Raw genomic sequence first — 72,089 nt, 5'->3', positions numbered from 1 at the left:
ACCATTCGGGTTCCATTTTCGAGAACTACACGAAAACAGACAATCTAACTCTAACAGAAATACATATTATCCTTTAAAGACTTGATTCTCCCCACACTTAGTTGGCTGTGGTATCGAAACTGTGATTAACTTCGTTGTCGACTTCCATCGGACCATGTATGTAATGTTTAACTCTGTGACCATTAACTTTAAATTCAATCCCTTTTGAATTTATTAATTCTATCGTTCCGTATGGGAAAACTCTTTTGACTATGAATGGTCCAGACCATCTTGATTTCAATTTTCCAGGAAATAGCTTGAATCGTGAATTGAAAAGAAGAACTCTGTCTCCTTCTTTAAATTCTTTTGAACTTCTGATTCTTTTATCATGCCATTTCTTCGTTCTTTCTTTATAGATTAACGAATTATCGTATGCTTCATGTCTTAATTCTTCTAATTCGTTTAGTTGACTTAATCGTAGACGTCCGGCTTCATTTAAATCAAGATTACATGTCTTCAAAGCCCAAAATGCTTTGTGTTCAATTTCTACTGGAAGATGACATGCTTTTCCATAAACAAGTCTAAAAGGTGTGGTTCCAATTGGAGTTTTGTAGGCTGTTCTAAAAGCCCAGAGTGCATCCTCCAATTTAATGGACCATTCCTTTGGATTTGATCCTACGGTTTTCTCTAGAATACGTTTTAAAGCTCGGTTGGTATTTTCAACTTGTCCACTTGTTTGTGGATGATATGCGGTGGAGATTTTATGAGTTACTCCATATCTTTTAAGAACTTTCTCAAGTTGATTATTACAGAAATGAGTACCCCGATCACTTATCAAAGCTTTCGGTGTTCCAAACCTTGCAAAAAGACGTTTTAAAAAGTTGACTACAACTCGTGCATCGTTAGTTGGGAGAGCTTGTGCTTCCGCCCATTTAGATACATAATCAATGGCTACGAGTATATATAGATTATTATGAGATTTTGGAAATGGACCCATAAAGTCAATACCCCAAATGTCAAATACTTCACATACTTGGATGACATTTTGTGGCATTTCATCACGTTGACTTATTTTTCCGGCTCTTTGACAAGCATCACAGGATTTGCAAAGAAGGTGTGCGTCTTTATAAATTGTAGGCCAATAGAATCCAGCATCATAAACTTTTCTTGCTGTTAGTTGAGGCCCATAATGCCCTCCTGTTGGTCCTGTGTGACAATGGTTTAATATTTTACTGGCTTCATTTCCAAATACACATCGGCGTATTATTCCATCGGGACAACTTTTAAACAGATGTGGATATTCCCAATAGTGTTTTATATCACTGAAGAATTTCTTTCGTTTTTGGTACGATAATCCTTTTTCAAGGAATCCACAAACTAAGTAGTTTGCATAGTCTGCAAACCATGGAATTTCTTTATATTCTATCTTCAATAGATATTCATCAGGAAAGTTGTCTTGTATGGCCGATTCATTCAGAACTTCTAATTCGGGATTTTCAAGACGAGAAAGATGATCAGCGGCGAGATTTTCTGCTCCTCTTTTATCTCGAATTTCAATATCAAACTCTTGTAAGAGTAAGATCCAACGGATTAATCTTGGTTTAGCATCTTGTTTTGAAAATAGGTATCTAAGAGCAGAATGGTCGGTATAGACCACCGTTTTTGCTAGAACGAGATATGATCGAAATTTGTCAAAAGCAAAGACAATAGCAAGGAGTTCTTTTTCAGTAGTTGTATAGTTCGTTTGTGCTCCTTGTAACGTCTTACTAGCATAATATATAGGTTGAAATCGTTTTTCAATCCTTTGTCCTAAAACGGCTCCCATTGCAAAATCACTTGCATCGCACATTAGTTCAAATGGTAGATTCCAATTTGGTGTGATCATGATTGGCGCATTAGTGAGTTTCTCTTTAAGAATATTAAAAGATTTGATACATTCATCTGAAAAGATGAATGGAGCATCTTTTTCTAGGAGTTTATTCATAGGAGTGGCAATTTTAGAAAAATCTTTTATGAAACGTCGGTAAAAACCGGCATGCCCTAGAAAACTCCTAACTCCTCTAACATTGGTGGGATGTGGAAGTTTAGCAATTACATCTACTTTAGCTCTATCCACTTCAATTCCTTCTTTTGAAATTTTATGACCAAGAACGATGCCTTCTTTAACCATGAAATGGCATTTCTCCCAATTAAGTACTAGATTTGATTGTTCGCATCTAATAAGCATTCGTTCCAGATTAATTAGACATGATTCAAATGTATCACCGAAGACTGAAAAGTCATCCATGAATACTTCCATGCATTCTTCTATCATGTCGTGAAAAATCGCCATCATGCACCTTTGAAAGGTTGCAGGGGCGTTGCAAAGTCCAAATGGCATGCGTTTGTAAGCAAAAGTACCATAAGGGCATGTGAATGTGGTTTTCTCTTGATCTTCGGGTGCTATTGGAATTTGAAAATATCCGGAAAATCCATCTAGAAAACAATAGTAACTATTTCCGGCTAATCTTTCCAACATTTGATCTATGAAAGGTAAGGGAAAGTGATCTTTTCTGGTGGCGTCATTTAATTTTCTATAATCAATACACACACGCCATCCTGTTACAGTCCTAGTAGGAATAAGCTCATTTTTCTCATTTGTAATGACAGTCATGCCACCCTTCTTAGGCACGCATTGAACTGGGCTTACCCATGGACTATCAGAGATTGGATAAATTAGACCTGCGTCTAGCAGTTTAATAATCTCTTTCTTAACTACATCTTGCATATTAGGATTTAGTCTTCGTTGGCGTTGCACATACGTTTTATGACCTTCTTCCATAAGGATTTTATGTGTGCAATACGAAGGACTTATTCCTTTAATATCATGAATCTTCCATGCAATGGCTGGTTTATGAGCTTTCAACACAGAAATGAGTTGTGATTTCTCATTTTCAGTAAGAGAAGACGATATTATTACAGGTAATTCAGATTCACCATGTAAATAAGCGTATTCCAAATGGTTTGGAAGTGGCTTTAGCTCTAATTTCGGAGGTTCTTCTATCGATGATTTATATCGATATCTGTCTTCTTCTTTTAGCATTTGAATTTCTTCTGTTGTTGGTTCATATCCATTAGCTATAAGTGTAGCTAACATTTTAGCTTCATCAATTGGTTCATTACTTTCTCCTAAAGAACATTCTCCTGTTCCTTGTAATTCTGGAAATTCTTCTAATAATTCTGCATGTGCATCTATAGTTTGAATATAATAACATGTATCATCTGCAGATTGTGGTTGTTGCATTGCTCTATCAACTGAAAAGGTAACACTCTCATCCTCTATACTTAGGGTCAGTTTCTTACCGAACACGTCTATCATTGCTTTAGCCGTGTTTAAGAATGGTCTTCCTAATATGAGAGGAACTTGAGAATCTTCTTCCATGTCCAGAACAACAAAATCTACTGGAAATACTAAAGTACCAACTTTAACTAGCATGTTCTCCATTATCCCTCTAGGATATTTTATTGATCTATCGGCTAGTTGTATGCTTATTCTGGTTGGTTTCAATTCTCCAAGGTCTAGTTTAGCGTATAGTGAATACGGCATTAGATTTATACTAGCACCTAAGTCTGCCAATGCTTCTATTGAACTAAGACTACCCAGAAAACATGGAATTGTGAAACTTCCTGGATCAGATAATTTTTCTGGTATCTTATTCAGCAGTACTGCTGAACAATTAGCATTCATAGTAACAGCCGAGAGTTCTTCCATTTTCTTTCTATTTGAGATTAGGTCTTTCAATAATTTAGCATATCTAGGCATTCCTGAAATCACATCAATGAAAGGAAGATTTACATTTATCTGTTTAAACATATCCAAGAATTTGGATTGCTCGGCTTCAAGTATCTCTTTCTTCATTTTACTCGGATAAGGAAGTGGTGGTTGATATGGTTTAACATAAGGTTTATCCTTAACTGTGTTATCTTCATTAACCTTTTCAACTACCGGTTCTTTTTCCTTATCTTGATCAGGTTGTGGTTCTTGTGGAGTAGGAATAGTTTCATCAGAAGTTACAGGTATTTCCGGTGGTTTAAGTGTTGTACCACTTCTTGTGGTAATGGCTTTAGCTGTTTCATTCCGGGGGTTAGCATTTGTATCACTAGGTAGACTTCCCGGTTTTCTTTCACCTATTAACCTTGCTAGGTACTTCTTGTTCCAGATTTTGAATAGAAGCTTGTTGATTTCTAAATGCTTGAGCATTTTGTTCATTGGTTTGTTTTTGAGATGTGAAAAACTGCGTTTGAGTTTCAACAAGCTTCGTCATCATATCTTCTAAATTCGGCTTTTTATCATCGGTTTGTTGTGGTGGTTTGTTTTGAAAATTAGGTCTTTGCTGGTTGTAAGTATTATTGGATACTTGTTGATTGCTAGGACCTTGCTGGTTGTTGTATGGAATATTTCTGTTATAATTCTGGTTTTGATTGTAAATTGGTCTTGGCGGTTGATAATTATTCTGATAATTATTTTCAGGCTTTTGGTTTATGTATGAAATATTCTCTCTTTGTTCCATTGTTAATTCAATACTGAGACAATCTTTTGTCAAATGTGGTCCTCCACACTGCTCACAACTAATTCGTATTGAGTGAATATCTTTAGTCATCTTTTCCATTCGTCTTTCCACAGCATCTATCTTTGCGGAAATGGAATCTAAGTCATGGCTAGAATTGGCTCTAGCTGCTTTAGATGATCTAACGATGTCTTTTTCTTGGTGCCACTCATGTGAGTGGGAAGCAGTGTTATCAATAATTTTGTAAGCATCAGTTTCGGTTTTCTTCATAATAGAACCACCAGCTGCTATATCTATGTCTTTTCTTGTAGTGATGTCGCATCCTTGGTAGAATATTTGTACTATTTGACAGGTGTCTAAACCATGTTGCGGACATCCTCTTAATAACTTTCCATATCTTGTCCACACCTCATATAGAGTTTCATTTGGTTTCTGTGTGAACGTAACAATTTCTGCTTGAAGTCTTACGGCTTTAGATGCAGGAAAGAATTGTTTAAGAAATCTGTCAACTAAAACATCCCATGTATCGATCGCCCCTTCAGGTAACGATTCCAACCAATCTTTGGCTTCTCCCTTTAAAGTCCAGGGAAATAACATGAGATATATTTGTTCATCCTCCACTTCTCGGATTTTAAATAGTGTGCAGATCCTATTAAAGGTACGTAGATGTTCATTTGGATCTTCCTTCGACGCACCACTAAATTGGCATTGATTAGTCACCATGTGTAGAATTTGTCCTTTGATTTCATAATCTGGCGCATTAATGTCTGGATGAGTTATTGCGTGACCTTGGCCAGTGCGTTTAGCTCTCATTCGGTCTTCCATACTTAAAGGTTCCAGATTCTCCATAATTGAATTTGTTGAATCGGAATCACTAGAGGATTCTGATTTAATGGTTCGTTCCTCAACAATCTCTGTTTGAATGATTGGTGGCTCCGGAGGAAAGTTTAATGGTTCAGGATCTACGAATCATTCATGAATATTCTCCGGATTCTCAATTGTGAGGTCGGGTTCAAAAAATGGATTATCGGAAATTTGAACTGAAGTACTTGGTCGACTGGATGACGATTCTAAAGAAAAATCAACGGCGGTAATATTTGCTAAATGTCTTGATCTAGTTACAGGTGGTGAACGTACAAAAGGTGGTGAACGTCTTGCTCGGTGCATTCACTGAATATCCTATTAGTTTTTAAAAGGAAAGAAAAATTTTAATAAGTTATCCAATTAATAGACTTTTCTGATTTTGCCCACGTTTCGAATAGCCAAAAGATGCAGCAGAGGGGCAGGATTCGTTTGGTCTCAATATAATTGAGGACTGTTTGGCTCCAATAACCCGGTCCACGTACAAATCCAACTATTACTACGAACCAGAAAATTTTGATGTCTATCAATTTAACCACTTAAAATAAATTTTCGTAATTTTAAGAAATTTAGATAAGAAGTAGAAAAAAATCTATGTCCTAAAACTAGAATAGCGAGAAATAAGAAAGAAAAAGAGTTCGTCGAAAAAGGTCGAAAAAGAAAAATGGTTGAAAAATAAAAGGTGACGGAAAAATAAAAGAAACTTATAAAACTTAAAAACACTTGACTAACCTAACCTTATTACTACAACTAACTTAAAATTATAATCGCAAATTGAGATTACTAATTGGAATGATAATTGATACATAGGTAAAAGTCGTCTAAAAATATTAAAGCTTACAAGAAAAACTAAATCCCAAATGGAAATAACTTAAAAAGAAACTAAAACTTAAAAAGGCGTGGCAAAATTCTAAAGCACCTAAATCTTAGTCTAAAGAAAAAGCACTTAAGGAATTCTACGGCAAAGCCTAAAAATCTAGAAGTAAAAATAACTATGGCAAAAACTAAGTTTAAAACTAAATATGAGCTAGAAATACAAAAGTTACGCTAAAACGATTAAAAAAAAGACAAAATATAAAAATATACAAAAAGTTGTAAAAAGTACAATTTTTATAAAAATATTATTTTTATATTAATTATTTATTAAAACTACTAATTTTACAAATTAATTAAACTAATTAAACTAAATAAAACAAATTAAATAAAAAGAAATTTTAAAATAAAACTTAATTATAATAATAATAATAATTAGGGTTTATAATAATAATAATTAATAAATACTCCGTAATTAATGCAGATTTAGGGTTCTGTCGGTGGCGTCAGAGAAACTCCGCGAGTCGCGGTTCTCAAAGCTGCAAACCCCGCGAGTCGCGGGGTTCAGAATTTCAACTGACAGCTTATAATTTCGACGCGTTTTTAATTTTTTTTTTTTCTGTTTTTTTTTTCTATTTTATAATGTATAATAAAAACTTATAATTAAAAACTTAAATAAAAATAGAACTTCTTAAAAAAAAAACTTAAAACTAGATTTATATATATATTTTTTATATATGTTTTTAAATAAAAACAAAATACTTAAATAAAACTTATGTTTTTATAAAATAAAAATAAAGAAACTTTATAAAACTTAAATATTTAACAAAATCTTAAAAATACTTATATTTTTGTTTTTCTTTTTATATTTTCGAATATTTAAAACGTATTTTTATAAAAGCGACTTTTAATAGAAGTAAACTAAAAATCTCTTTTTTTTTTTTTTTTTTGTAGCGTTGCGCTTCCGGCTTTTAAGAGAATCCCCGGCAGCGGCCCCAAAAATACTTGATGTGGTAGCGGAGTGGTATAAAATAGCTATTAATTTACTACAAAAATACTATTAAATACGATACAATTTTACACAAGATATTTATTTATTTAGAGAACGGATATACTTAAACCTTGCTACAACACTTATAGGCAGTGTACCTAATCGTACAGTAGTGTAGTTTTTAGTAAGTCCGGTTCGTTCCACAGGGAATCTTTTTTAAACAAAGCTCAACGCTATATTAGTTTACTTTTATAAAAATACAAATATATATATAAGTAATATTATTATTATAAAGGGGGGTTTTTACCGTTTAATGACCGGTTTGTCGATTTTAAAACTTTAGTCGCAGTTAAAACCAAATGTAAAATATTAAAAATAAATACAAGACTTAAATTAAAGCATAAAATAAATAACGATAATGAAATTGCAATAAATAAAAGTGCGATAAAATAAAATTGCGATAATTAAAAAGTACGATAATTAAAAGTGCGATTAAATAACAATAAATAAAAGTGCGATAATTAGAAGTGCAATTAAATATAAAATAAAGGAAATTAAATATGAAATAAAAGAATTATGCTTATTTAAACTTCCGTAATCATGATGTTTGACGTGTTGATTTTAATTTTATGCCCATGGGTTAATTGTCCTGGATTATTTAATATATCCGTCTGGTTTTTGTCCATAACAGTCCATCAGTCATAAATATAAAGTGCGAGTGTCCTCGTCAAATTATTCTTATACCCGAAGTTAAATATTCCAACTAATTGGGGACTTAAACTGTAACAAGATTTTAATACTTTGTTTAATAATTACACCAGGATGTCGACTGAGTGTAACCCAAGGTTTTAATATTTTGTTATTAATTATACCAAGTGTCCTTGTACATAATTTCACCCCTGTTTTAATTATTCTAGTGGCTATTAATCCATTCCCGTATCCGGTTAAATGAACGATTATTCGTACATATAAATACCCCGCCCATCGTGTCCGATTGAGTGTATATGGTAATTTATAGGGACGCCCAATTGTAAATCTTTATATTAACATTAACAAACTATCATTTAGTTAAACAAATATAAAGCCCATTAATAGCTCATAGTCTAATTTCCACAAGTGTCGTTCTTTTGTCCAAACCCCAATTATGGTACAAAGCCCAATTACCCAATTTTAGTAATTAGCCCAACATCATGATTACTTCGTTTTAAATAAGCATAATAATAACTTAGCTACGAGACATTAATGTAAAAAGGTTGAACATAACTTACAATGATTAAAAATAGCGTAGCGTTACACGGACAGAATTTCGACTTACACCCTTACAACATTCGCTAACATACCCTTATTATTAGAATTATAATTAAAATTAAAATATAAATTATAAATATATATATATATATTTTACGTATGAGGAGAAGAAGAAAAAGATGATATTTTACGATCAGAATGCGCGAGCTTTATAGGGGGTTTCTGAATTTGGGGCTCCGCGACTCGCGGCATTTTTGCCTTCAAACTCCGCGAGTCGCGGAGATTGAAATTACAGCTCACAACTTTGGAGTCTTTCTCTGCCGACGGTTTTTATTTATAAATATAATATATATATAATTAATATAATTAATTATATATTATATTATATTTATATACATAGTTAACTTGTAATTTTTAGTCTGTTGCGTCGAGCGTTGAGAGTTGACTCTGGTCCCGGTTCCGGATTTTCGAACGTCCTTGCGTACAATTTTATATTTTGTACTTTGCGTTTTTGAATCTTGTACTCTTGTAATTTCGAGACGTTTCTTATCAATAATTGGAACCTCTTTGATTGTATTTTGTACTTTTGAGCTTTTTGGTCGTTTGTGTCTTCAATTCGTCGAATCTGTCTTTTGTCTTCACCTTTTATTATTTAAACGAATATCACTTGTAAATAGAACAATTGCAACTAAAAGCTTGTCTTTCTTGAGGAATAATGCTATGAAATATATGTTTGTTTTTAGCATTATCAGTATGCATGTATACTCGACATCCAAGCAAGTATCAAAAGTAATGAGCGGAAGCATGTATCACAAAACGTTCAAGGACCTGAGAAAAACATAGAAATCTGTCAACGAAAATGTTGGTGAAATCATAGGTTTAAGTAAGTAAGTACAAGTGAACCACAAGATTTGTAACATTGATATACTAGTAATACATTCCAAAAGTTTGTTTCACGATCACCCAATTATCAATGCTTAACATTCCTTCCATAGAACCCCATCACAATAGTGTTAGAACATACACTGTTTCTCGAAAATATATTCCATTCGTAAATGGTAGCGAACCGTTTGAATGAGGGTTTGTCAAACCCATATGGCCATATAACATAAGTTCTCGCTTACACCCGGCAAGTGTAACTAATGATAATCGAATTGAGGATTTTTGTTCAAACTCGTATGTAGAATGTTTGTTTTCCTGTACTTGTGTTCACTTAGTAAAAAGAACGTTTATGTTTTCTCATCCCAAATGTAAGTTCAAAAAGAGTAAAAGTGGGACTATGATCTCACCTTGAGTGCACGTATGTAAAAGTACTTCCACAAGTAAACGTGTGCAAGAACGAATGCTAGTCTTGACCTAAACAAATAGGTTTGTATCAATATCGGTAAACACGATAGGTCAAAGTGTTCAATTAGTCCTATGGCTCGTTACGACTCGAATATATAGCATGTGAATCACGTTGTCAAGTTTCATGCAAGAATCAAGTATAAAATAAGATTAGAACGATTGCATAAGCGTTTTGTTATGTTTGACTAAAAGTCAAACTTGGTCAAAGTCAACAAAAAAGTCAACGGGGTCGGGTCAGGTCCCGAACTATTTTTCTGAGCTTAGAAATCATATATGAGCATGTTGGCCAAGCTTCATGTTGATTGGGGGTGCGTAGCATACTTAGAATTAAACGAAAATTGACATTTTTGGGCAGTCTGCCTCAGATGCGCCGCATCCAAGGCAGATGCGCCGCATCTGTGTCTGGTGCAGCAATTCTGGGGCGGTTTAACACTTAGACGATTTCAACTTCAAACGATCATAACTTTTGACTCGTTAACATTCAAAACACGTATCTTATATCGTTGGAAAGGTAATTTAAAGAGGAATACAACTAAACACATTTCATGAATCAATTCCATCATTAACAACAATGAAAATCTCAATAAATGATCGTTAAATATTCAAAATCGAAGTTTCAAGTTCATAAAACGCATTTCTTGACTCGGGAATCCAATTTACACATACGATACGCCGTTTTGAAGGTAATGAAATATACAATACAACTAATCACTAACTAATAATATTTCATGGCATTCAAAGCATCAAAAGTTCGTTTTAGAGTTCATCAAACCCTAATCAAAATCATGAATTCAACCATTTTGTAAATGAAGCTTTTCTAAATCAACCTACACATCAAAATGAAGCTAATGATGCTAGTAACACATTTAATACATGAACTTTAACATTTAAACAACATTTAATCAACCAAAAGCAAGGATTAAGCACACCCATTTCAAATGTTCAAACTAGTTACTCAAAACAACAAATCGAGCAAACAAAACATGTATTCATGTTATACTTGAGCCATAGACACTAACTAACAACTTTATAAGTTAAAAACATCAAGAACACAAAATCTAGTGATTTTAGAAAGTTACCCAAATGTAATGAAATCGAAATGTAATGAAATCGGTATGGAATCGAAGAGGAAGTTGCAAGGATTCCAAAAATGTAATTTGTTTTGCAAAACACCCGCTAGCTCGGATTTGGATGATGATTCTTTGAAATGGGGTGTTGAGAGAAAATGGAGGAAGTAGTAAAATGAGAGAGAGATGAATGAATGGGTAAGAGGGGTTTGACCCTTTGACCTAGTCAAAGGTTTGATCCTTTGGCGAGTTTGGTCCCTCAACTTTCATTCGGGTGCGTGAATTACCTAAACGAGATAATTTAAAACGCGTATCAACGGGAGATGTTATAAATATATAACGGACTTTAAAATGAATAAACGGAAAGTAAACGGAAAAAGGCGGGATGTTACAATCTCACCGTAGTTGCATGCCAAAGTACTTGAAATTAAACGTTGTGCAAATGAAAGTTGCTTAGTCTTGACTTAAACAAATAAGTTGTATCAATTAACGGTTACGACACAAGGTCGAGCAAAATGTGTTCAATTAGTCATATGGCTCGTTACGACTCGATTATATAGCATGTGAATCAAGTTGTCAAGTTTCATGCGAGAATCAAGTATAAAAGAGGATTAGAACGATTGCATAAGTTTTTGGTTAAGTTTGACTAAAAGTCAAACTTGGTCAAAGTCAAAGTTAACGGGGTCGGGTCGGGTATCCGACAATTTTTCTTCAATTAGTAATCATATATAAACATGTTGGCCAAGTTTCATGTTAATCGGGGGTGCGTAGCATAGTTAGAATTAAACGGTAAACGACCAAGCAAAACAGAATTCTGCAGTTCATTTGGACGGCTTCCAAATGGTATGGACGGCGTCCAGCAGTGAAGGACTGGACGGCGTCCAAACACCTGACCTGCTGCATTTGCTGAAATTTCACAAGTCTCGAACCAAAACACTTTTAAACACAAATGATGAACCGCAAACACTTAAAACACGTATCTTATATCGTTGGAAAGGTATTTTGACAAGGAATACAACTAAACTCATATCATCAATCAAGTTCATCATTTACAACAACAAAAACCTCGTCGAATGATCGCTAAAAGTCCATTATCAAAGTTTCAAGTTCGTAAAAAGCATTCCATGATTCGGGAACTTACTACACACATATAATATGCCGTTTCGTAGGTAATTACGCATACAATACAACTAAACACTTACCAACAACATTGAAAAGCATTTGACGCATCAAAAGTTTGTTTTAAAATCTATCAAACCCTAACCAAGAATCATGAAATCAATAATCATGTTAATGAGGTCTTACCAAGCCAACCAACATATCAATTTGAAGCTAAAGATGCTAGTAACACATTTAACACAAAAGGTTTAACATCTAACAACATTTAATCAATCAAAATCAAAGATTAAACTAACCCATTTCAAGTGTTCATACTAGTTACACCAAATAACAAGATCGAGCATACAAATTACATACACGACATCATAATGAGCCATAGACACTAATTAACACCATTTCAAGTCTAAAGGTCTAATTTATGAAAATTAGAGATTTTGAAAAGCTTACCCCAAGCTATGAAATTGGTACCAAATTGAAGAGGATGATGCAAGGATCACAAATATGTAGTCGGATTTGTTGTGAGCTTCCTAGATGTGAAATGGATGATGAATCTTTGTTTGGAGAAATGAGAGAAAAATTGGAAGTAAGAAAGAAGAGATAAGAGTGAAATGAGAGGTGGGAGGTGAGTGGTGGTTGACTAGTCAACCACTAGTTACATTTTTGGTCAATTGGCAAAGTTAGTCCCTCGAGTTTAAAAGCGGGTGCGTGAATTAACCGAACGAATTATTTTAAAACGCTAGAGTAAACGAGAGGTGTTATAATTAAATAACGAAGTTATTGAAACGCTAGTTAATGGAAGGTACGAATCTAGATAACGATAATATCAGATATTATCTATAAAAAAAGACGGTGTTAAAATAAATTTAACGGAAAAATGCGGGATGTTAAATAGCCCACATCCAAGGTGGCCACAACAAGTCACAAAATATAGTACAATATATCATATAATAAGTATTCGGGTGAGTAAGCCAAGGTAACATTAGCATAACCCGCTACTAAATACTTATAAACATTAGGATAGTCCCACTTACCTGGAAATACAAGAACTCAATAGTCTTATTTCACTGAGCCTTCACCTTTTCTTTTATTACCTTGTTAGATTACTTGAATCACAGAGAATCAGATACACAAGATCACAAGGCTTGATTTTCACTTTTTGATTTCAAGGATTAAGAGAGCATAGAGTGTTTTTAGGTTTTTAGTTACTAAAATAGGAAAGAATAGAACGTACGGGGTATATATTCATTTAGGGGTTTCTTCACTATGAGAAAACGTCTTCCGTCTAACACGCGAGTATTTATCAGTTATCTAAAACACAATGTACCTCATTAGGCGGCCCTAACGAGGTCCAATTCACAAAACGGAATATGTTCTGTGACCCTTGTCACAAAACGCACAAAACTGAATAACCAAATAATTATAAACACATAATTATTAAAATCTCTAATATTAATAAGTTAATATTAACCAAGTGTAAAAAGGTAATTTACCCCTAGGCCCGATTCGAGGTCATTTCAATTACTGATACAGATTACAGATTGATGTGTTTTGTGAGTTTTGTTGTTCATTTGTTGTATGGGTTTTACATATTCAACTCTGCTCTTGCTGGTGATGTTTCATTAGCTTTATTATTTTCCACCTCAAATATTGAAGCATTAATTATTAGAGATAAAAAGTTAAGTTGTATCTGATACCGATTATCCTCTCGTTGTTTTAGTTCATGGTATTTTTGCGTTTGGATCAGGGGTATGTATTTTTGGGTCTCATAGTGATCTTTTTGTTTGGTTTATATAAGCACTTTATTGTTCCAATTAGATCTTCAGAAACACACGATTTCACAAAGGATTGAGCGGAAATAACCAATTGTGTTTTCTTGAGAATATGTAACTTTTGAGATCAAATGAATCAAACTGTATCAATAGTAAGTTGTGCTCTTAGATCGGTTTCAAGCCTTCCTCCCGGGCAGCGATGGGGGCGGGGTTATTATCGCTGCATCGGCATAGTCAAAACGAGAGATGATCGCAACGGGTGGTTTAGTCCCCATCGGGTGATCCCAATCGCTGTTAAAAAAATAATAATATAATATAATATATAATATAATATAATATAATATATAATATAATATAATAAACTTATCGCTCAATTAAATAAATGACATTACTTCCGATTACATATGATATTATCAAATGTAAAACATATCGATATATTTTAAATAATGTTTATAAATGAATTTATTATTATTTATTTCAAACAACAAACAAAAATTGATATCTTAATATTAAATAATTTTATAATTAATGTATAGGAGATATTGTGCTAGACCTATTGTAATGTGCGTGTTCGAGCTCAAAAATCACCTAACACGCCTGTGACACACCGGTAACGCGTCGTGCATCGTCCTAGTACATGGAACTTTTTTGACGTGCAGTTTCATAAGGTATTGTTTAAAACCAATTTAATATATTTTAAATAATTTTATCACTTTTTTTTTATCTAACTTTCAATCATATTTTAACACATTACCTAACACACTACTCTACACGCCACCTCAATACTCTCAATTTTTCCAACTCATTTGTCACGTTAGCGTCGATTACCCCAACCCACCCACCAACACACCAAAGATTCTCATCACCACTACAATATGTCTTATGTGGGTACCAACGACGATTCTCAACCCCTTTTAACAAACTAAATGGCTCACCGGCCTTAGGGCATTCTTCATATAGGGAATTTGATAATATTTGACCATCGATCAGTCGTGTAGTTATACAAAGATAAAAGGAAGATAATTGTTTAATAAGGAGTAAGAACATACCTGTGCGAAAAAATTTCGCTCTATACCGCAATTTCTATAATTTATAACTACAATATGCAAATTAATGATATATATATATATATATATATATATATATATATATATATATATATATATATATAATCCTAAGAGTTTAAAAATAATTAGATGTTTTTAAAAAGTAAAAAAATTCTGGCATGTTTTCTTCAGTATTTTATGTTTTTAAATCATTATTTTAAGAATAAAATATGTTTGTTTGATATGTTGATATAGTAATTGAAGATAAAAATGAATGAATATAGATACTAATGAAATTACAAACTTAAGGAGAAGTTGGTTTTGATATATTGATAAACTAATAGAAGATAAAAATAAATGAATATAGATTAATGAAATTATAAACTTAGAAGGTTGATTTGATATTTTTTAACATTGTAAGGGGGTAAAATGCGTAATAAAAACATTCGTGTTCATCAATTGATGGCATCTATCTATCTATAGTTTCTATTATATTGCTAAAATGATGATGTCATTATTAGGCTAATTTCTTTTTTAAGAAAAAATCAAAAAGAAAAAGAAAAAAATCTAAGCATGGTGGGTGATGTCATTAATCAAAATAATTTTGAATTAAAATTAAATCTTATTAATTAATTATTATTAAACCTTATTAATAATTATTTTAATTATTAAAATTAAATAATTTAAAATTATTTTAATTAATTATTTTGAATTGAGTACGAGAAGATATAAAAGTTAAATAGAAGGAAACTAATTCTACATTTATATTTTAATTTACACTTTTAAAATAAAATTACAATCAATATTATCTCTTATGATTGGATGTGAATTGTTTAAGATGCATTTTAGGTGTTTGATGAAATGTTCAGCTGACGAGTTTCTTAGTCGGACTATGTGGTTTCACGGGTCATTAAACTAAATAACTTTAGCATTTACGTTCGCTTAATACCTAAAACATATCATTAAACTGTTTCGTTTAAACAAACCCGTGGTTTCACGGGTCATTTCACTAGTTTAATATATAAAGGTAATATGATGTTATTGATCAAACGTAAATAAGCGAGTAAAAGTAAATATCAAAAACTCTCAAAACGGTAAATACTTAATTGTTAAAATTCATATTCATAATAGAGTACATTTTTCATACAAAACATTTATCAGGCTAAATTAATATTCTATAAATTACACACGAGGAGGTTCTTCAGGACAGTTTCCAAGAAAACCTTCACATTTGGTCGGGTCGTATTCGACACCACATGCCTCTCCAACCTTTTTAGCTTGATCTGTTATGAAAAGTTGGCATAGATCAGGATCTTTAATATATTCACAATAACAACCATCTTGTTCTTTGATCACTTTACAACATTCTGAATCTGGATCTGGCATTGGCCCATCGGGCATGAAATTTTCACTACATGGATCCATCTTTTCGACATCACATTCTGCTGCCATACCCAAAAACACTTCCTCCATAACAATTAATACAGCCACCAACATTGCTAACCTTAAATACATCTTCATTTTGATTGGTGATGGAAATGGAACTTTAAAGAGTAAATGTATGGATCATTAGTCTATGACTTGAAATAAGGTTTGTTATGGTATTTATAAGCATAAACGTTTGTAAGTTGTGGACATTTTCACCGTGAAATTTAGATCAATGGCTAAAAACTTTTGTCACTAAAGTACATTTATTAAAGTTTGTAAACACTAACATAAATTGTATAGTTAATATTTGTATTGTTTTAATAATTATCGTCTATAAATGTATATTACGTTATATTGGACTTTAATAATAACTATAACAATAACTATAACTATAATCTTTAAATGTATGTTCTAATTAGAACATAAAACAAATAAAAAATACTTCATGATAGCTTACTTATTATCGGTTAAATAACTATAAAAAATATACTTCATGCTTTGTAGATCACTTGAATATATCATTTTATTTTTATAGGTTACTTATTATTTATATTAGCTTTTTGCATAAACGATTTTACATGCTAATATAATTTATAAAAATAATGAAATGTACAAATAAGAACATTGACCACAAACGCGCGCGCCTTGCGGCTCACAAATAACCACAAATCAAGCTAGAACCTAAAAACCGAAAACAAGACTAGCAAAATCAAGAACAACCTAATGCACACCTAGACCAAGACCTGAAACAACTAGGTCCTTACATTTACTACAACCTGATTTCATGCCCATGAATTGCAAAGTTTCATCCATTTGCTCGTCCACATCACTATCATCTTGCTCTTCAGCGTGCGATCTTTGTTCAGTGGAGGGAACACATTTTTTCATTGGAATAACATCACTAGTACTTAGACCAGGCTTTTCATGATTCTGGGTACTCATACACTACCTGAGAAAACAAACAAAAGAACACCAAAGCGTAAAACCAAACAAACAAATAAATTCACAAAAAATAAATGGAAAAAGATAAACTCTTTTTCGATTTTATGTTGTTTTTGGATTTTTCAAAATTTTAAAGAAAGCAATTTAAATAAAAACTTGCAATCAAGTGCACGCTCTCCGGCAGCGACACCAAAATTTGATGGGCGTCAAAGTACCAATAAAAAATAACTTAATTACCTTAGGATAGCTAGGGTAAGCAAAATTCGTTCCGCATGAGATTGTGGTTGAGAGCAAGCAATTCTTAGAGTGGTTTTGTAAATAAAAATTAAATTGTAACTAATTAAAAGACGTTTAATTAAAAAGACTTGAACTTTGTAAGGTTTAAATAAAGACAAAAGAAAATTATTAAAAACGCGAAGTTGCAATCAATGGATTAAAAGCCTTTATCCCTTCTAAATCCCAATTGAGCATGCATGCATGCATTCATTCAAACAAATATTATGCTTATCAAGTTTCCGTTTAAATCACATAGACATGAATTATTAAATTTGTTAAAGTAATTATCTTGGGTACAATTATGTAACCTAAACACTTGTCTTTATAAATTAACTCTAAGTTGGATAAAAAAAATTGTTAAATAACAATTATACGTCTTGCAAGAATCAAAATCAACAAACTTGCATTAAACGTTAAATCGAACGGTTTAGAAAATTATAATTCAAAAGACATAATTCTTACAAAATCATAAACCACATAAATGTTTGAATGAATAAAACATACATCAAGTGTTTATTGGTAGATGAAAATCAAACTGTTAAGATCGGGGTTCGACTAGTTTCACCAAGTTATTTGGTGAGGATGTGCTTTGACGTCTTATGAGAAAAGAACGAGTAAAGAAAGCACCTAAAAGTTTCTCTTCGTCTGACGCGACGACTTCGTCTTGTGGTACAAACTCTTCAAGAACGGAATAGTTTATTGAAAAATTAAGCAATCTTAAGGAGATGGATTTGGTAATAGGAGTAAGGGTATTGATGTTGTTGTTGAGGAAGAAAGGTGTCGGTCGGCAATAAAAGCCTTGAAATTATTTAAAATTAATGTTGACGATATTGCTGATCCGCGTAAAAAGAGACAAGTTACCAAGTTGAAGAAGAAAATGGCCGAAATACAAAGATTTGCTCGAACTATCAGCAGTAATTTTTATAGTTTTTGTATTTAATTATTTGCGTACATTTTAATATTTAAGACTTTACATTATTGTAAACTTTTATTTTTAAGACTTTTGAATTATTATAATTATTTTACTTTCGAGACTTTTAAATTATCATATTTTTGTAATTTAACACTAATATCATATGTTTTTTCTTTTTACATGTGTTTAATTTTATAAATTATATACGAGGTGTTAGTTATTCAAGTTGCTCTTCAATCACACTCTCTCTCTCTCTCTATCAAGATTCAGGAGTGTAAACCTTTATTTTATACCATTTGACGCATCACTCTTTACCATTAAAAATAATCTAATGAATGAAATACTACGATGGGAGGTGATTCTAACACACCAATTATTGATCCATGTACACTTTTGTCTTCAAAAATTACAGTTATATCCCTAAGAAGTTAAACTTATATTATTAAAGTAAGTATAATTGTTAGTGTATATTTTGTAATCCCTAGTTCCATGAACTTTAACGTTTTATTCGATCATGTTGTAACCTGTAATATTGTTAAACGTTGATTGTCGATGTGTTATTTTATATTTGTAAACGTTTAAATATAATTCGTAATATTACTCGACAGTCGGCCGACTGACATGGTCAGTCGACCGACTGTCATCCACTGTCGACCGACATAGGAACTGAGGTATTTAAGCCTAATTAATCTTCATTAATTTGGTCAACAACTCTGCACATTACACACACACGAAAACTGTTCTAGGTCGAGTCTCTCTCAATCTTCATGTCCAAATACCACAGAATGTCAGTCTAGGCTTCGTGTTTATCAAGATCTAATCTTGGTTTGACTTGTACGAACCCGAAAACCCATAGATATTCGTTTAAGCTCTTTCTAGTGTTATTCCGCCTCTAGATCGTGTTAGGTTGATTCTAAGATCCTCTCTCAGCGTCTACAAAGTGGTATCAGAGCTTTGGCTTGCTGAATCAATTGTTTTAAACGAGTTTTTGGTATATTTTTAGGTCAAAAATTGGTTTTGGATTGAATTTTGTATACTTTTACGTTAAACCTTTGGTTTTAATTGCTTTAGAGTGTTTACAGAAGTCATTCTAAGTTGCTTAAGGTATTGGTCAGTAGTTTTAGTTCGAAAATTGAGCTTGAAATCGTTTAGAAGTCAAAAACCTGATTTTTTTTTGGATTCTAGCTCTGAAAGAAAGTACAGTCGACCGACTTAGGAGACAATCGACCGATTTTCGTGTATTTCGACCGATTGTCATTAGTTCGACCGATTGTCTTTAAACCGACCGACATATGCTAAACCGACCGACTTAAGTTGTAAACCGACCGACTTAAGTACTAAACCGACCGATTGAAGGAACATCGACCGATTAAAAAAAGTACTACCATTTGACTAAATGTAAACAGAACTTCGACCAATTAACCATTGACAGTCGACCGACTATAGTTGTTCATCGACCGACTGTAGCTGTTAATCGACCGACTGTCACCAACAGTCGACCGACTTAGGATCAGATTCAACCTTAATTAAATTTTAAAATGTCTGATCAGGCAATGGCAATTACTTCCGGCGTTCAAAACATTTTACTATCTGATAGTGAATCAGGCAGTGCCAATCGTGCTCCTAGACTTGATAATACAAATGATTACATTAGATGGAGGGCTAGGTTCATGAATTACATTAGAGGCCTTGATCCTAGAATGTGGGATTTGATACAACATGAATATAAAGAGCCTTTAGGTACTGATGGTAATAGTAAAAAGTATGAAGATTATAGCGTGACAGAAAAAGAAACATATACCTTAGAATGTAGATGTTATGCTCAATTGACCCAGGGTTTAGACGGTGATATTTATCATCAATATCAAATGCACTTAACTTCATATTCTCTTTGGAATGCTATTAAGATAGGTGTCAAAGGAAATAAGGCGTATCGTGAAAAGAAAGCTAAAGTAATCAAAAGTGAATGGAAAAGGTTTGCTGCTCTAAGTCATGAAACGTTAGAAGAGACAATCATTCGTTATCGTCATCTTGTCTCTGAATTGGGTAACTTAGGTGTAGAAGTTACAGAACAGAAAGCTATCAAACAATTAACAGATGGTTTACCACACAAGTGGGATGCGTTTATTGAACAGATAGAAGACAGAGCTTTGTCTGCTGGTGAATCACTGACCCTAGATAAATTCACATCAAAATTGATGATAAAGGACTTGGATATGGAAACCAAGAAGAAACGTCTTGAGGGTCAGCAGAGTCCTATAATTTACAAAGCTGGTACTTCTGGATTGAGCAATGTTCATGCTCCCTTACAAACAGCGTTTGTTTCTAATGATAGTGCTGTAAATAGATCACAACCTGCTCAAAATGTGATGTTTTCAACCCATGTAAATAAGCCTAGTAGTACAAATCAGTCCACCATTAGACAGGAGCCAAAAACTGTAGTTCTCAACACTGAGAATTTAAGAACTAGGCCCCTTTCAGTTGTAGAGGAAGATATGGCTTTAGTTGCTTTGGTAGTTAATTCTTATAATGAAATGGTTGGTGGTCAAATTGGTAATGCTCATTTAGAAGCAGAAGATTATGAGCAGATTGATGAGGATGAACTTGAAAAGATGGATATCCTCTGGGCTATGGGTAGTGTGATTAGACGAGCGAAGAAATTTCTGAAAAGGACAGGTCAACAGAGCTTAGGTGTTACTAGAGATACTAAGTTAGGTTTTGATATGTCAAAAGTGAGATGTTTTAATTGTAATGAGTTAGGACACTTCAAAAGAACATGTACCAGGCCACAGAAAACTGGTTTTCACAACCCATTTCACAATCAGTATAATAAGACAAAGGTTAATGTGCCAGTTGAAACAACGAGCAGTGATACTATCGGAAATGATAAAGCAAAAGGCTTAATTGCAACATATTCAGACGAAGGTTGTGATTGGACAGTATTTGCTGATGATGAAAATCATGCTAACGTTGTTAGAATGCCTAAGACCGAAGAAGAAACTGAAAGTGAGAAACAAGAGAGAGAGAAATCTGGTTGTGTTGGTACTGCGAATGAATGCATGTGTTACATCTGCAAGATGGAAGCAAGAATTAAGCGAACTTATGCAATGATCAGATATGTTAGAAGAGGTGTTCTTAACAAGAGAGTGTATGAGAAGTTCAAGTACGCAATGCACAATGATGGCGATGTATGGACTGATTACAGTAGTTCGTCTTCATCAGATGGAGAAACTATTGTGGTAGATGATGTCAAGACTTCAGTTGAGTTGAATAATTTTGACTGTTCCAGTTCTAGTTCAGAATCTGAACCTGAATCAGAGACTGAAGAAAAGGAATATGCGTTCATGGCAAACACATCAAGTGACTCTAAGGTACAAACTGAATTTCCTTTGGAATGTAACGATTGTGCTGATCATAAGTTAGAAATTGCTAAACTTGAATCCATAGTTTCAAAACTGAATGATATCCCCTTAGGATGTATCTACTGTCCTGAAGTAAAACAGGAACTTAGGATTGTTAAAGCAGCTTATCTTGAGGTAAAAGGCCTATACGAGACTAATTTAACTCAGTTTAACAATAAAAAGGAATTCAGGGAGACAATCAAAACTCTAGAAAATCAAGTTCATGATTTAAGAGCTACAATTTCAGGTGACCAAAAGGCCATAATGATGTACTTAAATCAACTTGAATGTGCTAAGAGAGAAAAGGAAGAGTTTAAGATTAAGTATGAGTCAGAAAAGGCTAGAAATGACACTTGGCAGCGAATGTCATATGTCATTGACTATACTGTCTATAACAAGAATGATGGTAAAAAGGGTTTAGGTTATAAAGAGTGTCCTCCTCCTCTTAGGAATGAGTACATTAATAAACCTTCTGATTCTTGCCTTAGTGAAATCCTAAGTGTTAAGCCTGTAGAGAATAAAAAATCAGACAACACTAAGCCGGTTGTTGAAGGCTTAGCTGAGGACAGTAAATCTGATTCAGAGTATGAAAAAGTTTCAGAGTTTGTGACACCAAAATCCAAACCAATCACTATCCTGAAAAATCCATTGAATGCTAGTAAGGCTAGTGAAAGCGGACAACCCACACCTAGAAAACAAGTAAACTCTAGGAACTCTAATGGAAAGAAAATATTTCAGACACCTGTCAAGTATCAGCAGGGACTCAACCTAGATAAAGAATATGTTCTTACACAAGCACCTGAAGAACTATTTAATAAAAGGAGCCCTAATACTAACAATGTGCCTAAATATGTGCATCCTAACCGTCGACCAGGCTTGAAACATCATGTTGAGAAGCATATGTCACCCATGAAACAGTCTTTTCCCAATAAGCATCTGAGTTCAAAAACACGTACAAAAGAAACTCAAAACTGTAATAAATGTGGGAAAAGGGGTCATTGTGCTGTTAACTGTCAACAGCGTTGGAAAACACCAAAAAGAAAATCTGACACTGAAACGAAAACTACACACTATGCTTCTAGTTCCAGTTCCATAGGTACTTCAAGTAATAGTTCAAAAGGTTTTTATAAACCAAAGTCAAATTCTATTGCTAATTCATCCACAAGGGTACAGTCAGGTGTGAATAAAAATTTTCAAACGAATGACTATTATGAGAAATCTATTGGTAAACGTACCGTTTAGAAGCCTAAAACCGAGACAAAGGTTGTTGACAAGTCCAATGATCCATCAGGATCAAAGGGTCAATGGATGGATGTGCAAGTTATTGGTGTCGATGGGAAACCCACTGCCATTCGGGCATGGGTGTCCATCTCAAACTAACTTCTTTTCTTTTTGTGCAGGTCGCCTACGATCCGAGTAGAAATACCTGGATTGTTGATAGTGGGGCGTCCCGGCACATGACAGGAAACATGTCCTTACTTTCTAATGTCAAATCAGTAAATGGAGGATCTGTTTCTTTTGCAGGAGATGAAGGAGGTTTTATTACAGCTCAGGGTGTGATTGCTAATGCTAATGTTAGTTTTGATAAAGTGAATTTTGTGAAGCAGATGTCAAATAATCTGCTGTCAGTTTCGCAAGTAGCAGATAAAAAGCATAAGGTTGCTTTTGATGATCAAAGATGCTACATTTTGAAGAAAGAGTATGTAATACCGGAAGAGATGATTCTTATGACAGCTCCCAGAAATAAAGATTTGTATATTTTGGATATGTCAACAGCCCATGTTAAAGTTGCAACAGGTCATCAAACTTTCATATCCAAAGCTACAGAACAAGAATCAATTTCATGGCACAAGCGTATGGGTCATTTGAGCTTGAGAAAGATGAACAATCTTGTTCATAATAATCTGATTGAGGGAGTAAATGTTAAGAGTTTTCAAATTCCTGAAGGATGTCTTCCGTGTAAGAAAGGCAAACAGACTAAAAAGTCACATGCAACAAAGAAACATCATTCAGTTGTTGTTCCTCTAGAGTTGTTACATATGGATCTTTTTGGTCCGATTAATCGAACAAGCATCTCTGGAGATTCATATTGTTTAGTAGTGACTGATGAATACTCACGATACTCTTGGGTAATGATGTTAAAGAAGAAGTCTGACACATTTGAAAATATAAAGTTGTTGTTTTTGAAGCTGGAATCTTTGTACAAGTTAAAGGTTAGGAAGACTCGAACAGATAATGGTACTGAATTCAAGAATCAGCAGATGGAGAGTTTCTGCAACGAGAAAGGCATTACACAACAGTTCAGTCCAGCTTATACTCCGCAATCAAATGGTGTTGCTGAAAGACGTAACAGAACGTTAATTGAAACTGCGAGAACTATGTTAGCCGATTCAAGTTTACCGGTTAACTTCTGGAGTGAAGCTGTAGCTACAGCATGTTATACAATGAACCGATTGTTAGTAGTCAAGAGACATGGAAAGACTTGCTATGAATTGCTACATAAAAGAAAGCCTAACATTAAACATTTCGAACCCTTTGGTGCACCGTGTTCAATCATGATACGAGATACTGGAGGAAAATTTAATCCTAAGGCTGTTCCTGGTATATTTCTTGGTTATGGGAATCCAAACAAAAGAGTTTTCAACACTGTATCTAAACGTGTTGAAGAACATTTCGAAGTAGATGTTCAAAGAAATGCTGCTATTCCTGCTGGGAAAGGTTTTTCATGGCAGTTTGATTATGAAGATTTGTTTGATTCTTTTGGTCTTCCGTCTGTTGCTACTGATGATGAAGTTATTGCAAGATTACTGAATGAAATGCAGACGTCTCCATCACAAATGGTTCCGAAATCTCAAACGGCACCACAACATCACCCAGTGCCGCAACAACAACTTGTTCAAGATGATGAAGAATCAGGTGATTATCAAGATGATCCATCTTATGATGGATCTGATTCTGAAGAGGAGTCACAACCTATAGACAGTGGCGAAAGTTTTCATAATCTGCCACAAATTGTAGAAGTTCAGGAAGAACAACCAGAACCTGAAGGTGTTCGTAGATCATCACGAACAGTTGTCCTACCTCGACACTTAGATGATTTTATTGTTGATTTGAAAGGAGTTTCTGGAGCACCATCAAATGATGCCTCAACGTCTGAAAATCAGAAAGCTTCAACTGAAAATGTTTTGCAAGCTTTCTATTCTTCACTAAATAGGTCAGGCAAACTCTTCTTACATGCATATTCATGCTTTGTGTGTCAAATTGAACCAAATTCTATTGAGGAAGCTCTTCTTTATGATGATTGGGTAAATGCCATGCAAGAAGAACTTTTGCAATTCAAGCATTTAGGAGTATGGAAACTAGTGACTCTGCCTCATGGTTGCAAACCGTATGGGCTTCGATGGGTATGGAAGAATAAAAAAGACGAGCAAGGTATTGTAATTCGAAATAAAGCTAGACTGGTTGTGAAGGGATATCAACAGATCCCTGATATAGATTATGATGAAGTATTTGCACCAGTAGCTAGACTTGAGGCAATTCGAATATTTTTGGCATTCGCATCTTTTAAAGGCTTCAAGGTCTATCAAATGGATGTCAAAAGCGCCTTTTTGTACGGGACTCTCAATGAGACCGTGTTTGTTAAGTAACCACCGGGTTTTACAGATCCACACTCTCCAGAAAAGGTATATCGTCTAGAAAAAGCACTGTGTGGGCTTCATCAAGCTCCAAGAGCGTGGTATGGTACGTTGTCCAACTATATGATTGATAATGGTTTCAGAAGAGGTGTCATCGATCAGACACTTTTCATCAAAGAAAAGGGAGAGCATATAATGCTAGTACAGGTGTACGTGGATGATATTATCTTTGGATCTATAGATAAGACGATGATGGATGATTTTGAGGAGGTAATGCAGAAACGGTTCAAGATGAGTTCAATGGGAACTATCAAATTCTTCCTTGGTATTCAGGTTGTACAAACAAATCAGGGTATCTTTTTACATCAGACAAAATATGTATCAGATATTATGAAAAGATTCAAAATGGAAGATGAACGTCCTGCAAGGATGCCGCTATCGGTGAATCACGGGATTACACCGGATAAGGAAGGGGATAAGGTTGATCAAACCTTATATAGAGCCATCATTGGTTCGTTGATGTATCTAACAGCGTCTCGCCCTGATATCATGTTCGCAGTTTGTTTATGTGCTCGCTATCAAGCAAATCCGAATGTACATCATTTGCTTGTGGTGAAAAAGATTATGCTTTATTTAAAGCAAACTCCGAATTTGGGCCTATGGTATCCCTGTGATAATGATTTTGTACTGACGGCTTATAGTGATTCCGACTATGGTGGATGCAAGAAAGATTTTAAGTCAACATCAGGAGGTTATCAATTCCTTGGAATCAGACTAGTTACATGGCAGTGCAAGAAGCAGACAGCAGTGGCCTTGTCCACTTGTGAAGCTGAATACATTGCTGCAGCAAGCTGTGCATCTCAGGTTGTGTGGATACAACAGCAGCTTCGTGACTACGGTTTGAATATTTCTAACACTCCTATTTTTGTTGATAATTCTGCTGCCATAGCTATTACGAAAAATCCTGTGAATCATTCTAAGACCAAACACATAGGGATTAAATATCATTTTATTCGAGACTGTTATGAGAAAAGGCTAATTGATGTTATCCAAATTGGCACAACTACGCAAAGGGCTGATCTTTTCACAAAAGCTTTTGATAAACCACGTTTTGATTTCTTGTTAACTGAGTTAAGTGTCAAAATATTGTCAGATGTCGTTCCTGACGAAGATACCAACGAGTAACCTCATTTTATGTGTTCTGCTTGCATAGCTGTATATACTGTGTGGTTATATTTCTTTTCTTTCTGATTGTTTCTGTGTGTTTAAAATCTAAAAACCAAAAAGATTTTAGTTTTTTTAGTATTTTAGGGGGAGTAATGAATGCAACATCAGATATTCAGAAAATAAAAAAACGAGTTTGATCTATATAAAAATGGGATACGGACTTAATCATAGAATGAGATGATCATAATCACAATCATGTAAATATCTTGATAAGGAACTCATGGAAAGGTTTACAGCGGTTGAGGGTAGTCACTTAATTACCACAGGTGAATACTTTAAAGAAAATTGTTGAGGAAATCAACAAAAGGTGAGGGTATCCCCTATCATGACGTATAATCTAGAAACACATGATGTAGAATATCCCCAAGCAAATTCCAAATTGCTGCACCATTGAGTCTCACGACTAATTGGGATATTCAAGCGATCAATAAGCGTTGAAAATGTTCTAATTGACTATGCATACCGACTTCTATCAAACTTTAATTCTTGAATCGTACCTAAACTCCAAAATAGTAAGTTTATCTCAATAAGAGTGTCTTTCCTGTGAACGGGTTGAAAAGTGTGGTTCTATATTACAGACAGTCCATGAATGAATGATTTAAGTTAATTGATACACAAATGAAGAAAAGAGATCATCATCGCAAGGAAGTCAATTCGAGAACTAAATCAAAGTCAAGACTGCAATGTGTTGTTTAAAAAAAAAAAAAAAAATTGGCACATTGCATATCAAGTTATTATATCATGAAAACAGAAGTAAAATCATGGAAGACGAAAATATCAAGGTCAAGATAATGATGAAATCGAGAAGAGAAGTCTTTGCAAGAATACAAATGAGTGTGAAGATTACCAAGAAGAACTTAAATCATTCATACTTCAACAAAACCATTCTATTGGACTTATTATCATTGTCTGTGATATGGGACTGTACCCATTAAGGCCTAGACAGCGAAAGATGTTTTCAGAGAGATATTCTGAATACTCACTTATTAAGAAAGCTACGTCTTTCATTCCGTTTCCTCCAATAACTTTAATAATAAAGAAGGAATGAGATTGATAGTAGTTGGTTGATTACATGATTGATAGAATATTGAATATACTATGAGATCCATCAGAATCATATGAATTGAAAAGTATACTTTACGATAGAAGCTAATGACTGACAGGGATATTCCAAAATTACTATGAGAATCTTCCTGTTCAATTGGACCTAACGTATGTGTTTGTGGTAACGGAAAGCGTCAATAGACTTGTGCTCAATTGACTACCTAAAAAATCGTGCGATCTCACATTGATGACCGAGTCTGTGATTGAATCTAACATAGCAATATGTTAATGTAATTAATTAACTTGATCATCAAAATGTCTAAGAGGAAAGTCTGTAAAAGGTTGATGAAAATAGAAACCATGTTAAAATCATTTCTCTGTTATTGTTTGTTTTTACTTGTGAAATTTTGTGTACATACTGTTGTCTGAATGTTATTTGAACATGTATACATTTTGATATTTTAGCTTCCTTAGGTTTATGACTTACTGAAACTGCTTCCTGTAAATAACATGTTTTATGCCATACAATCTTGGATCTTTCTTAACCTTGATCATTGACTTTCTGACATGAATTGTATTTCATTTGCATTGTTATTGTGAAAAGTCGTAAAATCCTAAAAACTACAAAAAGATTTTTCAGTGTGTTGATATTTGTTTTGAAAAATACAAAAACATTTTATTTGTTTGCTTATGTGAATATGTGTATATTTCCTTGAAGTTACAAATTGTGTCTCGACGTCAAAAAGAAACGAACTACACATCTCAAATCATAAACCTGTTAAAGTCTTCAAAATGAAAATATTTTGCGTGTAAAATCAGCCAGTGGAAGTGAATAGAAGGAATTATTGGGGTTTCTAAAACGCAAAACTATTTTATAAAGGGAAGAGACAGTCGACCGATTTATAACATAAGTCGGTCGATGTTGAAAAAAGTCGACCGACTTACTCGTTTGTTATAATGTCGACCGTTTATCAAGTATGTCAACCGATTGTCACATATGTCGACCGACATAACATCAAAGTCGACCGATTGTCGAGCTGAGTATAAAAAGGCCTCAGACGGCCGATTTTCTTTATCTCGTGCGATTGTGTTGATTTACCAAAAATTCGAATTTTGCAAGGAAGAGTTTTTGATCGTGTTTTTCGTATACATCTTTGAATTGTGATTCCAGCGCCGTTAACCAATCTAGGTAATTCTTTTTAAATCGAAAGTTATTGAAGTTTTCGTGTTTACTTTTCTGTTTCGATTCATGTGTGGTGTTTAGGACCTGTAATTGATAATTGTTGAATAGATAATTTTAATCGGCCTCCTCTGTACATGTATTAGACATTGATTGAGTCAAAACACCATAAAATCGAAGAATTTATGTTTAGATCTGTGTTTTGCTTCGTTTAATCAGTCGGACGATTGTCCTTGAAAATCGACCGACTTAGCTTATGTCGGCCGACTTTATAAGTCAATCGATTTACCTGTATGTCGATCGACTGTCCTTGAAAATCGACCGACTTACATTGTATGTCGACCGATTGTTGTTTTCCTGTATTCTTTTTAAGTTTTTCGATGTAACGCTTTTCGATTTTTGTATATATGTTTGTATGGCAGAATAAATGGCTCAACTAGGTAGTCCAGTGAATGAAGACGTACATGAGGAAGAGGTGATTCTGTCCAAGAATCTTCCAGGGCTGACGGCAAGCGAAAATGCCAATCTGGAGGCATGTCTAAACGAGGAAGGACCTGAAGCAAAGGAAGGCTTCGTTGATATTATCAAGTTCTTGAAAAGGTCCAGGATTTATACTGCAATCACCCTAGAATGCAAGGCATACTACTCGCACCAACGAGAATTCTGGAACAATGCTTCTATTGTCACTGAACAAGGAAGAAAGGTGATACGAAGCAGTGTTGGTGGTACAATTGTAAAGATCTCGGCACAGACAGTTCGTGAAGACTTAGGTTTTCCAGATAATGATTCTATGCCAGTCACACTGAATAGAACTAAGGTCCGAAGGTGTCTAGTAAGATGTGGATACTCTGGTGATCCAATGAAAGGTGCTGTTAAGAGAACTCGATTCTGTCATCAATACAAATACCTAACTTTGGTGTTGTTAAGATGCATGAGTCCAATGGTAGGCGGTTTTGATGAGCTGAATGAGACTTATAGCTCAATGTTTGCAGTACTAGTTCTTCATGCGGACTTCAATTTCTCCGAAGTAATTTTCAGAAGCATGTTGGTGAACGTGAAAAAGAAGAGCCACTTAATGTTTCCTAGGTTCTTGCAGGTGATGATTGAAAAGCAAGTGCAAGGATTGAATAAGGTTTAGGAGGATGAGATTAAGCTGAATCATCTGAACGATTTGACTTTCAATCGAGTCAAGCAAAAGAGAGGTCCGGATGAACCATTCAAGAGATTGGTTGGCCACCTCGCAAATGAAAACTATGTATGTCCACCAGGTGCTGCCTGTCGTCATGAGAACAATACGTCTGGTAATGAAGATGATATCGTCGCAGTTGGTGAAGACGATCAAGAGGTTAATCAGCCACCGATAGTTGTTACAATTGAACAGACACTGGTTGATGAAGACGATGAAGGAGATGACTTTGACCCTGATCAATTCGAGCTGAGAAAGCGAAAACAATCTGAGGGTCCTTCGGTTACGACAAAGCCGAAGCAGAGGTGCATAAGATTCATTAAGAAGGCAAAAAGGACTGAGTCGTCCTCAGCTACTGAACAGCGACAATCACAGCAATCACAACCACAACGACAACCTTCAGCTACTGCTACTCAAGAAACACGTGCTGAAACTGATACAGGAGTTCATGCTGCTGCATCCACGACTGCTATTACACAAGATGCTGCGGTTTCTATATTAAGTGAGAAGGTTGTCAATATGGCTTCTGAATTTGAAAAGTTTAAAGAAAAAGCTGATGAACGAGAGAGAAGAAAGGATGCTGAGATTGCCAAACTGACCAAGCAGGTTGAAGATCAACAGGTTGAATTGAAGAAGTTACAAACTAAGTTTGATGCTCAGAATTTGCTGATTGTAAAGGTGAGACTACAGCGAACAAGGCACTGTCGAAGATGCTTGAGTGGGAAAATAATTTCGATATTGAGGCTGTTGATCTCGAGGAGGATATAGACTTTGGTAATTTTAACGATCAAGGCGAGGATGAGCTAGGTTTGGATATTGCTAAAGGCACAAGCGAGAACCCACTGTCAGTAATTCCTCTAAATATTGATTATTCTTTACGTGATTTTTTGGCAAAGCAGGATCGTCTGAATCACTCAGTTGTATTTGATGATTTAGAAGAAGGGGAGATCCCGCCGGATCTAAGCGCTGAGGAGCAGGCCGAGCTAGTGCGTCAAGAGCAACAAGCAAGTACTTCAGCTGACGCAACTGCTAGCTCATCTTTTGAGAATCGTTACGATTCTAGTGATGATTTTGAGGAAATTGTCGTAAGTAATGAAAACGACAAAGATTTTGATGAAGTAATTATTGAAGATGAACCAATAGGTGATTTTCCGGAGTACGAATGTAATAACGATAAAGATCTACCTACATTTCAAGACTAATTCAAAATGAATGAAGAGCTTCTAAACCGTAAATGCGAAGAAAAAGAAAAGACCGAAGATTTGCCTCCAGGGTTTTTACCGGTCAAGATAAATAAAGAAAAGATAGAAGTTCTAGAAGCTGAGTGGAAGATCCTGTTGAGGATCAGAAAATATTGTGAAAAGCCAGCGCCGAAACCTGAATGGATGAATTACATTAATAGACCGGCGAATCTTTTGGCTAAAGGAAAAATAATTGCGTGGGCCTACATTAAAGAGTTGAATATATACGCAATAAAGAAGGAGTACGGAGTGGATTACATCAAACATGGATACGAGTTCACGTCTCTACCGTACTTTGAATTTATGCAGGTGGCTAGGCTTAAAATGTTATATAGGGATTATGACGGAATTCCTAATATTGTCTGCAAGAAGATAAGACACTCGTACTTGTCAAAGAACTTTGAGGGATTCAGCCCTCAATTTCCCACGATCACTTATCGAACAAACAAGAAAACGGGCGAACGAAGAAAGATTGTCAAATACAAGCCAGTAAATTATATGAGAAAGGTTCCTGTGATGAAAATGCCGCAGAACTTTAGCCCACGTTTTCGCTGGTGGTACTACGATGAACGCTCAGAGGAGGCAGTCATCATTTTGGACAAATTGAAGGAAGATGAGACAGACTCGATACGGGTTTTAGATCCCGTTTGGTTGAGAAATTGCTGTGAAGCTGACATCTTCACATTGTACTACAATCGGATGCTGTACAGGCCAGAAAATAGAGTTCAAGCACAACAGTACATTCGTGTTGCAAAGGTTTGCTATTTGAATAATATGGTTACAGATCCGTACAGAGATTGAAGCAGATCGAAGACTTATGAGGAACTAGGTCTTAGGAGGAGTTTGTTAGTGCATATTTTGTAATCCCTAGTTCCATGAACTTTAACGTTTTATTCGATCATGTTGTAACCTGTAATATTGTTAAACGTTGATTGTCGATGTGTTATTTTATATTTGTAAACGTTTAAATATAATTCGTAATATTACTCGACAGTCGTCCGACTGACATGGTCAGTCGACCGACTGTCATCCACTGTCGACCGACATAGGAACTGAGGTATTTAAGCCTAATTAATCTTCATTAATTTGGTCAACAACTCTGCACATTACACACACACGAAAACTGTTCTAGGTCGAGTCTCTCTCAATCTTCATGTCCAAATACCACAGAATGTCAGTCTAGGCTTCGTGTTTATCAAGATCTAATCTTGGTTTGACTTGTACGAACCCGAAAACCCATAGATATTCGTTTAAGCTCTTTCTAGTGTTATTCCGCCTCTAGATCGTGTTAGGTTGATTCTAAGATCCTCTCTCAGCGTCTACAATAATTAAGGGTAAAATAGGTAATTAAGTATACATGAATCAAAAAGTGGTGACGAGGATATCTCCTTGCTACAGTACAAGTGGTTCAAAAATCATACTCCCTATTTGATTGCTTACAGTTAACAAAAACTCCAGTATTTTTTGGTTGCTTACAGTTTCAGTTTGTGTTAAATAACCTCAAGTGAAATAATTTTTGTAAGAATCCTACAAATTAAGGTTATGAATGGTGGTGTGGTGTTATCCACATATCATATACAATTGAGTTTCAATTGTAAATTATGGGATACCACAACTTCAATTTCACGATATAATAATAGAATCAATAATAACGTAATAAAAACCTCATTATCATCATCATCGTCATCATCAGAAGCTGTTTTGGGCGGTGATTTGAGAAAGGGGTTATTAGAACAAGTGGATAAAGAGCTCAATAATGGTGATGACAGAGCAGCACTTTCTCTTGTTAAAGAATTGCAGTCTAAACCAGGTGGTCTCAAATGCTTTGGTTCAGCTCAGCAGGTATATTCTTTATACACACATATAGTACTTTTTTTTCCGAGTAAGCGAGGAACTCTCCGATGAACGAGCACATTTATTCACCCATAGAAGGTAAAACCTCGGGTAATCAAGCCCCCGAGCACGAGACCTGGTACCTGGTGAATTGCGTATTATGCGCACCCTCTAGTCACACCCTTTTTGAACAATTTGGCATAGCCAGGAATTGAACACCCTGGTGGTGTGCTTCATTGGCCAACTCGGTAGCCACTCAGACAAGCCTGCGTGGTTACACATATAGTACTTCAAGTATGATAATTTTAATTTTTATTGTTTCATAATGATTGGAAATTGAATTACAAATTTCAATTGCAATTGTGCTGATTTTGTCTCAATTATGATTTATGTAAATGTAAGTGTATTTAGCCAGAATACTATGTACTGTTCTTAATATTCATGAATAAATAAGAAGATTTAATACAGGTACCCCAAAGGTTATACAGCTTAAATGAACTAAAACTAAATGGAATAGATACTTCATCCCTTTTAGCACCAAAGGACAACACCCTGGGTACTATTGAAAGGAATCTGCTATTCGCTGCTTTATTAGGCTTCGTTTCTGCTTGGAATGTGTTTGATTTAGGCGCCGAAGAGCTCTTATATGTCTCATTGGTCGTCTTTTTCTTATGGACACTGGACTCGGTATGCATTTCTAATAAACTTCTTATTGCTGTTTTTTGTTGCAATATCTATCTGAATCATCATATTTATAGTTTAATGGAAGTAATTGGTCATAGGTTGCGTTTGCTGGAGGAATAAGCAACCTGGTTCTTGATACTATTGGCCATAACATCAGTCGAAAATATCACAACCGAGTTATTCAAGTAAGCATCTTTCTGCTTCTATTAAAATTTGTAATCCCATTTGTAATCAAGATAGTTTGAAGATTATTAATCTTGTAGCATGAAGCTGGCCATTTCTTGATTGCTTATTTACTGGGAATACTTCCCAAAGGATACACGCTATCAAGTTTGGAAGCTTTTCAGCGAGAAGGATCACTTAATGTTCAAGCAGGGACTGTTTTTGTTGATTTTGAGTTTACTGAAGAGGTAACCTTTCATATACCCTTCTTCCAATAGGTGCAAAATGAGTGGGTTTGTCAGGTTGGGTTACGGGCCGAAAAGGGTTATATGAGTCAAGCTGGGTTGGATTGATCCACAAATATGTTTTGTCCATTACTTTTATAGGTAACAAATGCTTTAAGTATTATTACAAACCATATATTATTATATTATTGATTGATTTAAATGTCTGCATAAAATTCTTCCAAACTGCATTTATCTTGGGTCATGACAGGATCCATTAGCCTTTTCATTATTATTTTTTTTTTCTTTTTCGAAAGGCTAGGGTTGGAATCAATAACGGGGGTTTTAACACGGACCCGATCCATCAATCCATATGGGCATGTGGATTAAGCCTAAATCCTGCGTACGGGTCGGTAAAACCTCCCTCACGGGCTTTTTACAGAGTCAAGAATCGAACCCTTAACCTCAACCGTGCCCAATACTCAAGGTATTGGGGTTGAACCACTGGTCCACGAAGGCAGGTTCTAGCCTTTTCATTATTATTTGACTCATATACCCCTTCGGCCATGTAGCCCAAATAAACTCATTTCATTAGTAATCTTTCTCTCCCAAATTATAATTTGTAAATATCACCTAATTATACAATTGAAGTAATATTTTCCCATAAAAAGTTGCCTGTCATATTTGAACATAAATAATAACTTAGTTGACTGTCTAAGTTAACCTTTAGCATAGCTTTTGGGACAAAAGTATGGAAGTACATTATTGTGTATTAGTTAGGTTGTATGCTTGCCGTTCCAAAAAGAAATACAGTATATAATAAATATATAAATAAATAATTTATTGGACTTGGTATCTGGAGAATGTTTTAAAATTATTCTATTTAAGCCTAACCTTCAGTTTGCAACTTTATACGTGCAGACAAGTGCAGGAAGAGTATCAGCCACGGTATGTCACATCTTTACGTTTACCATCCCATATAGGTTACTTAAAATATTTGTGTTTGTTTTATATCATATTTGATGAAAATTATATTAATGGACTAGGTTTTAAACGGTTTTCATTAGTATACAACAACAACAACAACAACAACAACAAAACCCAATACCACATAAATGGTGTATGGGGGAGGTGAGATCCTGCCCCTATCAAAATTTTCATCAAATATTCATCAAATATTATATAACACTAACAAAAAAACATAAATGGTGTATGGGGGAGGTGAGATGTAGACAATCCTGCCCCTATCAAAATTTGCATCAAATATTCATCAAATATTATATAACACTAACAAAAAAATCTAAAGTCAAAGTTGAAAAAGAAAGACTTCAAAAGTCAAAAAGTCAAAGTTGCTAAAACGAGTCTACATGATGATGAGAACACGTTTTTCAGATGCTGAACAGGTTTTCATGTATAGCATTAGCTGGAGTTGCTACTGAATATCTTCTTTACGGTTACGCTGAAGGAGGTCTTGCTGATGTCAACACGGTAAACCTTCTTGCACATTATTTTCAGTTACCTTTGTTTTTTGAATACTAATTGTTGTCTTTTTATGTTGTGAAAAGTAGTTGGATAGGTTACTAAACAGTTTAGGATTCACTCAAAAGAAAGCAGATTCTCAAGTCAGATGGGCCGTACTTAACACCATCCTAATCCTGCGTCGCCATGAACAAGCACGAACCCAACTTGCTAAGGCCATGTCCGAGGGACAATCAGTGGGTTCTTGCATTGATATTATAGAGAAAAACATCGACGAAAATGAAATATAGTGCAGTTCTTTATAAAACTACTGTTAAGTTAGATCTTTTTGGCGAATGTAATGTACATATGATTTTTTTTTAGGTAAAGGGTATACACCCGGTAAATTATATATATCAAAAAATATTACATGAGAAACGGTTGATGCAAACAAAGCACACAACCAGCAAGCCAAAAAACTAGCCAATCAAACAAGGAAGACAAAAGCAAAAACTATATTTTCCACTTCATCTTCACCTCCAACACATGTTGTGAATTTTTGAACCTCAAAGACATTAACTTCAGTCTCACTGTGTTGTAAATGTCTTTATAAACTTGCTCTGCTTTGCGTTTTGTTCGGTTGAACAAACACCGATTTCGTTCTTGCCATATGTAGTAGATGGTAGCGGCAAATAATAGTTTAGAGACTACGACTCTAGCCACCCGCGTATGAGAAATCGGACTGATCTTATGTATAACCTCTTTCCAGTTATCCCCTAGAGATCGTAAGGGCATCAAACCTTGAACCTGATTCCACACTTGCTTAGAATACGTACATTCAAAGAATAAATGATTGTGGGAGTCTTGTTGGTTACCACACAACGAGCATGACAAATTAACATTCTGATTAGCGCATATATCCCATACTCTAATCTTATCTTGAGTTTTCAGCTTTTCACCCACCATTAACCAAACAATAAAAGCATGACGCGGTATGCATTGTGAGAACCACACTACCGAATGCCATATTACTTTTGTTGCACGTGGTCTGAATGTTTCCCATGCTTCCTTAGTCGAGAAATCAACCAAATTTCCATCAGATTGTCGCCAACACATAACATCAGACTTTGATAAATCAGGAGGCCTAACATTCATGAGCATTGGAAATTTATCAATCCATGGATCCGGCCATTGCCATCCAGCATTAAAGATCAAATCTGCCACCTTTGTGTCGTCCGAATAGCCAGCGCTAGTAACGTATCTATGAGTAATATGCTCACTAAGTGGCCCATAATCAGTCCATGTATCATGCCACGCTGAAGTTACATTTCCATCACCAACTTTATGGATGATAAACGGCCTTACTATACTTCTCATTTGCAGCATCTTACGCCACCCATAACTTGCTGAACTAGAAGCGTCTACCTTCCAAAAATTATGTTTATTAAGTCTATAAGTATGGATCCATTTTACCCACATAGATTGTTTATGATTTAATAAACACCATATATGATAAGACATTAAAGCCAAGTTCCATGCTTTTAGACTTTTGATTCCAAGACCACCCTCTTCTTTAGGAAGACAAACATTCTTCCAACTAACCTTAGCCTTTCCTCTCTTCAAATCTCCTTTGCACCAAAGAAATCCACGTACTGATTTCTCAATATCATGGATAATAGCATCAGGAAGTACAAAAACAGATGACCAGTAAACCTGCATAGGGGATAGAACCGAGTTTATCAGCTGAAGTCTACCCGCATATGACAAAAACTTGTTTTTCCAATCTTGAATTTTAATTTTAATCCGATCAACCAAGCTTTTACAATCTTTGTAGTAGAGACGGGACGAGATCAAAGGCACACCCAAGTAACGTACCGGTAACACTCCTTCCTCAAACGACATTAAGGATAGAATCACCTTCTTTAAGCTTATAGAGACATTGGAGAAAAAAGCCGTACTTTTTGGAAGGCTAGGCGTCAAGCCCGAGCATGCTTTAAATTCGGCCAAAGCATCAGATAAAGGCTTAACAGATCCAACACTCGCATGGGCAAAAAGAAAGAGATCATCTGCAAAGCAAATGTTCACAATTTCTTGCGCCTCACATTTGGGATGGTATTTAAAATCATCAGAATGTAGAACATTTCTTTTGATCATTAATGTTAAACATTCCATGACCAAGGTGAATAAGTATGGGGACAGAGGATCCCCTTGCCTCAAGCCTCTTTTTCCCTTAAAATAGCCATGGAGCTCCCCATTTATATTAATAGAGAAAGAGGTTGTGGAAACACATTTCATTATCCATTTAATCATGGTACGATGGAAACCAAAGTATAATAAAATGTTTTCCAAAAACTTCCAATCAACGGTGTCATACGCCTTTTGAATGTCAACTTTAAAAGCGCATCGAGGGGTACCTCTATCCAAGTGGTAGTTCTTCATAATCTCTTGAGTAACCAAGATGTTATCTGAAATACGTCTCCCGGGAATGAAGGCTGACTGGTTATCACTGACAATACTATCCAGACTTCCTTTAATTCTAGCTGTAATTATTTTGCTAATACATTTGTATATGACATTGCAGCAGGATATGGGCCGATAGTCGTTAACTTTGCAAGGTGTTTCAACCTTCGGAATTAGAGCAAGGATGGTATGGTTGATCTCAGTCAACAACTGACTGTTATTGAAAAAATCAATCACAGCCTTACATACATCCGGACCAACAATCTCCCACGCTTTCTTAAAGAAAACCGAAGTGTACCCATCCGGTCCCGGAGCTTTGTCTTCCCCAATTTCGAAAATAGCAGCTTTGACTTCATTATCAGTAACCGGACATATCATGTCTAAAGCTTGGATCGGAGATAATTTCTTCAAAAATAGATTATTGGGGTCGGAAATCCTCTCACATGGATGTGAAGATCCTAAGAATTCCATATAATGGTTAACAAAGATATCTGAGACCATTGGCCCTTCAATAACCGAACCCTGAGAATCCATAATGGCATTAATTCTACTTTTATTCGCCTTGCCTTTAATGATTTTATGGAAGTACTTCGTGTTACAATCTCCCGCTTTTAACCATTCCACCTTAGATTTCTGCTTTAAGAATCGCTCTTCGTCCCATATGGCATCGTTAAATTCTTTGAGCTTAACAGCCTCTGCTTCGCGAAGATATTCCGAAGTAGGATTTTTATCAAGGTCCAACTGAAGTTGGTCTAGCTCAGATCTTAATTTACAAACATTAGCATGAAGGTTGCCTTTGTTCCACATGATTTTACGAATAGGCTTTTTTAAATCTCTGAGTCGCTTCACCACCCTATACATAGTGTGCCCTTCAATTTGTTTTTTCCAGCCATCCGAAACACAGTCAATAAACCCCTCCTTATCCGCAATGTAGTTGCTGAAACGAAACATTTGTGGCTTTGCAGGCGCTGAATGCGGAATTTTGAGCACCGATGGGCTATGGTCTGATATTCTGTACGGTTGAAAGATTGCATATGCATTAATATATTTAGAAAGAAAAACATCATTAACCAATACCCGGTCAATTTTCCTCAGAATACCATCATTCGTCTTTGGTTTTTGATTCCATGTGAATTGTAATCCCATGCTATTTATGTCAACCATTTGACTGTTATCAAGGCATTCTTTAAAGTCACGCATTGCTACGGTCATATTAGACCCACCTGTAGTTGACTCATCCAAATTCAAAGCAACATTAAAGTCCCCAAGGATCACCCATGGATTACCGCCCACAAAGCCATGATGCATTTCAATATCATTCCACAAAAATCTTCTTTGTATGTAGCTGTTAGAAGCATATACAAAAGACGTAAAGAACTGGCTACCATCGCTATTAACACGAATCTGACAATGTATCACCTGGTTTGTGATTGCTAACACCATCACGTGAACAAGCAACGGGTTCCACCCCAATATAATACGGGTACCTGACACACATAAACTACTATTGGACGTCCAGTCCCAAGCAGGAAACACATTATTACATATAGAGCTCAAATTAGATAACGAAACATGAGACTCTAACACCGCACAAACACATAAATTGTTACTAGTAATAACCTCACGAACCTCTTTTTGTTTAGGGATGACGTTCAAACCCCTAATGTTCCATGAAGCTATACTAATCATGGGAACCGTTTTTAACGGGAGTGCTTGCCCCCTCAGTCATGTTAATCGAGTCGACCTCAATATCACTATCCTCGTCAATAAGCTGACCATTATGAGTTTTCAACCCATCACCATCATCTTCATCATTTAAATCATTCAAGGCAGTAAATGGGTTCTCATCAGTTGTTGTGTTCTTTAATCCACTTGTTCCTGCCACTTTATTAGCCACACCTTCACCATTGGTATTATTCATTTTACGTCGGTATACAAACTTTGCTTTTGGTTTGACAACCAAAAAACCATCTCCTGTTTTCTGCTTTCCACCCACAGTGCTCTTGGATTGTTTAGTCACCTTCTGATATCCTCCATCGACAGTCTTATTCGCTTCAGGGACCGGGATACTTTTTGGACATTGTGCATCACGATGACCAAAAATTTTACAGTTATCACACCGCGGTGGTTTCCATTCGTATTCCACTTTCACTATGCTAATAGTTTTGGTGTCTCCCTTAGGATTAGGGATCGCTATCTTTAAGCTTTCTTTTGGATCAGACTCAGCTGTAACTTCAAGCATGGCACGTGCATAATTAGGTCTACCCCAAGCATCCTGACACATAGAACTTGTATACGAATCTAACATTATTGGAATACCGACCTTAGAAGCAATAGAACTTAATCCATCTTCCGTAAATCCTGCGAGAGGTATGTCATGTAGCTTCACCCACACTGGAACACGCTTAAGATCCTCTTTCATTAGAGTAATTTCAGGCGACCATTTATTTAGAATTATTGGAATTGTTCGAATAATCCATGGTCCGTTTTCAAGAACTCCATTCATACCCGTTTCCGTTGTGAATTTAAAGAAGAAGAATCCTTTCGCATTCATCATAACCTTTTCGATCCCATACTTCTTCCAAACGTTCATTACATAATTATGGACCACCGGGTATGCCACTCGTTTTCCCAGAAAATAGCCATAGATAGTATGACGATATCTTTCTTGCGTTTCCAAAACAGACGACAGTGGAATTTCCACGTCTATATCGTCCTCTAGAGACTTCTGTGTTTCCATAAACCTGAAATTTACTTTCTTTTGAGGCTGCAACGTGTTTAAGGCATTCAGGTATGGAGACACATTATGTGTGGCCTCTTTCCCATCATCCTTAGGGCTAGTTATTGTGTTTTCATTCAGTTTAATTTGGCCAACCAAGCTAGACCTACAATCATTATTTTTCGCAAGGGATGGAACCAATTCTGGAAACTCATAGTCCTCCAATGGTGGTGTAATATTAGTGTTTGGAATTGGAACTTCACTAACACTAACCTGGTCTACATCTCTATCATCATGTTCATCCAGCGTAACCGGTAAGCCAGTTAGAGGATCAAGCTTTTGGCGTTGCCCAGACTTCAATTCTTTGTTTACTGATCTGTTCGAATCATCACTATCGCTAATCTCTTCATCTCCTCCAATAGCCCTGCTGCGTAAAACTCTAGTTGCAGTTTGGGTCTGTTTTTTCTTTTTTCCTCCGGAATTTTTGCCCATGATACTTCACGAGTGCAATTCAGAAGCCAAATAGATGGATAAAGCAATTGAAACGGTGAAAAATTGACGGAAAATTGCTAATTTATGGCCGGAGTAACCATAAACCCTAGTCGCATTTAGTCGTCATAAAAAGAGTAAAGTTTTTTTAACTTTTATTGTGATTGATTTAAAGTTAGCACCTGCATTAATGTACATATGATCGTATAGTGGGAAACAATTGTACATAAATACATACGATATGTATATTCCTTGAAGGATGATAGGGTGTCTTTTGTGATACACATGTTAATCTTACGGCATAAAAAGTGAAACCATACATCAAAACTGAAAAGTAGCAAATAAACAACTTACTTTGGTAGAAGTAGCTGGATTCGGAGTGTTTGTTAAATAGCTAGAGTTAAAAGCTTATGTTTGTGAATTAATTGATGAAAATATAAAATGTAAAAGAGTACGGTACATTTTTTTGGCAATATTCTATTGACTAAATTACGTCGGTCGTCCCTCAACTTGTACTCAACTTTCGCACGATATACTTAATCTATTTTTATTTTTTGCTTGACTCGTCCCTGATGTTGTACAATTTAACGATGATCGTCCCTCCGTCTACTTTCCGTTTCTTGTTTCTACTAAGCTGAATTATATGCGTAATTGCATATAATGTGGGAGTATTTTAGTCTTTTTGTTCTTTCTTCCCTTATTTTCATCCTCAATATTTCATAAACCCTAGTTTCTTTCTCTAGCTTACCTTCTCATTCTTTCATTAGAAAATCATAAATCCTAGTATTTTTACTAATTCAAATCCAAATTCACATCCAAACTAAAACTTAAAATTAAATTTAAATCAATAATTTCAGGATTCTAAAACTTTAAACGACAAGTTTAACCTGCAAATCGATGTTACTAAAACTATTCGTCACTCATTTAAACGAGACACCAATGTTCAGATATAGTATATATGGTATTAAATAAAAATCCACCATCTTGGTCGTTAAATACTTAAATCAATAAAAATACTAGTATTTGAAAGAGAAGACTACATGCACTTTTTGTCCCGACTATTGTCATGGTTGACTACAACCAACCACTGCATTATTTCAAATTTACAAGATAATAAATCAAGCATTTTGCCCCTTTTATACCTTACCCCATTTTCATGCCTCCTGATATGACCTAGTTCGAGACAGTCTAATCTTTAACAGAATCAAGAGAGGGAAAACAAAATTTCGAATTGATTGATGAGAATTTGTTATCCAGTTACATGGATTCAGCTCCTACATATTACAATTCGTTTGCCCTAACCACTTCTAACAAACTTAACAACTTGTGTAACTGACTTCTTAATCCCCACGTGCCAATTGATTATCCTTAGCCCACTTGAGCTTATTTATTTATCTTCTGGGCCTGGAGTCGTTGATGGGCTCCTTTTTGACTGGGTTAGCTGGCTTTGTATCTGTATCATTACTTCAATCTTCCAAACAAACCACGTCGTCATGGTTCTGAGTTTCTTGTGTTTCCTTAAAATCATCAACATCAATCTAAGTTGCCTCCTCATTTGGTAACAACTCTCATTTAACCAAGACTTGCGAAATCATTAGACCATTTCATAGAATTTCACCAGTATCAAGCACATGTTGAGGAGCTAAACCATACCACTACAGTTGTCTGCCTCTGGCAATGGATTACATCTCCCTTAAACTTTTTCATCAAAGATACATGAAAAACAGGATGTATGCAAGAATACTGCATTAATTTTCTTCTCCATCTTATAAGGTCTAAAGTATCTTCTACTTAACATTTGGTTAATTCTCTTCACCACTGACAGTTGGCGATAGGGGTGTAGCTTCACCCATACCAAATCACTCTCCTTGAAATCCTATCAGTTCCATGTCAATAAGCAATCAGCTTCATTTTTGCATCTACATGTAATAAAGCTTGCCTTAAAATCTTGACTTTTTCATGCCTGTGTTGCATAAGTGAATGTAATGTTTCTACTTTTGTGTTGTCATTCAAATAGTATGATATAACCAGTGATGCTCTCCCACACATAGCTTCAAAGGACTCATGCCAACCTCAAGATTTGAAATTCCTTAAGTAACTCAGTGAGTGTCTTTCTGTTACTGTTGTGTTGTAATGGAATTCAGCCAAAGATAAAAACTTATACCATTCGTTTGGACAATATTCAACTAAACATCTCAAATACTGCCCAAGGCATATATTGATAAGCTCTGTTTGGCCATTTGACTGAGGGTGATATGATGAAGACAAACTGATTTTTTTCTGATTCAGTCTTCACAGTTCAAACCAAAATTTGCTCAAAATACCTTGCCTCTATCAGAACTATAGACCTCGGCATAACATGATTCTTGTAAACTATCTCAAAAAACAACTTTGCCACTGATGAAGCAGTGGCACAGTATATTTGGTAGTGAATACCCAAACATGAACCCCATTTTGACAAACGATCTACTACCACACATATCACATTATAGCCAAATATAATTGGTAAGCCAGTAGTGAAGTCAATATTAATGTCCTTCCAAAATTGACTAGGAACATTTAATGGTTGTAAAAACCCATATGGAGCTAGATTCCAAGTTTTCACCTGCTAAAATCACATAATCACTAACAAATACCTCCATATCATGTTTTAATCATTGCCAATAGAAATTTGCAGCAATCAACAAATAGCTTATCTGTATTCCAGAATGACCACTAATAGGTGAAGAATGATACTCTTCCAATAACTGCCTCCTTAAACTACTAACCCGAGGAATGTAAATCCTCAATTTTGTAATAAATCAAGCCATTTACAAATCTCCAATTTTCCATTTTTTCTACTTCAATGTTATATCAGTTATTAACTCATGTAACTTATCATCTTGTGCAATAATTTGTTTCAGTTCATCAATAAACACAAACTGTATAGTAGATAATGCTTACAAAGATCCAGAAACAATGGGAATTCTTGACCAGGCATCAGCCGCAACATTGATCATCCCAGTTTTGTACACTCTCTCATATCGATAACATAATAATTTGGTCAAATAGTGCTGCTAATCAGAAGTTTGGATAGTTTGGTCCATTAAACTTTCTAAACCTCTGTGATCAGTAAACATAGTGAATTTAGCCCCTAACAAGTATTGTCTCCACTTTGAAATGGCAGCAGCCATGGCATGTAATTCTCTAATGTTAATGTATGTGGAGGATTCCTGAAGTTTTAAACTAATCTTCTTGTTGAAATAAGCAATGGGGTGCTTTTCTTGCACAAACACAACACATATACCCACTCCACTTGCATCAGTATTTATTTGAAAAGGCATTATCAAATTAGGCAGAGCTAGTATTGGAGCTGTCACCAACTCACCATCTTAGTTTTCAAATCTCTAAATGAATTTTCAGCTGATTCATTCCAACCAAAAGCATCTTTTTAGGAAGTTCTATCATAGGTGCAGCAATTGAGGCATAACCTTTAATAAATTTTCTATAGTACCCGGTTATCCCATTGCTTAGTGTTTCGTGGACTTGTCAGCTTGTATTTTGGTTGGATGATATGGCATAAACGGACGGTTTATTTTAGTGCAACGTCATTGGATTGCTAATCGCCAATTCACCCCAATTCATTTGTAAAATTTCTTTCTTCCATTAATTTTTTAACTTTCTTGTTCTTTTAATATTTTTGCTATTCAATTATGGTAAAGAGTTCAACAACTAAAAACCATGAATCTAAATAGCAAAATCTCAATTATTTACATTAAACCAATAATTTTACAAGTAAAAAATTTGAATCAGGGGGCGTGTGACCCCGAATACACCACTCTAGATCTTACCCTGATACCAAGGTTGTAGCCTAGCTATACTGTACAAAAAGGTTTTACCCAGTTGCGTGAAGTTCTATGCTCACATTCAGAGGCGAAACTAGGATTTTTTTTGACCGGGGGCAAAAAAAAAATTTTAAACCGTAGCAATTTTTTTGGATACAATTTGAAGATTTTTGGGCAAAAGTTGGAGATTTTGGGGCAAAATTTGAAGATTTTGGGGCAAAAGTTGGAGAATTTTGGGCAAAATTTGAAGGTTTTGGGGCAAAATATGTAGGTTTGGGGGCAAAAAAAAAAAAATCCACCGGGGGCAAAGTCGAAAAACCCAAAAATTTTACACTGAAAAAAAAAATCCACCGGGGGCGCCCGCCCCCCTGCCCTTCATCATTTTCGCCTCTGCTCATATGTAAACTTCATGTAGCTCTCATGTAGATAATTTATACAGTACTTAATTTTATATATTATACATTTGCTTTCAAGAAAACATAAAAAATTGTTGAAGATTAATTTATGTGTATTTTATTTATTTGGTTATGTTATTGTTATTACTCCGTATCATTGTTCTTATTCTTATATACTAATAGTCACAACAATTTTATATATTATACATTTTTATAATTTTTATTGCGTGAAGTTCTATGCTCATATGTATACTTCATGAAGCCCTCGTGTACATAATTTATGCGGAGTACTTAATTTTATATATTATATATATATATGCTTTCAAGAAATGATAAAAAATTGTCGAAGATTAATATATGTGTATTTTATTTATTTTGATATGTTATACTTATTATCATGGTTCTCATATACTAATAGTCACAACAATTTTAGTCGTTTAGTAATTTAAGAATTGTAGCTTTATGTAGTGTGACGTTGTTCACTTCTTAATTTTTTACACAGTAGTAACAGCTAATTAAGAAAACCATTTGAAGACGTGGCAAATAATGGATGATCTCAAGTACGATTTGACTTTACGGGAAAGTATTAGGAAAATCATTAGGCCACTCTTATCGGCAGCGCCGTTGGGGCTTCTTTGGGCCGTCGTTGGTTCGACGCCATTGCTGCAGCCGCGGTTGCCAGCGCCAATGAACCACCGTGCTACCAAATGCTATCTAACTACATTTTGCAAGACTAAGTGGGGCCCGATTTTTGAAATTAAAAAAGAAAAAGAAAATAATAATAAAAAAGCATATCGTCGTTGGGGAGTAACGCTAATAATATAATATTTTTTTTGTTTAAAAAACTTTTATTTTTCATATATAAACACTACCTCTTTATACATTATCTCATCAAACATTACAAACACCATCTCATTTTCAAACACTATCTCAAATTCTCATTCAACCCTAAAAATTTCATAAAAAACACCAAATAAAACAAACAATTGAACAACCTTCAAACAATGTCGAGTCTGCTATGTGGTGTTTATTACTCCAAGATACCACGCAACACAACATTGTCATTCCAATGTCGGGATCCTCGTCTTTCCCTCAGCAAAATTTTCCCCGACCAAATTTCCCTCAACAAAATTTCACACAACCCTATCCCCAACACAATCTCTGTTTCGCGGGGTACGTACTGCCACAACATTTTGGTGGATACGCACCTCCACCACAATTCGCAAACCCTCACCAATCCGTGTATCAACAAAATTTTAATACACCAATTAGTACACCGTCAGAAAGTTTCCAACCCGAGCCGGATGCGGTCCAAAAAACACAATTGGAGGTCGAAGAAATACGCCAAGGAGTACAAGTCCGACGACGATGAAGAATAAATTCTATCTTTTAAAATTTTGTAGTATTTTAATTATGTATTGTTTTTTAATTTTATTTGTACTTTTTTTTAATGAAATATGTGCTTTTATTTTAATGAAAATTTCTATTTTAAAATATTTTTATTTTGAATTTCTGAATTATTATTTTTATTTATACTTAAATATAAACACGATTTATAAATAATAATATTAATAACAATAACAACAACAACAACAATAATAATAATAATAATAATAATAATAATAATAATAATAATAAAGTGGAGTCAATGTAGTTGATGTGATGAATATTAGTGAATGTGATGAGTTAAGCTAAAGGAAAAAGTTGGTGGGTTGGCGCTGATGTAGCGCAACGTGGTTGTTTGACATGTGTCATTGATAAGAATAGTCTTACAAGACAAAGTGCTCATGGCTTTTATTTTTTTCTTCTAAATTTTTTAATATATATATATATATATATATATATATATATATATATATATATATATATATATATATATATATATATATATATATACTTTTTGTTCAAATATTTCTACCAATTTTCGATATGCATATTGTATAATTATATAATACTTGAAAACTTTTTAACTTATGGAGTATAACGAAATCATTTATTGTCGTGAATGATTTTCTGCTATAGTACAATTGATTATTTTATTTTTTTCGGCGAAAATAGAAATATATTAAATTAAAGGATACTTCATCACAAAAATGAAGATCCAACGATTACACAATTCCTTGGAGAATGTATTCATTGATGATCTTTAATATTGAAACAATATTTAAGTTATTAAGCAGAATCATTTATCGTAATAAAACACAATTCCTTGGAGAATGTATTCATTTGGTATCCATGCAGTTATTAGTTTGTACTCAATATATATTATTAGCATAATGTCACGGACTTATCTCGATAAGCTCACGTGCGCCACTTAGTCTCTACTAAGTCAGCCTTTCTCGGACCTTATAACGATTCAAGTAACCAAAAGAGAAAATATTATAGAAAAAGTGGAATTGAAGAAAATACTTATATTGCTTGAGAATGCTTTACAAGAGAGAATGTTTGAGATTTGAGGTGTGGTGTGCCAAATGAGACCACCCCTATTTATACTACTCATATCACAAAATGGATGGCTAGGGTTAAATACAATGGATGGCTAAGATCTAAGAACTAGAAGCTTCATGTATCTAGATATTTCCATGGACATTCTATACCATTCCATGGAAGAACTCATGGGAAAGTTCTAGTGAACTTCCATGAGGTTCTTGGGCCTTCTTTGATTTTCACATATTGGGCCATAAACTTAGTGGGTTGGGCCATAAAATTGTTGGATTGTGACATTCTCCCCCACCTAAGCTCACGACGTCCTCGTCGTGTGATCCTCGTGATACTTCTTGATTTTGTCTGTGAACTGCCACAATAGGTCTTCGGCCTCCCAGCTTGCTTCACTATCGGGTAAGTTACGCCACTTAACTAGGTATTCTCTATAGCTCGGCACACCTCGTCTTCGTACCGTTCGATGTAACAAGATATCTTCCACCTCACGATCAAACGAAGTCGCAACTGCCATTGGTGCTCGTTTGGAAACTCCTCGTTCTGGTTCTTCCTCGTCCCCATGATAAGGTTTTAGAAAACTTACGTGGAAGACTGGATGAATCTTTAACTTGGGCGGTAGTTGGACTCGATAAGATACGTTCCCAATACGTCCAATTACTGGGAATGGGCCTTCATATCTCCGGATCAATCCTTTGTGCACCTTCCTAAATGTTTTGAATTGTTGAGGTAAAAGCTTCACCATCACTTGGTCCCCAACTTTGAACTCAACATGTCGCCTTTTCTCATCCGCCCATTTCTTCATTTTCTTGGCCGCCTTATCTAGTGATGCTCGGGCCAAGTCGGCTTGTTCGTGCCACTCCTTCATCGTTCTATAAGCGGCTGGGCTGCTTCCATCATATGAAGCGGCCAAAGCATTTGGGGTCAAAGGTTGGCGTCCTGTCACCAACTCAAAAGGACTCTTCCCCGTGGACTCACTCCTTTGCATGTTATAAGAGAACTGAGCAATATCAAGGAGCTTAGCCCAATCATGTTGATTTGCACTTACATAGTGTCGAAGATAGAGCTCCAATAGTGCATTCACCCTTTCTGTTTGTCCGTCCGTTTGGGGATGAAAACTCGTGGAGAAATTCAAGTCCGTCCCCATGATCTTGAACAACTCTGTCCAAAAACGCCCTGTGAACCTCGGATCTCGATCACTTACTATCACATGTGGTATCCCCCAATACTTCACCACATTCTTGAAAAATAGTTTTGCGGTTTCATCCGCGGTAACTTCGGATGATGCGGCTATGAAGGTACCATACTTAGAAAACCGGTCTACCACGACTATAATACTCCCACACCCTTCCGACTTGGGTAAGCAAGTAATGAAGTCCATGGAAACACTCTCCCATGGTCCTTTCGGTGTAGGTAGCGGCTGTAATAGTCCTCCTGGTTGGCGTTGCTCTATCTTGTCTTGTTGGCATATTAGGCATGTCCGCACGTACGTCTCTACGTCGTCTTCCATCCTTGGCCAATAATAAGTGCCTTCTACTAATGCCAGTGTCCTCTTGATACCTGGATGACCAGCCCACTTTGAATCATGACACTCCTTCAAGATTGTCCGTCTAAGATCACCCCACCTAGGCACATATAACCGGTCTCCTTTGGTGAATAATAGATCACCCTTGAGCCAAAACCTTCGCGTTTTCCCATCTCGAGCCAATCCAACAAGGTTTTTGGCTATAGAATCATGCTCTAATCCCTCCTTTATACGATCTTGAAGGAAGAATTGTGGTTTTGTGATCGCTGCAAACTCCGCCTTACGACTTAGGGCATCAGCTACCACATTGGCTTTCCCAGGCTTATACTCCAACACATAGTCAAATTCGGCTAAGAAGTCTTGCCAACGAGCTTGTTTGGGACTCAACTTCTTTTGGGTTTGAAAATAACTCGTTGCCACATTATCCGTCTTGATCACGAACCTTGATCCCAAAAGATAATGTCTCCATGTCCTCAAACAATGAATAATCGCTGTCATCTCTTTCTCTTGCACAGTGTACTTCCTTTCCGCCTCGTTAAGTTTTCGACTTTCGAACGCGATTGGGTGACCTTCTTGCATTAGAACTCCTCCAATAGCAAAGTCCGATGCGTCTGTGTGTAACTCGAACGGAATGGTCACATCCGGAAGTCTCAACACCGGTTCTTCCATGACAGCTCCTTTTAACTCCTCGAATGCTGCTTGACATTTCTCATCCCACAACCAAGCTTTATTCTTCTTTAACAATTCTGTCAATGGAGCCGCTTTCGCCGAGTATCCCTTGATAAAACGACGATAGTAGTTTACTAAACCAAGGAAAGATCGTAAATCAGTCACCTTCGTTGGTGCCTCCCACTCTTGAATTGCCTTGACCTTAGCCCCATCCATGAGTAACTTCCCATTTTTAATTCTATGTCCAAGAAAATCCACCTCCTCTAATCCGAATGAACATTTCTCTAGCTTCACATACAACTCGTTGTCCCTTAGTACTTGAAATACTTGCTTCAAGTGCCTCACATGATCTTCCATGGTGTCGCTATACACGACTATGTCATCCAAGTACACCACGACAAACTTGTCGAGGAACGGGTGGAATAATTTGTTCGTCAAAGTACAAAATGTGGCAGGGGCATTGGTTAAACCAAAGGGCATGACTAGAAATTCATAAGCGCCATACCTCGTCACGCATGTGGTCTTAGCCTCATCTCCTTCGGCAATTCGGACTTGATAATATCCCGATCTCAAGTCTAACTTGGAGAAGTATCTCGCCTTCCCAAGTTGATCGAACAAATCAGCAATAAGTGGGATTGGGTATTTGTTCTTGATAGTTACCTTGTTGAGTGCCCGGTAATCTATACACATCCGCAAGGACCCATCCTTCTTTCTTTGAAATAGCACCGGAGCACCATACGGGGATTTTGACGGTCGGATGTATCCCGCATCCAGCAACTCCTTGAGTTGTCTTCGCAACTCCTCTAACTCGGGTGGTGGCATTCGGTATGGGGCTTTGGAAGGTGGTTTTGATCCCGGCTCCAACTCAATCACATGGTCAACCTCCCTTCTAGGTGGTAACTTCTTTGGTAACTCCTTGGGCATGACATCCTTGAACTCATCAAGGACCTTCTCAATTTCCTTGGGTACCTCTAGTTTTCCCTTATCTTCAATCGTCTCTTGCTTTGCTACCGCTAAATAGCATGTCTCATTCTTGTTGTACCCCTTCTTGAATTGCATGGCCGAAAGTGACTTGGATGCACTCTTGCTTCCACGTTCGGTTGACACCATACAAGTCTTCTCACCATCCAAGATACACAGTGAATTAGCAAACGGCATAGGAAAACCGCGTACCTTATCTAGGAACTCCATCCCAAGTACCAACTTGAAGTCGTCCATAGGCACGACTGAGAGATCAATCATTCCTTCCCATTCTCCAATCTTCACATATACGTCTTTAGCCACCCCACTAATCGGCCTGGCACTCGTGTTCACCGTCTTCATCATGCCACTCTCTTTTGTTTCCTTAAGTCCTAGCCTTTTGGCTTCATCGGTGGAGATAAAGTTATGAGTTGCTCCTGTATCCACCAAAGCTCGTACCCGATCTCCACAAATGTTAATATCTACGAATTGGAGTCCTTTAGCCACTACCTTGGGTATCTCCGTCTTGGCCTTGATTGCGTTGAGGATATGCATTGATCCTATGCACCGCTCCTCATCCTGACAACCCGCCTTTTGAGCTTCCATAGCATGAAGGCTAGCTTTCTTCGGACAATCTCGGGCTCTATGCGGTCCATCACATATGAAACATCCATCATTCTTGTAAGAAGTTTTTATGCTCTTGTTATTCCCGGTTGGTGGCTTACGTGTATTATCATTCCTTGATTGGGCGGGCTTATCTCCCCCACCTTTCTCATGGCTCACCTTCTTATCTTTTGACTTGAACGAATCTTTCCTATTAGCATGGTCGACTAGTGCCTCCGCTTGAGCAATTGCGGTGGCAAGGTCTTGGACTCCTCGTCTCTCCAACTCCGTTTTAGCCCAAGGTTGCAAACCATCGAGAAAATAGAAGAGAAGAATATCATCGGGAATATCTGGGACCTCCAGGCTAAGGTTCGTGAATTCTTTAATATACTCCCGAATCGTCCCGGAATGATGTAATTTACGTAGACGACTCATCGCATCCTTTTGAGCATTCTTGGGGTAGAATTGATTCTTAAGTTCAGTAAGGAAATCATCCCAAGTATCAATAGTAACCGTACCTTTCTCGATATCTCCATATCGACGACGCCACCATAATGCTGCGGTATCCTTCAGGTAACGAGTTGCCGTCTTGATCTTCATTGCATCATCCACTATGTTGACTCCCTCCAAGTATTGTTCCATCTCCCATATAAAATCATCAACCGCTCGGGCTTCCCGCTTCCCCACGAACGGTGACGGCTTGGGAATGTCCACCTTCAGAGCATTGCATCCAGTGTTGCCACCCCCACTAGCCATGAATCTCAAACAAGAGTTCATGTTGGTTTGTAAATCCACGAGGCGTTGGTGAATAGTGGAGACCTCCCCCTCCATTTCGCCTCGCAACTTCGTAATCTCACCCATGAGCATACCCCTTAAGTCATGGATCTCACGTCGCATGTCAACGTCTAGCACGTTGATTGCACTCTTGCAATCATCTTTCAATTCGTCAAAGTCCCCGTCCAAACCATCCAAACGTTGGTGGACGTCTTCGACCTTTGCTTTCACGTCGTCCATGGATGTCTCTACATCCATGATCCTCTTATCCAAGTTTGCGACAAAGTCTTTGGACGTACCTCGGTTCTTCTTGGCTCCTTGGCGAGTCTCTACCCGACCACGAGTCTCATCACCCATCACACCACTTGTTGCGCTCACATTCTTCTCGGTCTCGGTTGCCATCTCCTTGAATCGACCTTGCTCTGATACCAAATGTCACGGACTTATCTCGATAAGCTCACGTGCGGCACTTAGTCTCTACTAAGTCAGCCTTTCTCGGACCTTATAACGATTCAAGTAACCAAAAGAGAAAATATTATAGAAAAAGTGGAATTGAAGAAAATACTTATATTGCTTGAGAATGCTTTACAAGAGAGAATGTTTGAGATTTGAGGTGTGGTGTGCCAAATGAGACCACCCCTATTTATACTACTCATATCACAAAATGGATGGCTAGGGTTAAATACAATGGATGGCTAAGATCTAAGAACTAGAAGCTTCATGTATCTAGATATTTCCATGGACATTCTATACCATTCCATGGAAGAACTCATGGGAAAGTTCTAGTGAACTTCCATGAGGTTCTTGGGCCTTCTTTGATTTTCACATATTGGGCCATAAACTTAGTGGGTTGGGCCATAAAATTGTTGGATTGTGACAATAAGTATCTAATATGATATCAGCGATAATTATTATAGTTATATATGTATATGTATTAATCAAAATTCCATTATTTCATACATATTATACATTTGAATTCATAAATTAAGTTGAAATCCAAAGGAACAATGAGAGTGCGACATGTGACGCGAAAATTACATGTGATTGAAAAAAAAATTTTAAAATTTTTATTTTCGAATTTTTTTTTACAATCACATGTGATTTACCTTCACAATCACATGTGATTGAATTGTACAATCACATGTGATTGAATTTAACATGCATAATCACATGTGATTTGGTTTACAATCACATGTGATTGACATGCAGAATCACATATGATTGTGAAAAAAAAAATTGAAAAAAAAAAATTTCAAATAAAAAAATTTCGAAAATTTGTTTTCTTTTTTTGAAAAAAAAAATTTTGATTTTGTTTTTCCAATCATATGTGATTTTCGCGTCACATGTCGCGCTCTCATTGGCCCCTTGAATTTCAAGCAAAAGTAATGAAGGCAACGGATTACAACTCTAAGAACTAGAGTAAAAATTTAATAAATCGTAAATGTCCACACAATTACAAATTTTTTTTTTGTTTTTTGTGAGCGAAATCCTAAACACTAACGTGGAGAAAATTTTTGTTATAAATGTTTCTTACTTTTCAATTAATAATTTGTGTCAATATTTGATATGAGCATTTTGATTTCAAAATACCGAAAATTGTTTAACGTGTATAGTAAGATCATTTATTGCTGCAATTTTCAATTGCAATGTACGAGTAATCTCTACTACTAAAACAATTTTTAAATTTATCTAATGATAGTATGGGGTCGGATTACTCGTCCTCCCGGATAGCCCGAACAGAAAAAAAATTTCTACCTTTTACCTTTTACCTATCAGCTGTGAAGTCTTACCATTGTCATACATTTCCTTGCAGTATAGGCTTAATTTTATCCAACAATTAACACACGAATACGCTGTAGTATTCAATGATTATTGTTGCAGATATAGCATTATCTTGTTATATGTAATGTCAAAACATTTGTGTTTAGGCCCATATTTTAAATTTGCCACACGACCACTAAAATCAACGAGCCGGCATTTAAAAGATACTTTAGTTTTGCATTCCGAATATTATAATGAATGAAAAGATAACAATATGAAGATGGATGAAAGGAAATAAATCAGATCTATTTGATTTGAAAAAAATGACTCGAAAGAAAAACACCACATCAATTTCTTCCTTCACTTTTCTTTCTATCAAAATTCGAAAAATACACTTTTATTAAAAAAAAATTGTGACTTTCATTCTTTATCTCCAAAATAAAGCTCTAAAACTTAATGTTATAAATGATAGTATTTAATTGGATTTTTTTTTTCCTTTTTTTTTTTTTTGTTTGTTAAAATGATGAAAAAGCTTATAGAAAACGAAGACGTTTTTCAAATAGAAAGCGTCCTCAGCAGGGAGAAGATCTGAAAGAATACTGGACAGAGGTTCGAACATAGAAAGAGGGTTTAGTAATAAGCAATGAGCACCAAGAAGCAAGGTTTATGTTATTGTGGCTTCCTTACTTTGGCATGTTTGGAGTTCTCGCAACATCTTATTCGGGTCTCGTTCGATGAAGAAGGATTGTTTATTCGACTCCATTCATAGATCTTCTTTTAATTGGCTTTGTAATAGAAGCAAAAGAAACATTCGTTGGGATAGTTGACTCATGAAGTCGTTGTAATTCATGTTTTTCCCTTTCTATATAACGTCTTGCTAAGGAGCATTTAGTAATAAAATTATTTTTGCTGGTAAAAATAATTGAAAGAAAAAGAGTAAAAAACGATGAACGAGATACACTAAATGTAACGAAATAAACCAAACTGCTAACGAAAATAAACTATGGACCCACCTTTTTGAACTTGCCATTGATCGTCTCTCGGTGAATGTTCTATTCCGATTAACAATCTTGTAATAGAAAGGACGTTAGAAGATCCGTTCCCAATCAAAACGACCGAAGATGGAGCAATCACGTCATAGTTTTCAAAATTTTGGAAGAAACCAACATTTGATGACACGTCAACACGCCTACCTAAACGATCACCATTACCCACATAAGGACCCGAAGAGCTAACGTTCTTATCTGCTATTTAATTGGTTGACTTCTTAAATGGTAGACTTCGTAAATGACTACAAGATGGCAACACCTGGCTTTATTAGCTTTTATCAAATCATCGTGACATGATCAAATCACAAGGGCATGATCTTAAGAACCCAATTGATGAGTTGACTTTTTTATCAGATCATAATGACATGATCTTTCTTTATTAGTTTTTCTATACATCTGCCTTTCTTTAATTAGTAAGGTGTCCTGATGCTAAAAACGTCTAAATATTGATACACAGTAGCAAATAAATATAGATAATGAAGATACCCATGTTCTTTCCTAGATTCACTTCTTGACCATTTCTTATTCCTTATTCAATCAAATAAAAAAATCGTATAACCTACTATAAGTTCACCTAATCACCTTCATACCAAATACAAGTCACCAACAAAAACAATTTATACATACTAGATATGGCTTCACACATTGACGCTCATCCCTTGAAGTTTAATGTCCGTAGATGTGCACCAGAGCTGATTGTCCCTGCTAAACCCACACCACGAGAACTAAAACCTCTATCGGACATTGATTGTTCACTTGTCCTAAGGAGACATGATCATTTAATTCAAATTTATCGCGGAGATAATCAAAATATGAATAATAAAGACCCTGCAAGTGTGATCAGGGAGGCTCTTAGTAAACTGCTAGTATTTTACTATCCATTTGCTGGCCGTCTTAAAGAAGTTACGAAAAGGAAACTTGTAGTGGATTGCACTGGAGAAGGTGTGTTGTTTGTGGAGGCCGATGCAGATGTTACACTTGAGCAATTTGGGTACCCGCTTCTTCCATTATTTCCTTGTATGGATGAGCTTCTTTACGATGTTCCTGGATCTTCTGGCATCGTTGACTCGCCTTTGTTACTCTTTCAGGTGCTAGATTTAAAAAACACTCATAAACATGCGCTCTTAATCAAATTATTTAAATTTAAGTGACATGATTTTACGGAGTATGTGATTTATAAAAACGGAATGATGCAGTGGTAGTCAACTATAAGTAGTTACAATAATGTTGTTAAAGTTGACTCATTAGTTGGGTACATGATCAATCATGACTAGAGACCACTTTATTGCTAGAGTAATCTAATATAATACGTCGTAATTGTTAAAATAAAAAATATATAGAACGTAATAAAGTTTTTTCTAACGATCGTTTTAGGACCATTATTAACACACATAAAACAATTTTGCAATTAAGTAATCTGTCACTACAAAATTAATAATCAAGTGCTACGTACAATTGATTTAATCTTGTTAGAAAGATAAATAGTTGTTAGAAAAATGCTAGAAATGAAGGTCGGTATGGTAGATGTTAAATCAGATGGCAGGGTCCTTTCCATGGCTTTACGTTCAAAATTTTCCCGTGAATGTTAATTAAGGGTGGTGCTTCTATGTGCTACGTTGTTGTGTGCCGTAACACTATTTAAAAGATAAAAATAAAAATTCAAAGTGTTTTTAGATTGTGTCAACCGTATAGAACAGTACCATTAAATTTTATGAAACCTTATATATTTTTAAAATTTATAGTTTTTTAAATAAACTGTCACTAAATATTATTAGTCCACTTCAAGACCTAATTGAGTTTTAATCATACAATCATCAATTACGTTTAACATGATTCAGTAACATCAACTATTAGTATAGATTAAACATAATTAACGATATTTATGTAATGGTCAACACAAATTTCAACACTAAGGTATATCCCACATCCATTAGTTTTTCGTGGATATTAGTATTGACGAGCAAAAGTTGACCCATGCATTGTTGCGAAAAATGATTTAGCAAGGATTCACATATCAACGAGTGGTACAAAACTTTTGTTAAATGAAGCGTAAAAAACATATAAATAGTTCACTAAAATAAAATAAAAAACATTACCATTTTTAAAGAGGAATATAGGCTAGGAAAAAAACATTGTTAAACGAAAAGTAAAAAAAATATATATACATACATATACCTCACAAAAGAATGAAAAAAGTTAATATTTTCTAAGATGTATAAATGGAAGGGAGAAAAAATGATTTTGCTTTGTACCACAAAATTATAAAGAATTACTATACACCATTAAACCGAAAAAGAATTACTAAGTACTATAAAGAATAAAACTGGAAAAAAATACAAAACGACAAAAGAGTTACTATTGCTACTGTGTCTACTTTTAGTGTATGTAGTGGAAATTAGATGTATATTTGTTACTTCTTATATTCTCATATAAAATATGTCATTTACTAAATATGTGTATATATAAAATTTGAGCATTTTATCTAACTAATAGGTGACACAACTCGCATGTGGGAGTTTTGTCTTTGCTCTACGATTCAATCATGCCTTTTGTGACGGAAAAGGAATAACACAATTCATTATCGGATTAGGTGAAATAGCACGAGGTGCATCCACGCCATCAATATTGCCGGTGTGGCGAAGAGAGCTGCTTTGTGGTAGAGATCCACCACGTGTCACACGTATACATCACGCGTTCGATGAAGTGATTGACACCCAAGAAAATATCATCCCACAAGATGACATGACATATAAGTCATTTTTCTTTGGACCAAATGAGTTTTCTGCCCTTCGCAGACTTGTTCCCAAACATCTTAAAAGTTGTTCCACCTTTGACGTGCTAACTGCATACCTCTGGCGTAGTCGTACCATTGCTTTCCAACCAAATCCTAAAGATAATATGCTCCTGTTATTCGCAGTGGATACACGTTCGAAGCTCAAATCATATATCCCTGTAGGATTTTATGGAAATGCTTTTGTCACAATAGGAGTCACTTCCACCGTTGAAAAGCTAACCAACGAACCATTAAGCCATACATTGGAACTTGTGATGAAGGCCAAATCTGATGTCAACGAAGAGTACGTGAGATCTCTAGTGGACCTACACGTGATCAAGGATCGACCTCACCGTCCATTTGTCCACACCTACTTTGTCTCAGATATAACTCGTATTGAAAAGCATATAGTTGACTTTGGGTGGGGGAAATCAGCCTATGTAGGGCCTGCTTTTGGGGCCGTTGGATTCGGAAGTTTCTATGTACCATTCGTTAACAAGAAAGGCAAGTTTGGTATCATGGTAGGCATAAATTTGCCGAGTGCAGCCATGGAAAAGTTTGTTGAAGAGCTAAATACCATATTGGTGCAAGACAGTAACAATCAAGATGATTATGAGGTATTCGGTTTTTCCAAATTGTAATTTACATGTATTTAGCTAATAAAGTAAGCAGACATACATCATACGTTGTATTGTATGTTCTACAAACAAAATGTTACTCTTTATAAGATAAATAAAAACGCAACTTGTTATTAAGAACTCTAATATGATAATTCACATCCTTCAATCCAATGGCTTGTTGAAATGTTGCCTCAATATCAATATTAATATTGTTACCGATGTATTTATAATCTAGCGATATGTAAGGGGTCCTAATTAAGAGGTTGAGGAGAGGCTATGATGCATAATTTTTCTTACTCCGTATTTTATATTTAACTAGATTTAAGAGCTCGTGCGTTGCACAGCGACTCTTAATCAAACAAACTGTAAATGTTTAATGTTATATCAATTAACAATATGATAAAGACAGTATCACAAGTATTGTTGTGCATGAAATAAGTGTAATCTGCTTAAGTATTTTTGTTTGCACAACTTCATGATGTTTTACCAACAAAAATGCCAAATGGATTGTGATGTCCAAATGAGCAACATAATGTAACTGTAAAAATGTTCTATGTTATTTCGATACAAACATAAATAGAATAAAACATCACTTGAAATGGTGAAGTTTTAATGTTGAAAAATTTAATCAGCAGAAATAACATCAGAATATATCACATAGATAGAAATGGTACTACATCTTTTATGAGTTTATCAGTTGTAACAATCTCATACGATAGAAATGGTATATGCTATCCCAAAGTGTTTGGTTGTCAAATTGGTATGCACCTTAGTATATATAACAAATAAAATGAGACAAAGTTGCAACTTGTTCAAGATCAACAGTTTGTGAATCCACAACCTGCCCAAATAATATTTTAAATCATTAATATCCAACTTGAAACAATGAATAAACTGTAAAAGGGCATACCTCCGGTAGTCTTGCTCCCCAATAATTCATAAATGATGTTTACCCCGACTTGTAAAAAACAATGGCAACTTCCTTGCCATAAGCTGAATACAATATACACATAAGAGCCCGTGGATTCGACGACTGTTGAAAAGTAACTATTATGATAGAAGTTGTGAATTTTTATGCGTAGTAAATAGTGTTGTTATATAAATTATAATATGCAAGTACTATTCAAAACGAAAAGTAGATTAGTAGAATATACCACATTATAAGGACACTAAATTGATAACTTTCAATAATATAAATAGCAAAGTATTATGATTGTAAATATAAATTCACAAATGTTGCAAGACTTGTTGGAACATTCAACAATATACACAATATATTTGATTGAATATAAAGTGTATAAAGAACAAAAAAAAAACATAGGACTACATTTTAATATCTCTTCAATTCATTCACCTACTGCTAATGGCTTTATATAGCCAACAAATTACAAGATAAACCATAAATAAAATACCACTATCCTATTACTCCACTACCTACGTACTAGCTAAAAGATAGCTACTAAAACTACCACTTGACCATAATAATCGGTCAAAGTACATGCCCATTCAAACTCTTACATAAGTTAATATTAATCCACGTGCACCACTTTCTTTTACTCCTTCAACATGCTACTGGATCATTGCTAATTGGACTACAACTTGGGTCATGATCTCAAGCCCATTTATCTCTACATGTTGGGCTATCAAAATTACCCAACATTCACCCCTTTAATTTTGATAAACCTAGCTGCCTTTTTTCCTTATTGTTTCTGGCGAGTTCTATCTTCTAAATTGCTTATAATCTGCTGCCATTTTCTGATGCGAATCTGCTGAAAATCTGCTTCCATTCTACTGCTAATCTGCTGTTAAAAAAACTCATAAACTGTTGCTGAACTGCTGCTATTTTTCTGCTATCTACTGCTGCAATTTTCTTCTGCACAATGCATTCTTTTCTGTTTCTAAACTGCTGCAATTAAACTGCTGTTTATGACTGCTATCACATATTGTGATCTTGCTTTCTTGTTGATGATCTTTTCTGTTGCTGCATCTTTTGAGTCTTCCTTCTTGCTTTCTTCCTCAAAAGTTCTTGCTAAGATCATGCTACAACTTCACTTGTTCTCGCTACGTGCTACAAGATTTTTTTCAGATCAAAATATGATCGTTCCTGCTGCAAGCTACATGCTACTTGCTTTTGATCACCAATTGTGATCACCTGCCGCACCTCTCTTCTGCTGATGCGCTGTGATTCCTGCTAAGCGCGCTTCTGCTATTCATTCTGCCTTGCATCTTTCTGCTATGCGTTTCTGCTGTAACCGGTTGTTGTTTTACTGCTATGCCTGCTGCACCTTTATGAAGATCATACCGCTGATCTTTCCTGCTGATTTTCTGCTTTTTTTATTGTGCTTTTCTGCTACACAATCAACTACGCAATTACTGCACTTGCGTTTCTGATGATCAATTAGATCATCGCTGCTACTCTGCTATTCTCTCGAACCAGGATCTACTAACTGCTCTAGATACCAATTGTTGGAACATTCAACAATATACACAATATATTTGATTGAATATAAAGTGTATAAAGAACAAAAAAAACATAGGACTACATTTTAATATCTCTTCAATTCATTCACCTACTGCTAATGGCTTTATATAGCCAACAAATTACAAGATAAACCATAAATAAAATACCACTATCCTATTACTCCACTACCTACGTACTAGCTAAAAGATAGCTACTAAAACTACCACTTGACCATAATAATCGGTCAAAGTACATGCCCATTCAAACTCTTACATAAGTTAATATTAATCCACGTGCACCACTTTCTTTTACTCCTTCAACATGCTACTGGATCATTGCTAATTGGACTACAACTTGGGTCATGATCTCAAGCCCATTTATCTCTACATGTTGGGCCATCAAAATTACCCAACAAGACTTCTTACTTGCACATATTTCTTTTTCTAAAGTCTGCACTATCATGAAGACTTATCTGATAAGTTTATGAGATTAGAAAAGCCACCTGCCAACACTTCTTGTCCATTTCAGTTGAGTTATATAAATAGTTGATGTATAGTAAACATATAACCTATTCTTGGACATTACAAAGATTTAAGATATTTTAAAGAATCAATAACAATTTTGGGTGCATTTTGGTCCTTTGATCTGGTTAATTCATTCAAATCTACCTTTTTATCTAAATCTTGAATAGTAACTCACGTGACTTATTGGAGGCAGACTAAAGACCCAAATCAACTACACTTTAGGCTAATGGGTTGATATATCCCCCTCTAAATGCAACTTTGAACAAAGTCTAGAAGTTAACAACATGCCTCATAAAATAGTGACTTAATGAAAAAAATCACCTTACTTTCTCTACTAATTATATATGAAGTACTAAAAATTTTTATTTCTTTAATTGTACTATGTAGCCAAATATAGCTCAGACCCGTCGTTAGAATAATATATTTTAATAACCACAATTCCTAGCTTCATGTAACCCGTTTCAACATTAGCCAACACCTTGAAATATACTGTTAAGAGTATATCACAATTAGATCTTGTTTCAAATATGAGGGTGGCAATGTTGTTTACCGAGATCTTGTTTAAGAACAAGATGAACAAGATCTTGTAGGGGGGCTCGCGATTAGTTGTTAAGCAACCCGGATTCAATTCCGATAAGGGGGAGGTTTTCTCCAGGATTTTTCCACGATTAGTTGACAAGCAACCCGGAACCCGCGATTAGTTGCAAAGCAACCAGGGTCAATCCTTCGAGTTTCTTACCTAGAGTGTGTGGGTCGCAAATGAGAGTATTCCATGTGAAAATTTGCCGTTCAAAAAAAAATATAAAAACCGAATGAACAAGATCTTGTTTCAAATATGACAGTGGCGATAACGGCGACTGTAGGATCGAAACCGTTGATTTTGTTCACCATGGGTTCTGGGATTGTAAAACAATAAAAAGAAACCATGTAAAGAAATTTCTACACTTTGAAATTGAATAAATTAAAGCCCAATTTGATTGATTGATTAGAATACAAATTCTTGTTAAAATAAATAGAGAGATGAGAGGGAGAGCTAAAGGAGATCAAGCGCGCGGGTGGGATGGTAGGGAATACAAAAATCTACAATATTTAAAATACAAGCCATCTTTGAAAGATGACTTGTATTTTAAAGAAAGCCGAAACAAGAAAGAAACCTATCGCAAAATTGACATTCAATTTGAAAAAGACGTATCTAAAGACTACAAATAGTTATATACGACTAATTTCCCTGAAGACACCACTGTTAGTTCGCTGTAGAAAGTATTAGATTCATTTGGCTGCCTCGTACGTCTATATTTCCAATAAACGTGCAAACTCAGGTAAAAGGTTTGTTTTTATTTGATACATGGTGTGAAAAATGTTATCGAGATGGAGAATAAATTGGCAGATGTGTGGATTGGGAATTTTCACGTTTACGTTGAAGCTTCTAAATTCTCAAAAACTGCGGCTAAACCATTTGGATCTGGGGAATCAAAACAACCACCAAAAGGTAAACAACCTCAAATCTAATTCTTACGTTCAGGTCAATGTAGTGCCTGACGAATTCTCATATGCGGCTAGGGTTTCAGGTAAGAAGGCCACATCAACTCTTAAGCATACACTTGTTCTCGATGACACAGACCTAGTATCGGCGAACCCTAATGACCTTGTCATCATGGAAAAGGCGAAAGTGATAGATTCACTATCATCTGTTTGCAGCAGAGGGTTTTAATGAGGTTTCTATTCAATACATTGGCGGTTTTTGGCTGTGGTTTAAGTTTCCATCTGTCAAAAGTTGCATGGCGTTTAAAGGTAACGTAAACCTTACTAGCATGTTATCACGTGTCAAAGATGCTTCTGAGAATTTTATTGTTGATGAATCATTAGTGTGGGTTGAAATTTCGAGATTACCGACATGTGCATGGGGATCAAATGCTTTTCGAAAAGTGGCCAGTTTGGCAGGTCGCTTCCTTTTCTTCGATTCGCGCAATATGTTACCACTGTCCACTGGGCGAGTGTGCATAACTACACATTTTAAGAACATTATCTCTTTGAATGAGGTGGTTTCTGTTAATGGCATTGAGGTGGATGTTCATATTCAGGAGGTCGGGACATGGTCTTTTAATATTGATGATACCACCGGTTTCTTCGTCCTCTAACTCTAGTCTTTCAGGTGATGTTGAGCTTGAAAGTGAGACTCTTGACGTCTCTTCTGTAGTAGACGATCAACACGAATCTGAAAGCGTCCCTATCGAAACTGTGGTGCCGGAATCTAACAATGTTGTGGAGGAGGTTAATTCTTTTAAAGGTAATGCTACTGTGTTAGATACGAGTGTGTCACATCCACCAGGTTTTACCAATGATCGCCACTTTGATAACCGTAATACTATCTTGGGTTCGTCTGTTAATTGTTGCACACCTCATATGCTTGATAATTTGTCGCTTAAGTTACAGTTAGGCCATGGCCCTTTTACGCATTATAATAAGATTGTTGGGGTTGGAAATATTCTGTGTTATGACTTGAAAGGTTGTGCCAATTTGGTGGATCGTTTCGGTTTCCTAAATGGTTGTCAATGAACATCATATCCCTAAATAGTTGCGGGTCTAAAGGTTTTTTGAAGCGTCAATGGATTCGCGAGACATGTGTCTCTTTAAAAGTTCAATTTCTCGGGTTGCGGGAAACGAAGATGACACGATTGAAGTTGCATCGTTTGAAATCTATTTGGGGTAACCATCATTTCGACTATGCGATTACTCTCTCTCGCGGTCTATCTGGTGGTTTAGTTTCTCTTTGGGATCCTAATGCTTTCGTTAAATCTCAAATATGGTGTGACAAGTATTTTGTTATTGTTAAAGGTTCGTTGGGTTAGGGAGGATGTAGAGATATTCATGGTGAATATGTATGCCCCTCAGTTGTTAATCGATAAAACAAATCTTTGGAACAGAAATACAAACTTCATGAATTCTAATTCGGGCGAATACATGTTTGGTGATTGCAACTCGGTTCAGTTTGCTAGTGAAAGAAGTAGTTCCGAATTTGTTGCTCAGGATGCTCTAGCTTTTAATGACTTCATCGAGTCATTATCTTTGTACGAAGTTTCGCTTGGTGGTTTACAATACACTTGGAGAACGAAAGTCGGTAATAAACTTAGTAAACTCGACCGTTTTTAGTGATAATTTGTTACATGATGTAGATGATATTAAGGGTGTTGTTCTCCAGAGAGGCTATTCAGATCATTCTCCTGTTTTAATATTTCAAGATAGGGTTAAAGCCATATATAGGTTATATACTTTCACTTTTTTCCCATTATAGACTATATACTCAAAATATTACTATTGTAGCACAAAAAGTTTCAAAAAGTGTATTCATGTCAACAATTTTGACCGGCTACCTGTACAACCAGTAAAAAGAATTATGTGGCTTATTTTTTTAAACGCTGTCATGTAATTAAGATTCTCAGGTATCTTCATCTTCTTCATCTCTACTCCACAAACCCTAACCAAATTTATTACAATAACTATAAAAAAGTCTAAATTAAAATCTATTTCAAATCAAATCAAAAAGGTAACAGTCCAGATTTAAATAGGTGCCTACAGAATAAAATGATGATGAGGTTTTTTGTAAATTAAAATTGTTATGTCCGTAAGTGTTCATCATCATGAATACACCAAAATCGACAATCAATCAAATTAATGATTAAAATTTTGTCCAATAAGTTCTAGGAGCAGCGATTAAGCTTTCATGTGAATAATTCAGTGCCAAAAACATCTCCAAAACTGAATTTCATCGATGAACATTTCCGACGGTTGTGAACATCAAGTTAGGGGTGTGCACCATATGGTTTGAAACCGAATAATCCGAATATCGAATCGAATCCAAACCAAAAATAATCAAACCAAAATTTTTAAACGGTTTTCGGATCGATCGAAACTGAAACCGAATTCGTAATTCGGTTTTCGGTTTGGTTTTTTGTTTTGAAAATTTTAAATTTGATTAACCGAAAACCGAATTAAAAACCGAATTCAAATTAATAACATATTAAAACATATTTAAATTTATAATATTTATATTTATTTTATATTTAATGTATTAGTTTATAATTATTAAACAATAAACATGTTATTTATATTATATTATACGTAATATTTATAATGACTTGAAGATGTAAGACTTTTAACAAACTTAACTTAGCTAGTTTACTTTAGGTAGAAAATATCACTTAAGGCCAAGCTGTGAAGCGAACGATAGGCAGTGTCGGTGAACCAGCTACAAAGCAAGTCGCCCGAACACATTTTATTGCTATCCCAGAGAATGATCAATGAATCGGGTAAAAAACCTACGGGTAAGCCAATTCCTACTTTAGAAAATGGGTTAGCATCATATGCCATTGGATTGAGCATCCAGGAATGCCAATCAAGCTCGATTTCACTTGCATGACGGTTTATCCACTCGAAAGTTTTAACCTGGATATTGGTGACAATTTTCGGGATACTCAGTCTGTCATTACCAAACACAAAATCATTGGGGTTATTTTAAATGTGGTAGCACGTGACCCAGACAACGGCTTGCCATATACTAGCACCCGTGGTAGACTACTAAAAAATCTGGAATTAGCTACGGATTTGCGACGGTCTATAATTCCTTCCCTAAATACCAACGGATTTCCGACGACTTTCCAACCAACTCATTAAAAATATATTTAACACAAAATTGCGACGGTTTAGCGACGGATTAACTACGGTAACTCGTCGGTCAGTAATCTATCCCTAAATATAACTTTTGCGACAGATTACCGACGGATTAGCTACGTCCAGAAATTCGTCCATAATCTGTCCCTAAATTGCGAGGATTTTCGACGGCCATACATTTTCGTCTAAATCATAATTTAAAATATATATATAACGATAAGTTCGTCTGAAATGTCCCGTTCATATTGATTATAAACGTTCCATATTAATTGATTTCGTCGCGAGGTTTTGACATCTATATGAGACGTTTTTCAAAGACTGCATTAATTTTTAAAACAACCATAACCTTTATTTTATCTATAAAGGTTAAAAAAAACATTACGTAGATTATCAAATAATGATAATCTAAAATATACCGTTTACACACGACCATTACATAATGGTTTACAATAAGAATATATTACATCAAAAATAAGTTTTTGAATACAGTTTTTACATAATATCATACAAGCATGGACTCCAAATCTTGTCCTTATTTTAGTATGCAATAGCGGAAGCTCTTAGTAATCGCCTGAGAATAAACATGCTTAAAACGTCAACAAAAATGTTGGTGAGTTATAGGTTTAACCTATATATTATCAAATCATAATAATAGACCACAAGATTTCATATTTCAATATACATCCCATACATAGAGATAAAATTCATTCATATGGTGAACACCTGGTAACCGACATTAACAAGATGCATATAAGAATATCCCTTATCATTTCGAAAAATCCTTCGGACATGATAAAAATGAATTCGAAGTACTAAAGCATCCGGTACTTTGGATGGGGTTCGTTAGGCCCAATAGATCTATCTTTAGGATTCGTGTCAATTAGTAGATCGGTTTACTAATTCTTAGGTTACCAAGCAAAAGGGGCATATTCGGCTTCGATCATTCACCCATATAATGTAGTTTCAATTACTTGTGTCAATTTCGTAAAACATTTATAAAACTGCATGTATTCTCATCCCAAAATATTAGATTTTAAAAGTGGGACTATAACTCACTTTCACAGATTTTTACTTCGTCGGCAAGTAAAACTTAGCCACTGGTCGATTCACGAACCTATAACAAATATGTACATATATATCAAAGTATGTTCAAAATATATTTACAACATTTTTAATACGTTTTACTGTTTTAAATTTATTAAGTCAGCTGTCCTCGTTAGTAGCCTACAACTAGTTGTCCACAGTTAGATGTACAGAAATAAATCGATATATATATTATCTTGAATCAATCCACGACACAGTGTATACACGTCTCTGGCTAGATCACAACTCAAAGTATATATATTTTTGGAATCAACCTCAACCCTGTATAGCTAACTCCAACATTGCTGCATATAGAGTGTCTATGGTTGTTCCAAATAATATATATACATGGGTCGATATGATATGTCAAAACATTTGCATACGTGTCTATGGTATCCCAAGATTACATTAGAATACATGTATAATACAATATAAGTTAGCTAGGAAATGATATGTATAGAATTGTTACAATATTTCCCGTAGCTACAACAATAAAAAAATATCCAATCTTGTTTTACCCATAACTTCTTCGTTTTAAATCCGATTTGAGTGAATCAAATTGTTATGGTTTCATATTGAACTCTATTTTATGAATCTAAATATAAAAAGTATAGGTTTATAGTCGGAAAAATAAGTTACAAGTCGTTTTTGTAAAGGTAGTCATTTCAGTCGAAAGAACGACGTCTAGATGACCATTTTGGAAAACATACTTCCACTTTGAGTTTAACCATGATTTTTGGATATAGTTTCATGTTCATAAGAAAAATTATTTTCCCAGAAGAACAACTTTTAAATCAAAGTTTATCATAGTTTTTAATTAACTAACCCAAAACAGCCCGCGGTGTTACTACGACGGCGTATATCCGGTTTTACGGTGTTTTTCGTGTTTTACGATTTTAAATCATTAAGTTAGCATATCATATAGATATAGAACATGTGTTTAGTTGATTTTAAAAGTCAAGTTATAAGGATTAACTTTTGTTTGCGAACAAGTTTAGAATTAACTAAACTATGTTCTAGTGATTTCAAGTTTAAACCTTCGAATAAGGTAGTTTTATATATATGAATCGATTGATGTTAAGAACATCATTACTAGCTCAAGTTTTGTGGATAAACCTACTGGAAATGAGAAAAATAGATCTAGCTTCAAAGGATCCTTGGATGGCTTGAAAGTTCTTGAAGCAGAATCATGACACGAAAACAAGTTCAAGTAAGATTTCCACTCGAAATAAGATTGTTATAGTTATAGAAATTGAATCAAAGTTTGAATATGAGTATTACCTTGTATTAGAAATATATCTTACTGTAAATAAGAAAGATTTCTTGAGGTTGGATGATCACTTTACAAGATTGGAAGTGAGCTAGTAAACTTGGAAGTATTCTTGATTTTATGAAACTAGAACTTGTAGAATTTATGAAGAACACTTAGAACTTGAAGATAGAACTTGAGAGAGATCAATTAGATGAAGAAAATTGAAGAATGAAACTGTTTATAGGTGTTTTTGGTCGTTGGTATATGGATTAGATATAAAGGATGTGTAATTTTGTTTACATGTAAATAAGTCATGAATGATTACTAATATTTTTGTAATTTTATGAGATATTTCATGCTAGTTGCCAAATGATGGTTCCCACATGTGTTAGGTGACTCACATGGACTGCTAAGAGCTGATCATTGGAGTGTATATACCAATAGTACATACATCTAAAAGCTGTGTATTGTACGAGTACGAATACGAGTGCATACGAGTAGAATTGTTGATGAAACTGAACGAGGATGTAATTGTAAGCATTTTTGTTAAGTAGAAGTATTTTGATAAGTGTCTTGAAGTCTTTCAAAAGTGTATGAATAAATATTAAAATACTACATGTATATACATTTTAACTGAGTCGTTAAGTCATCGTTAGTCGTTAGATGTAAATGTTGTTTTGAAACCTTTAGGTTAACGATCTTGTTAAATGTTGTTAACCCATTGTTTATTATATCTAAAGAGATGTTAAATTATTACATTATCATGATATTATGATATATTAATATATCTTAGTATGATATATATATACAGTTAAATGTTGTTACAACGATAATCGTTACATATATGTCTCGTTTCGAAATCATTAAGTTAGTAGTCTTGTTTTTACATATGTAGTTCATTGTTAATACACTTAATGACATGTTTACTTATCATTTATCATGATTAAACATAGTGTATCAATATCTTAATATGATTCATATGTAATTAGTAAGACGTTATTATAACGATAATCGTTATATATATATAGTCGAGTTTCTTAATTCAATAAACACAATTTTATGTATATAACTCATTGTTAAAATACCCAATGAGATACTTACTTATCATAATATCATGTTAACTATATATATAATCATATATATGTCATCATATAGTTTTTACAAGTTTTAACGTTCGTGAATCACCGGTCAACTTGGGTGGTCAATTGTCGATATGAAATCTATTTCAATTAATCAAGTCTTAACAAGTTTGATTGCTTAACATGTTGGAAACACTTAATCATGTAAATATAAATTTCATTTAATATATATAAACATGGAAAAGTTCGGGTCACTACAGTACCTACCCGTTAAATAAATTTCGTCTCGAAATTTTAAGCAGTTGGAGGTGTTGACGTATCTTCTGGAAATAAGTGCGGGTATTTCTTCTTCATCTGATCTTCTCGTTCCCAGGTGAACTCAGGTCCTCTACGAGCATTCCATCGAACTTTAACAATTGGTATCTTGTTTGGCTTAAGTCTTTTAACCTCACGATCCATTATTTCGACGTGTTCTTCGATGAATTGAAGTTTTTCGTTGATTTGGATTTCGTCTAATGGAATAGTGAGATCTTCTTTAGCAAAATATTTCTTCAAATTTGAGACGTGGAAAGTGTTATGTACAGCCGTGAGTTGTTGTGGTAATTCAAGTCGGTAAGCAACTGGTCCGACACGATCAATAATCTTGAATGGTCCAATATACCTTGGATTTAATTTCCCTCGTTTACCAAATCGAACAACGCCTTTCCAAGGTGCAACCTTAAGCATGTCCATCTCTCCAATTTCAAATTCTATATCTTTTCTTTTAATGTAGGCGTAGCTCTTTTGTCGACTTTGGGCGGTTTTCAACCGTTGTTGAATTTGGATGATCTTCTCGGTAGTTTCTTGTATTATCTCTGGACCCGTAATCTGTCTATCCCCCACTTCACTCCAACAAATCAGAGACCTGCACTTTCTACCATAAAGTGCTTCAAATGGTGCCATCTCAATGCTTTAATGGTAGCTGTTGTTGTAGGAAAATTCTGCTAATGGTAGATGTCGATCCCAACTATTTCCGAAATCAATAACACATGCTCGTAGCATGTCTTCAAGAGTTTGTATCGTCCTTTCGCTCTGCCCATCAGTTTGTGGATGATAGGCAGTACTCATGTCTAGACGAGTTCCTAATGCTTGCTGTAATGTCTGCCAGAATCTTGAAATAAATCTGCCATCCCTATCAGAGATAATAGAGATTGGTATTCCATGTCTGGAGATGACTTCCTTCAAATACAGTCGTGCTAACTTCTCCATCTTGTCATCTTCTCTTATTGGCAGGAAGTGTGCTGATTTGGTGAGACGATCAACTATTACCCAAATAGTATCAAAACCACTTGCATTCCTTGGCAATTTAGTGATGAAATCCATGGTAATGTTTTCCCATTTCCATTCCGGGATTTCGGGTTGTTGAAGTAGACCTGATGGTTTCTGATGCTCAGCTTTGACCTTAGAACACGTCAAACATTCTCCTACGTATTTAGCAACATCGGCTTTCATACCCGGCCACCAAAAATGTTTCTTGAGATCCTTGTACATCTTCCCCGTTCCAGGATGTATTGAGTATCTGGTTTTATGAGCTTCTCTAAGTACCATTTCTCTCATATCTCCAAATTTTGGTACCCAAATCCTTTCAGCTCTATACCGAGTTCCGTCTTCCCAAATATTAAGATGTTTCTCCGATCCTTTGGGTATTTCATCCTTTAAATTTTCCTCTTTTAAAACTCCTTGTTGCGCCTCCTTTATTTGAGTAATAAGGTTAGTGTGAATCATTATATTCATAGCTTTTACTCGAATGGGTTCTCTGTCCTTTCTGCTCAAGGCGTCGGCTACCACATTTGCCTTCCCCGGGTGGTAACGAATCTCAAAGTCGTAATCATTCAATAATTCAATCCACCTACGCTGCCTCATATTCAGTTGTTTCTGATTAAATATATGTTGAAGACTTTTGTGGTCGGTATATATAATACTTTTGACCCCATATAAGTAGTGCCTCCAAGTCTTTAATGCAAAAACAACCGCGCCTAATTCCAAATCATGCGTCGTATAATTATGTTCGTGAATCTTCAATTGTCTAGACGCATAAGCAATTACTTTCGTTCGTTGCATTAATACACAACCGAGACCTTGCTTTGAGGCATCACAATATATCACAAAATCATCATTCCCTTCAGGTAATGACAATATAGGTGCCGTAGTTAACTTTTTCTTTAACAATTGAAACGCTCTCTCTTGTTCATCTTTCCATTCAAATTTCTTCCCTTTATGCGTTAATGCAGTCAAGGGTTTTGCTATTCTAGAAAAGTCTTGGATGAACCTTCTGTAGTAACCAGCTAGTCCTAAAAACTGGCGT

At 35.3% G+C, this 72,089-nt stretch overlaps 3 protein-coding genes across 3 annotated transcripts; 2 read left to right on the top strand and 1 right to left on the bottom strand.

The window, feature by feature from the left end:
- The first annotated feature begins 32,647 nt into the window (after positions 1–32,647).
- On the top strand, positions 32,648–41,606 carry LOC139857403 (uncharacterized). Its single transcript, XM_071846153.1, has 8 exons — positions 32,648–33,102; positions 33,562–33,780; positions 33,876–33,962; positions 34,041–34,187; positions 35,085–35,111; positions 35,556–35,651; positions 35,732–35,995; positions 41,493–41,606. The coding sequence occupies exons 1-7, from the start codon at positions 32,803–32,805 to the stop codon at positions 35,930–35,932; spliced, it is 1,077 nt and encodes a 358-aa protein (XP_071702254.1). The 5' UTR covers positions 32,648–32,802; the 3' UTR covers positions 35,933–35,995; positions 41,493–41,606.
- On the bottom strand, positions 36,135–41,292 carry LOC139859634 (uncharacterized). The gene is made up of 2 exons (XM_071848412.1): positions 39,777–41,292; positions 36,135–39,661 (listed from the first exon to the last, which is right to left on the bottom strand). Exons 1-2 carry the CDS (start codon positions 41,290–41,292, stop codon positions 36,135–36,137), a joined length of 5,043 nt encoding a protein of 1,680 aa, XP_071704513.1.
- Positions 41,607–55,896: 14,290 nt separating the features above from the next.
- On the top strand, positions 55,897–58,755 carry LOC139858336 (benzyl alcohol O-benzoyltransferase-like). Its single transcript, XM_071847192.1, has 2 exons — positions 55,897–56,373; positions 57,779–58,755. Exons 1-2 carry the CDS (start codon positions 55,918–55,920, stop codon positions 58,697–58,699), a joined length of 1,377 nt encoding a protein of 458 aa, XP_071703293.1. The 5' UTR covers positions 55,897–55,917; the 3' UTR covers positions 58,700–58,755.
- Positions 58,756–72,089: the final 13,334 nt, after the last annotated feature.

The sequence above is a fragment of the Rutidosis leptorrhynchoides genome, chromosome 7 (genome assembly GCF_046630445.1).
Source record: "Rutidosis leptorrhynchoides isolate AG116_Rl617_1_P2 chromosome 7, CSIRO_AGI_Rlap_v1, whole genome shotgun sequence".
Classification (NCBI taxonomy): Eukaryota; Viridiplantae; Streptophyta; class Magnoliopsida; order Asterales; family Asteraceae; genus Rutidosis; species Rutidosis leptorrhynchoides.
The sequence above is the reverse complement of the archived record's forward strand: the minus strand, read 5'-3'. Positions and strand labels throughout refer to the sequence as shown.

Excerpts from the sequence above, each read along its gene's own strand:
- LOC139859634 (XM_071848412.1), bottom strand. The coding sequence starts at position 41,292 with ATGGGCAAAAATTCCGGAGGAAAAAAGAAAAAACAGACCCAAACTGCA. Across the intron at positions 39,662-39,776 it reads AAGCACTCCCGTTAAAAACG|AGTCTCATGTTTCGTTATCT; the intron begins GTTCCCATGATT and ends GTGCGGTGTTAG.
- LOC139857403 (XM_071846153.1), top strand. The coding sequence starts at position 32,803 with ATGAATGGTGGTGTGGTGTTATCCACATATCATATACAATTGAGTTTC. Across the intron at positions 33,103-33,561 it reads GCTTTGGTTCAGCTCAGCAG|GTACCCCAAAGGTTATACAG; the intron begins GTATATTCTTTA and ends GATTTAATACAG. Across the intron at positions 33,781-33,875 it reads TCTTATGGACACTGGACTCG|GTTGCGTTTGCTGGAGGAAT; the intron begins GTATGCATTTCT and ends AATTGGTCATAG.
- LOC139858336 (XM_071847192.1), top strand. The coding sequence starts at position 55,918 with ATGGCTTCACACATTGACGCTCATCCCTTGAAGTTTAATGTCCGTAGA. Across the intron at positions 56,374-57,778 it reads CGCCTTTGTTACTCTTTCAG|GTGACACAACTCGCATGTGG; the intron begins GTGCTAGATTTA and ends TCTAACTAATAG.